We start from the raw sequence: 72,089 nt of genomic DNA, 5'->3' as shown, positions 1-72,089 counted from the left end.
CATCTAAAAATGTCATATGCCACCAAACTAAGCTTCATAAAGGGAGGAGAAATGAAGTATTTCCCAGACAAGCAATCACTAAGGGAATTTGCCACCACCAAATGGTCCTACAAAAGATGCCTAAGAGAGTTCTAAACGTGAAAATGAAAGAATAATACTTGCTACCACAAAAGTCTACGTAAATGCACAGCCCACAGACCCTTTTGTAAAACCACTGCACAATTGAGACTATAAAGCAACTAGCAAAAATGATGGGAACAAAAACATACACATCAATATTAACCTTGAATGTAAACAGCCTAAATGCTCCACTTAAAGGACATGTGGCAAATTATATGAAAAAACAAGACTTGTTTTTCTGTTGTCTTCAAGAGAACAATCTTACATATCATGACACCCAAAGACTCAAAGTAAAAGTATGGAGAAAGATCTATTATGCAAGTGGAAAATAAGAAAGGGCAGGAGTTGCTATGCTTGTATCAGATAAAAAAGACTCTAAGCCAACAATAGTAAAACAGGACAATGAAGGGTGTTGCATAACGATAAAAGGTTCAAACTAACAAGAAGATTTAACTGTCCAAAATATACATCCATTCAACATTAGAGTATCCAGATTTATGAAACCATTACTAGTAGACCTATGAAAAGACTTAGATGGCCACACAATAATAGCAGAGGACTTGAACACCCCACTGACAGCAGGAAACAGATGAATGTGGCAGAAAACCAACAGAGACATTCTGGAAATAAATTCAAGACTTGACCAACTGGACCTAAGAGACATTTACAGAATATCCCACCTGACAACTACAGAATATATATTCTTCCCATCTGCATATGGAACATTTTCTGAGATTGACCATACACTTAGTCATAAAGCAATTCTCAATGCATTAAAAAAAATCAAAACCATACCAAGAAATTTCTTGGACCAGAGTGGGATAAAAATAGAAATCAATACCAAGAGGAACCCTAATACATGGAAACTAAACAACTTATTCCTGAAAGACTTTTGGGTGAACAAAAAAATAAGGCATAAATAAATGAAAACAGTGATACAACATATCAAAACCTCTGGAATGCAGCAAAAGCAGTGTTGAGAGGAAATTTTACAGTACTAAACACCTACATTAAGAAGATAGAAAGATCTCAATAACCTAATGGCACACCTAAATAAACCAGAAAAACAAAAACAAACTTCAAACTAGCAGAAGAAAAAGAACTAAAATCAGAACAGAATTCAATGAAATTGAGACCATAAAAACTATACGAAGAATCCACAAAAAAGTTGGATCTTTGAAAGGATAAATGAGATTGACAGACTGATAGCTAGAACAAAAAAGGAGGTAAGATCCAAATAAGCACAGTCAGAAATGACAAATATGACATTACAACTGATTCCACAAAATGCAAAAGATGGTCAGAGACTACTGTGAATGGCTCTATGCACACACACTAGAAAATATAGAGGAAATTGATACATTCTTAGAAGCATACAACCTCACAACATTGAATCAGGAAGAAATTGAAGGCCTGAACATATCAATAACAGGTCACAAAATCAAATTAGTAAAAAGCAAACAAACAACAAACAAAAACAAACAAAAAACTTGCCAACCAAAAAAAATACTAAAAAAAAAAAATTTTGTAAGCCCTGGACCAGATGGATTCACAGCCAAATTGTACCAGACATACAAAAAAGAGCTGGTGCCAATTCTACTGAAGCTATTACAAAAATTCAAGAAGGGATTCCTCCCTATCTTATTCTATGAATTGAATAATTGCCTGATACCAAAAAACTGGCAAAGGCATGACAGTAAAAGAATACTATAGATCAATATTCCTGATGAATATAGATGCAAACAATCTCAATAAAATCCTAGCAAACCAACTCCAGCACCACAACCAAAAATGATTCACCATGATCAAGTGGGCTTTATTCCTGGGGTGCAAGGATGTTTCAATATAAGCAAATCAATAAATGTGAGTCAGCACATAAGTAGAATTAAAAACACAAACCACAGAATCATCTCAATAGACAAAGAAAGGGAATTCAAGAAAATCCAACAATCCATTCATGATAAAAACCCTCAACAACCTAGGCATTAAAGGCTCATACCTCAAAATAAGAAGAATCATCTATGACAAAACTACATCATACTGAATGGGGAAACATTGTAGGCATTCCCCTTAACAACTGGAACAAGACAAGGATGCACACTCTTGTAGCAGGACAGGCTTCAGACAAAACCCTTCAGACAGTGGGTTAAAGAAGAAAGAGGCTTTATTCGGCCAGGAGCATTGGCAGACTTGAGTCTCAAGAACCGAGCTCTCCAAAGAAAAAGTTTGTGGCCCTTTTAAGGGCTTACAACTCCAAGGGAGTCCTCATGAAAGGGTTGTGATTGATTGAGCAAGCATGGGGTACGTGACTATGTCCACATACAATAGTGGTGTGGTGAATCAGGCAGGTATTTCTCCATACCATTGTCTGTGATCTATAGATAACACACGTGATTAGAGTCGGAGGTTAATCTTTAACCTCAGGCCTGGTCAGTGGTGCTGGTTGGTCTTGCCACTGATTTCATTCCTGTTGTTTTTCAGGTTTTACTTCCTCCTTCTCTTCAGAGACAGGAGACAGTAAGAGAAATGGCCTCTCACCTCATTCCCCCCTTTGAGAACCTCGCTTACTAGTGGGAGTTTTCACTCTCATCTTCGCTACCCAGGTCTTCCTGCGAGACAGATCAATAGTGATTCCTGTAGTACACTTGTGTCAAAGTCTTTTGATGAACAAGGTGGTAATAAAGCCTTTCATTGTTTGAAGGAGCAAGGGTAGCAAGCAGGGAAGCAGCAAGCAAGTTCCTTGTACTAATAATATACCTGTTAGGAGTTTTGAATCCTCCTATAGCTGGAAACCATTTTCCAAACAGGGATCCAGGATCAAACCCATGCCAAACCTGCACAGGCACGTGTGCCAGCGTTTTCATGTCTTTAACTATATTTTTGACTACTTGTCCTTGATTGTCTATTTGCAGACAGCAATTGGTCAAGTTGAATTTTCCACGGACTCCTCCTTCTGCGGCCAGCAAATAGTTTAGGGCCAATCTATTCTGATAGATGGCATTTCTCATTTGGACTTCCTGCTGGGCTAAAAGAGTCAAAGCTCTGCCAGTTTCATTAGTCCTTATTTCTAAAATGACCTGTAACCATATGATCCAGTTGAGCATGTAGATGGGGGTTTGGTATCCCCACAAACCATCTTGTGCCCATGCGGCAGGCCTATACTACTATATGATTATTTCAGGGGGCCACCCATCATCTTTCCAATTACGTATGGTTATGCTTCTTTTCTCTCAGGAGGTATAGACAGGGAAACGTAGAAGCTCACCTGTCTTTACAGATAGCAGGAAAAAGGATGGCGTAATGGTGCCAATGATACAATTCCCTGCCCATTTCAGGTAATCTGGTGTAGGCTCTATGCCCACATATTCAATACAGTCCAGCAGGAGCCATCCAGTCCCAGTGAAATTCTGGATGGGCCCAAACAGTTTGCAACTTAGTAAACTTACTGAATGGGTTCTTTTCAGTATGGTTTAGGCCATACCAGGTGACCGTCTTTGTTGTGCTGTTATACAGCTTTTGTCCTGGGCAACTGAGCTTTCCCACAGGGACAGTGAAGTTTTTCCCTTCTCTAGCTATGCAACATTGCCCAATAATGGAATTCTTTAAGACCAAGAAGTTGCAATTAGATGGGGTTTCTAAAGGTTAGGCCCCATATTTGAGGGCCTTGGCAGCAACTGCCCTGCTAGCACAAGAAGTGGATAAGCTGACTCTTAGGCAAAACCTGAACATAAAGGCCCCCCATGCTGCAGTGACTTTAACGAATACCAAAGGACATCATTGGTTAACGAATGCTAGACTGACTAGGTACCAAAACTTGCTCTGTGAGAATCCCCGCATAACCATTGAAGTTTGCAATACCCTGAACACCGCCACCTTGCTCCTGGTATCAGAGATCCCAGTTGAACATAACTGTGTAGAAGTATTAGACTCATTGTATTCTAGCAGACATGACCTCCGAGACCAGTCTTGGACGGGAGAGAATTTTAGGAGCTGACTTCCCTTGGTGGGTGGAGCAGGATCCTTCCCTGGTTGTCTGTCCCTTTGCCACTAGTACTGCTGCTGCCTGTCCTCTTAACCACTGTGGTGGGTCTAATACCAGCAGTAACCAGGTGTCTATGTATGGAAACTGGTCAATAAAAGCCCAAACTTCAACTTCATGCAATATATATTTATGTAACAATCCTGCATTTGTACCCCCAAATCTAAAACAAACAAAAAAATTGGGATCAGTCAACCTGGTTAGTGATTCTGAGGCAGTATCAGTGTACAAAGTCGAGGGAATGGAGAGCAAAAATTACAATAGTCTGGAAACCAGAAACGGTATTAGCCTACTTTAAAGAAAAAAAAATTTTTATTGATTATTACTATTTTATTAAAATTATTATTTGTTTTTATTCAATTGGATACATAGTTGAAGATGGAAAATGTGTAAGAAGGAAGTTTTAGGTTGAATTTAACCCCGAGAAGGATGGAAAGTTATGGAAAGATTTGGTGCAGAAGAGTGCCCTCTGTTTTTTAAAGTATTATTTCAGTGTTTCTGTGAAAAGCATAGACTGAAAAAAGTTGAGTTCTTTTGAGTATACCAGACAAAAGATGATGGCAAATCAGTTGAGAACGTTAGTTAGCTGTGGAATGGATGTGAGAAGTGGTTGGATTCTGAATACATTTTGAAGATAAAATTCACAGCATTGGAAGATAGATTTGATCTAAGGTGTGGAATAAAAACGGAAAATGATTATTCCAAGATTTTTGCTCTCATTAGTTAAAAGGATGGATTTGTCTTTAAGGCACTTGGGACAATCAGGTTTTTTTTTTTTCCAAAATACCACATTATACCGGATATATCAATCTGCAAGTTCTATTATATAGTTCAGTTGTATCCCCACCCTAAATCTCATCTTGAATTGTAATCCAAATTGTAATCCCCATGTGTTGAGGGTGGAATCTTGCGGTGATTAGACCATGGGGGTATTTCCCCCACGCTCTTCTCCTAATAGTGAGTGAGAACAATAAAAGCCCAAACCTCAGCTTCATGCAATGTATCTATGTAACAATCCTGCATTTGTATCTCCAAATCTAAAGCAAACAAAGAAACAACAACAGAAATTCAGATCAGTCAACCTGGTCAGTGATTCTGCGGCAGTATCTAAAACCACCAGTGTACAAAGTTGAGGGAATGAAAAGGAAAAATAACAAAAATGGAAAATGGGTAGTCTGGAAACCAGAAACTGTATTAGTCCATTTTACATAAAAAATATTGTATTGATTATTACTATTTTTATAATGAGATCTCATGAGCTCTAATGAGTTTATAAGAGGCTTTTCCCCCTTCACGCTGTGCTTCTCTCTCTGGCTGCCATGTGAAGAAGGATGTGTTTGCTTCCCCTTCTGCTGTGATTGTAAGTTTCCTGAGGCCTCCTGAGCAATGCAAAATTGTGAGTTATTTAAACCTCTTTTGTTTCTAAATTACTCAATTATTTATAGCATGAACTAATACAGTCTACAATGTTGTTGATTGGTTATGGTAAAACATATACTGCAAACTTAATCAGCTACGGATTATTCAATAGAAAAATATAAAAAGGAAGAGAAAGGTCTAAAACTGGAAAAAAAAAATTTTAACCACAAAAGGTTAGTACTATTGTAAGATAATAAATAATAAAGATAATTTTCACAATGTTGACTTTGGAAAACATTTACTGATAGGATATTAATTTAAAAACTAAATGTAAGTGTGTTATGAGCAATATAATCTCAATTTTTAAAAATGTGTGAATGTGTATATAAATGCATCAAACAATACATAGGATTGTTTCTTTTAAGAGACTTTTATTTTCACCCTGTAATTTATCCTGCATTTTCCAAATTGTCTGAAGAGAAAAATATAAATAGATAACAGTTGAAATACTGAATATCAGGAAGTAGATTTATGTGCCTTATTTTTAACTCAAAAAGTTACTCTCGGCCGGTGCCAGTGGCTCATGCCTGTAATCCCAGCACTTTGGGAGGCTGAGGCTGGTGGATCATGAGGTCAGGAGATTGAGAACATCCTGGCTAACACGGTGAAACCCCGTCTTTACTAAAAATACAAACAAAAATTAGCCAGGTGTGGTGGTGGGCACCTGTAGTCCCAGCTACTTGGGAGGTTGAGGCAGGAGAATGGCATGAACCTGGGAGGCGGAGCTTGTAGTGAGCCAAGATCGCACCCTGCACTCCAGCCTGGGCTACAGAGCAAGACTCTGTCTCAAAAAAAAAAAAAAAAGTTACTCTCATTTCTACAATCACCTTATATGTTTAGCCAATACATTATATTGATAATATGATGGGTTTTCCTTTCAAAATACTTAATTCATATTAGGCATTTTTAGTGCAGTATGAAGAACATATAGCTACCAGATACAAATCCCTGACAAGATGTTATCATCACCTCTTCACACATATCTATCTATTATATTTCCTTCGGCATTAAAAAACTTTCCAATTGTCTTATTTTATTTTATTTTATTTTTTTTTTAATTTATTTATTATTATACTGTAAGTTGTAGGGTACATGTGCATAACGTGCAGGTTTGTTACATATGTGGCCTCTGTGCCTTGTTGGTGTGCTGCACCCATCAAACTGCCATTTACATCAGGTATAACCCCACGCAATCCCTCTCCTCCCTCCCCATGATAGGCCCCGTGTGTGATGTTCCCTCCTGAGTCCAAGCATCTCATTGTTCAGTTCCCACCCATGAGTGAGGTTAGCGGTGTTTGGTTTTCTGTTCTGTGATAGTTTGCTAAGAATGATGGTTTCCAGCTGCATCCATGTCCCTACAAAAGGACACAACCATCCTTTTTTATGGCTGCATAGTATCATGGTGTATATGTGCCACATTTTCTAATCCAATCTGTCACTGATGGATGGCTGATTCCAAGTCTTGTTAGATTAGTGCTGCACAAAGATACATGTGCATTCGTGTCTTATAGAGCATAATTTATAATCCTTTTGGGTATATACCCAGTAATGGGATGGTTGGGTCATAGTACATCTAGTTCTAGACCCTTGAGGAATCGCCCATACTGTTTTCCATAATGGCTGAACTAGTTTACAATCCCACCAACAGTGTAAAAGTGTTCATTTCTCCACATCCTTCCAGCACCTACTGACTTTTAATGATCGCCATTCTAACTTTCGGTGTGAGATGGTATCTCATTGTGGTTTGATTTGCATTTCTGATGGCCAGTGATGGTGGCATTTTTTCTGCTGTGTCTGTTGGCTGTATGAATCGTCTTCTTTTGAGAAATGTCTATTCATATCCTTTGCCCACTTTTGATGGGGTTGTTTGTTTTTTTCTTGTAAATTTGTTTGAGTTCTTTGTAGGTTCTGGATATTAGCCCTTTGTCAGATGAGTAGATTGCAAAATTTTCTCCATTCTGTAGGTTGCCTGTTCACTCTGGATGGTAGTTTCTTTTGGTTGTGCAGAAGCTCTTAGTTTAATGAGATCCCATTTGTCAATTTTGGCTTTTGCTGCCGTTGTTTTTGGTGTTTTAGACATGAAGTTCTTTGCCCATGCCTATAGTCCTGAATGGTACTACCTAGGTTTTCCTAGGATTTTTATGGTATTAGGGTCTAACATTTAAGTCTCTAATCCATCTTGAATTAATTTTTCAGATATGAGTAAGGAAAGGATCCAGTTTCAGCTTACTCTTATGGCTAGCCAATTTTCCTTAGCACTATTTATTAAATAGGGAATCCTTTCCCCATTTCTTGTTTCTCTCAGGTTTGCCAAAAGATCAGGATGGCCAGATGTGTGGTATTATTTCTGAGGACTCTTCTGTTCTGTTCCATTGGTCTATCTCTGTTTTATACCAGTAAGCATGCTGTTTTGGTTACTGTAGCCTTGTAGTATAGTTTGAAGTCAGGTAGCATGATGCCTCTCTAGCTTGTTCTTTTGGCTTAGGATTGTTCCTATAATGGTAGCTCTTTGGTTCCATATGAACTTTAAAGCAGTTTTTTCCAATTCTGTGAAGAACCACAGTAAATAATGGGGATGCATTGACCCATAAATTACCTTGGGCAGTATGGCCATTTTCATGATATTACCTTCCTATCCATGAGCATGGTATGTTCTTCAGTGGTTTGTAGTTCCCCTGAAGAGGTCCTTACATCCCTTTGTGTTGGATTCCTGGCATTTGATTCTTGAAGCAGCTCAGAATGGAAGTTCATTCATGATTTGGCTCTGTCTGTCTGTTGGTGTATAAGAATGCGTTTGTGATTTTGCACATTAATTTTGTATCCTGAGACTTTGCTGAAGTTGCTTATCAATTGTCTTATTTTAGAAAACAATCCACACGCAGAGAAATTTGTAGAATGCAGCAATGCAAAGTTTATATCACTTTCTCCACATATTTTTATTTGCAAAAATGTGCTATCTATAAAGATTTCTACATCTATTAATATGGATATTCTATATTTTTATGAAGAGACCATACTGTTGAAACCTCAAGGATGCCATCCAAATAATGTTGAGAAGTTACAAATATTGTCTTGGTGTGGTTAAAGTTTAAATGATTTATGTCTGTTTAGTCTAATTAAAAAAGACACAGAAAAACATAGCAACTCTATAAAATAAAAATAAAAGTAATACAGAGAATAGAACATGGTGTTTCTCATTACAGTTCTCAATTTAAAACAAAAGAAGAGAAAAACAATAAAATGAAAGAAAAAAGAGAACTGAAGGGACTAAATTAGACTCGTAGTATATATAAAGAAAAAAAGGCATCTTTGAATTCTTGTTTGGCAATTTCCATTTGTTGAGTACATAGTAGGTATGTATTCAATATATTTTGGTGGATCAACAAGTATATTTTTAAACTGTGTTGCAGATGCAAATGATTTGGAAGATAATTTTGCCTAAAACTTTTATTCTAACATCAACAAAGAAAATCAGCTAAAGAATCAGTGGAAACACAGAGTAATCATGGTATGAGAAGATTGTTCTGGAACTAGGAGGAAACACTGAAGGCTTAATAAATTAAAGTCTTTGGTTTTCATTGAAGAACACATTGAAAAAAAATGACTACCCTCAAAAATCACTTTGGAGCTGACAAGGTCACACATTTCTCTTATACCCATTGTAAGGACATACGATATCTATCACCGGCTGATAAAATATTGTAAATAAATCCTGAAATCAATTGTCTCATTCAATGGTTGTAAAATTGTGCATGATAAGCTTGTATCCTGTTTTTGAAATGACCATAGTAGATTTTCAATGAATGAGAAATTTCCAAAGAAGACTGAAACTTTTAAGTTGGATATGTAAATAATAATGCAAACTTTTACGGTCATCTAAAGTTTTTAGTGCTTCCTTTGCTTGTTTTGTTTTTCTCACAGTCATACGACAGGGTCAGTAGTCTTCTTTTCTAGCCTGCCAGTATACAGTGAAGTACATGGTTAAACTGGGATATGAGATTAGGACTTACAATTCCAAGTCATTCAATTGACTCAGTAATTTATTTATTTGCTCAATGTATGTTTACCAAATACCTATAAGGGGCTAGATATCTTCTAAACTCTAGAACATACCAGAAAAAGGACAGAATACTGATAAAATTTGTGTCCCTTTGGAATGTACCTTATCTTGAAGGAAACAGGTAAAAAAAAAAAAAAAAGAAAATATGTAGTCTGATTTCAAATAAATATAAATTCTATAATACAAAGAAAATAGGATTATGGTGTGGAGAAATAACTGTGGTGTAAATGGAGATTTCTTTAACTAGGATGATCAGGAAATTGACATTTGAACAGAGCCCTACATTGTAGGAAGGCAGAAATTTAAAGATTTTAAAAAAAAATTTATTTTAGGAATCCTAAACATTAAGTGTAATGTCCTTGAAATTAAAAAAAAAATCTTCAACATAGAGTCCTGGAAACAGAAGAGAGTGGACATAAAAACAGGTGTGGTCAGAAAATGACAATGACAAACTTTTTTTTCTATTTTTTGAGATTCATCTTTTGAAAGTAATGGATGCCAGTGAGATAGGAATGGACACAGGGTTAGCTGCTGTAGTTCAGGAAAAAGGTATATATACCATATAGCGTATATTATACATCTAAAAACATAGTTATTTACTAGAATAAATCACTTAGGAAGACAAATGACAATTTATTGACAAGTCTTCTCTGACTTCTATCATAAATAGAATCCCCCTTTCTAGTCAGTCTACCCTTAGTCTGCTTTATTCTATTATAGTAGACAGAAGCAATATATAAATACTAAGTGTTTGTCAGCTTAGTTTTCTCTGTCTTCCTCCAATATTGTTATTATAGATTTAATGTTACATCCTTTAAACCTCAAATTTATATGTGGAAAGCCTAATTCCTAATGTGATGGTATTTGGAGGTGGGGCTTTATAGAAGGTATTTAGGTTTAGATGAGGTCAGGAGAGCAAGGACCCCATGATTTAATCATTGTCCTTATAAGAAGAGGGAGAGAAGGCCAGAGGCCCCTACCTTCTCTCTCTACCATGTGAGGACACAGAAAGAAGGCAGCTGTCTGCAAGGCAGAAAGAGGGCCCTCATCAGAACAGAACACACTGGCACATTGATCTTGGACTTTCCAGCCTCCACAACTGTGAGAAATCAATGTCTGTTGTCTAATCCATTCAGCCTACAGTATTTTGTTATAGCCAACTAAGCAGATGATAAAACAGAAATATACTTAAGTTCGGTTTAAGAATTATTCATATACCTAGATTATATCTTTGGCCTTTCCTCTCATCAAATCTTTTTGTCTCCTCTCATTTTTCTTCGCTAATTATATACCCTTCTCTGGAAGATCTCAATTACATCTTGGGCTCTATTTACAAAACATATTTCTATAACTCTAAGATATTTATATCCAGCTCAGAACCCTCCTCCTAAATCAAGATGTATATTTCTAACCAATTCCTAGATATCATGACTTGGAAATACTATAGGAATTACAAACTCAACACATTTAAAATGGAACTCATCAGAAACTTACATTTCTTCCAATGCCACTTTCTCAATTGCCTATGACATCCTGTTGTCAACAGAATACAAAAATTATCTAAATTCTTCATTTTTCCATGCACTGTATAATGTAACTTTGCAGCTGCTGCCATCAAAAAATGGAGTCTCTCTTCCTATTCTTTGAATCAGAGGAGACATCAAGGCCTTCTGGCTTTCTGCATTCAGGCTTTTAAGAATTTTATTATTTTAAATGACACATCATAATTGTTTGTACACATTTATATATAGTGTGATATTACCTTACAGGTGCACAATGTGTGGTGATCAAATCAGGGTAATTAGCATATCCATCACCTCAAACATTTATCATTTATTTGTGTTGGGAACTTCAAAATCTTCTCTTCTAGCTATTTGAAAATGTACAGTAAATTATTGCTGCCTAAAGTCACCTCACCGTGCTAAAAAACACTAGAACTTATTCTTCTTGTCTAGCTGGAATTTTTATCCCTAACTCAAACTTTCATTATCCATCTCTTCCTGAGACCAGTTCCAGCCTCTAACACCCACAGTTCTACTCTTTATTTCTATGAGAGCAATTTTAATTCCCACATATGAGTGAGAACATACAATATTTATCTTTCTGTTCCTGGCTTTATTTTCACTTAATATAATGTTCTCCAGGATTATCCATGTTGCTATGAATGACAGGATTTCATTCTTTTTTGTGGCCAAATAGTATTCTATTGGGTACATACACCCCATTTGCTTTATCAAGTCATCTGTTGATGGACACCTATGTTGATTCTATATCTACCTTATTGTGAATAATATTTCAATAAACATGGGAGTGTGGATATTTCTTTAACATATTGATTTCCTCTTCTTTGGATATATACCGAGTAGTGTGATTGCTGGATTATATGGTAGTTCTATTTTAAGTTTATTGAGAGATCTCCATACTATTTTCCATAACCGGTGTACTAATTTTCATTCCTACCAAAGGTGTATAAGGGCTACCTTTTCTCTGCATTTTGCCAGCACTTATTAATTTTACATTTTTTTGATAATTGACATTATAACTAGGATGAGTTGATATCTCATTGTGGTTTTGAAATGCATTTCTCTGATGATTTTGATCATTTTTACATATTTATTGGCTAGAGTTTATCTTCTTTTGAGAAGGGTTCATTCAGATGATTTGTCCCTCTTTTAAATTTGATTATTTGGGTGTTTTTTGGTTTTGCTTCTGTTTTGCTACGGACTGTTTGAGTTTCTTCTGTCAGATGAATAGCTTGCAAATATTTTCCCGCATTATGCTGATTATCTCTTCACTCTGTTGATTGTTTCCTTTGCTGTACAAGCCTTTGCTGTACAGAAGCTTTTCAGTTTGATATAATCCCATTTGTCTATTTTTGCTTCTGTTACCTCTGCTTTTGAGGTCTTATCTATAAAATCTTTCTTCGGACCAACGTCTTAAAGCATTTACCCTATGTTGTCTTTTAGTAGTTTCATGGTTTCAGGTCTTACATTAAATTTTTCTTGTTTTTGTTTTTTGTTTTGTTTTTGGTTTTGTTTTAAGTTGGAGTCTCGTTCTGTTGCCCAGGCTTCAGTACAGTGGTGCAATCTCATTTTACTGCAACCTCCACCTCCTGGGTTCAAGCGATTCTGCCTCAGCCTCCCAAGTAACTGAGATTACAGGTGTGCACCACCACACCCAGCTAAGTTTTGTATTTTTAGTAGAGACGGGATTTCACCATGTTAGCTAGGCTGGTCTTCAACTCCTGACCTCAAGTGATCTGCCTGCCTCAACCTCCCTAAGTGCTGGGATTACAGGTGTGAGCCACCATGCTCAGCCTTACACTAAGTTTGTATTCAGTTTTGAGTTGATTTTTGTAGACAGTAAAAGAGAGGAGTCAAGTTTCATTCTTATGCCTATGAATATTCAATTTCCCAGCATCATTTATTGAAAGTCTGTTCTTTCCCCAACATATGTACTTAGTATCTTTGTCAAAAATCGTTTGGCTGTAAATATGTGGATTCATTTTTGGATTTACTGTTCTATTGGTCTATGTGTCTATTTTTATGCAAGTACCATGCTGTTTTGATTATTATAGCTTTGTAGTATGTTTTAAAGTCAGGTACTATTATGCTTCCAACTTTGTTTTCTTTTGCTGAGGATTGCTTTTGACTATTTATGTTCTTTTGTGGCTTGATATAAGAATTAGGATTGTTTTTCTCTTAATTTCTGTGAAGAATGTCATTGATATTTTAAAAGAGATTGCATTAAATCTGTAGATCACTTTGGGAGTATGGTCACTTTAACAATATTCATTCTGCCCATCCATGAATCTACTGTTAAACCTTACTTGCTATGAGAACAGGCCTAGTCTTATAAGGATGAAAGACCACAGGGACTGCACCCTAGTAATCTCAGGTGAGGCCACCCCAGGAAAGTCACCACCCAGGTTGACCTACTAGCTGAGCACTAATACATGAGCAAGTCCAGCCAAAATGAGATAAACCATCCAGATGAACAGCAGGTTCATGAGCTAAGTATGCCTGGTGTTTTAAGCCATGGGGTTTTGGATTACAACATTACATAGCAATGTCTAACTGATTGATAACCTCTCTTAGAATAAAAACAAAATCCTTTCCTTATTTTCAAGCCTTTACAAGACTTTGCTTTTGTTACCCCTCCTAGCTGTCATATAATATCTCTTCCCTTTAATCACTATGCTCCTGATCCACTGGCCCCCTTGCAGTTTTCCAAGAATAGCAAGTCCTTCTGTTTTGTCTGGAAGGTTTGTCTTTATATATTAGTATGTTTTACTCTCTTTAATACAAGGCTCTGTTTCAATGTCAACTGCTCTAAAAGGTTTCAATTTGACTATCATATCTAAAATGGCACCACATCTCTTGACCATCATATCTAAAATGGCATCACACCTCTATCTTGCTTCATTCTTTTAATATTTCTTCACTTTTATAATGGAGTCCATTGTATTTGTCATTACATCACATGCCTAATTATTTACTTATTATATTGTTTTTCTTCCTCACTGGTACTTAAGCTCCATGGGGGAAGAAAGTTGTCTTTTTTACTAACATTTCTTTTGTGTCTAGAAGAGAGTCTAGCATATAACCGTGCTGAATGTATACTTATTGAATAAATAAATAAACTTGCTTCAAGTCAGAAACTAGTCAACCACTGTAGAATAAACTCAAGTCCCTCTTCAAGTCAATAAATCTTATTGATCTGGCATGGTTTTCAAGACCAACCATCTCTTTTGTTGAGATTCTTGGCATCTTAGAATTGTTGAAAGAAAACAGAGTTATTTTGTATAAGATAGCCATAGGCAATTTTATTTGGCACATAATGTATTTCTGTCATGGCATAATACCAAATCTTTACTTGAATCAAATGTGCCTGACCAAAATAAACTCAGAAAGAGATTGCCACAAGTATTTTATATGTTTCTAAGATTACTATAACATCATAAGTCTTCTTCAATCAAGTTTATAGTTTATTCCTGACATATTCCTATATATTTATATCCATATGACTGGCAGTGGAATGTTATATGAATGACATACTTTAGATTTTCCATATCCAGCTGTATGTTTGCTCTTAGAAAATGATAATCTTTATTATCTACCATAAATACTAAAGAAGCTTTTTGTTTATCTGAATATTCTTCACCTTTCTCACCTAGTTCTGTAATTACAGAGGTGCAAATTTTAGCTGCAAATTTGCTCAACAAAGAAATTCTAAGAAAACCTACTGAAAATTAAATTATTAAAGGAGGTCCAATTTATAGATATTTGGATATTCAAAAGCCATCTAAAATCTCAATCCTGCCTTGGATGTAAGCATAGAATGAAGAGGAGGGCAAAAATTATTCTTATTTTATCTTTATATAACAGTTATAAAACAATTACTATGTTTCAGACAATCTTCTAAAGACTTTACATAGTGTGAGGTAGTGCTCCATTTACCTGCTGCTATGTAACAAAATTCTCCACAAATCAGTGGAATAAAGAGATAACATTTTATTACGTACATGATTCAGAATTTCAGCATGCTACAATAGAAATGGCTCATAATGGCTGCTCCATGACATCTGGGGTGTCTCAGAGATGTGAAAATGGATAGAATAGTCCAATTAGGAATGTATAATTTGGGCCTTTTTTTCTCCACAATGTATCTCCCGAGGCTGAAATATCCCATATATCTCCTTCACTTACTTGTCTGCTACCTAGAGTGAAGTTGCTGGAATAGCTGGGGACTGAGCAGCATTGTTCTTTCTCCAGGGAGTCATTCCACATTACTAGTTTTGAATTTTTCATAGTATGGCAATCTCAACAAAGCTGCACTTTGTATCTAGTGTCTTGCTTCCTATAGAGTGAGTGATCTGAGAGAAAGTAAATGTTAAATTATAGTCAGTAAAGGTCTGGGTCTAGAACTCTCCAGAGCCTCAACTTCCACCATATTCCATTGACCAAAATTGTCACAGATCTTACCCATATTTAAGGGAAGGCACAATAGAGCTTTCTCAATAGAAAATTCATTTTAAAAAATCCCATTGTGGTTATGATTTGTATTTCCCTGATGATTATTGATGTTGAGGATTTTTTTCATATGTGTATTGGTCATTGGTATATCTTCTTTTGAGAATTGTCAATTCATGTCTTTAGCATGCTTGCTTTTTCTTGCTAATTTGTTTGAGTTTGTTGTAGATTCTGGATACTAGTCCTTTGTCAGATGTATATACTGTGAAGATTTTCTCCCTCTCTGTGGGTTGTCTGTTTACTCTGCTGACTGTTCCTTTTGCCATGCAAAAGCTCTGTAATTTAATTAAGCCCCAGCTATTTAGCCTTGTTTTTGTTGCATTCGCTTTTAGTTTCTTGGTCACGAAATCCTTGCCTAAACCAATGTCTAGCAGGATTTTTCTAATGTTATCTTCCAGAATTTTGGTAGTTTTAGGTCTTAGATTTAAATCCTTGATCCATCTTGAGTTGATTTTTTTATAAGTTGAGAGATGAGGATCCAGTTTCATTCTCCCCCATGTGGCTTGCCAATTATCCCAGGACCATTTGTTTAATAAGGTGTCCTTTCCCCACTTTAGGTTTTTGTTTGCTTTGTTGAAGATCAGTTGGCTGAAAGTATTTGATTTCTGGGTGCTCTATGCTGTTCTGTAGGAGTTTGGTCAGGGTGGTGGGAAAAGTTGCAAGAAAAAAGTTATAGGGAAAGCTGCAAACCTTCTTGGAAGGCTGGGAGGTTTTGCAAAAGCTTCAGGCAAAGATTATGGCTGAAGGCAGCCAAATTCTCTTCTCTGGGGGCTGAAGACAAAGGGCAAATAACAAGGAAATGTAAAGGAACTTATCTAGGTAAATCTGTTTCCTTATGCTCCAGAAACCAACCTTTGATTGTTTGCGTGCAGGACTGCTCTCTACTAGGGGGGTCGACAATGTTAATTACCAACAAACTGTGTTTACACCAAGCCTTTGTTATTAAATCTGTTAGAAATAAATGTGAGCATCTCCAGCTTATGGAGGCTGCTGCTGCTACTGCTGCACTCTTATTGACGGGGCTAAGTAGCAGTCCCCTAGCCATGCTGTCAGGTAAAATACCTGTGTGTCAGCATACTCCTGTCATCTGTCGCTGGGCCAGAGTCTGCAGAACAGACTCGGCAGCACCGTTCCATTGGTTTATACTCTTGCTCTGACTATGAGGGCTCTTTTTTAGTTCCATATGAATTTTGGGATTGTTTTTTCAAATTCTGTGAAAAATGTTGGTGATATTTTGATGGAAATTGCATTGAATTTGTAGATTGCTTTTGGCAGTATGGTCATTTTCACAATATTGATTCTACCCGTCCATGAGCATGGAAAGTGTTCCATTTGTTTGTGTCATCTATGATTTCTTTTAGCATTGTTTTGTAGTTTTCCTTGTAGAGGTCTTTTACCTCCTTAGTTAGGTATATTCCCAAGTATTTTACTATTATTTTTTTGCAGCTATTGTGAGAGCAGCTGGGTTCTTGATTTGATTCTCAGCTTGGCCACTGTTGGTGTATAGTAGAGCTACTGATTTGTGTACATTGACTTTGTATCCTGAAACTTTGCTGAATTCATTTACCAGTTTTAGGAGCTTTTTGGAGGAGTATTTAGGGTTTTCTAGGTAAACAATCACATTATCAGCAAACAACCACAGTTTGACTTCCTCTTTATTTATTTGAATGCCCTTTATTTCCTTCTCTTGTTTGATTGCCCTGGCTAGGACTGCCAGTAGGATGTTAAAGAAGGGTGGAGACAGTGGCAATCTTTGTCTTTTTCCAATTCTCAGAGGGAATGCTTTCAACTTTTTCCCATTCAGTATTATGTTGACTGTGGGTTTTTTATAGATGGCTTTTGCCACATTGAGATATGTCCCTTGTATGCTGATTTTGTTAAGAATTTTAATCACAAACAGATCCTGGATTTTGTTGAATGCTTTTCCTGCATTTATTGAGATAATCCTGTGATTTTTGTTTTTAATTCTGTTTATGTGATATATCACATTTATTGACTTGCATATGTTAAAACATCCTTGCATCACTGGTATGAAATCCATGTGGTCGTGATGGATCATTATTATTATTGTTTTCTTTTGATATGTTGTCAGATTTGGTTAGCTAGTATTTTGTTAAGGATTTCAGCATCTATATTTTTCACAGATACTGGTCTGTAGTTTTCTTTTTTGGTTATGTTCTTTCCTGGTTTTGGTATTAGCCATAATCAAAAAGTCAAAAAATAATAGATGTAGGCATGGATGCAGTGAAAAAGGAACACTTCTACACTGCTGGTGGGAATATAAACTAGTACAACCACTGTGGAAAACAGTGTGGAGATTCCTTTAAAAACTGAAAACAGAACTGCCATTTCATCCAGCAATCCCACTGCTGGGTGACTACTCAGAGGAAAAGAAGTCATTACACAAAAAAGATACTTGCACATGCATGTGTATAGCAGCACAATTTGCAATTGAAAAAATGTGGAACCAACCCAAATGTCCATATATCAGCAAGTGGATAAATAAACTGTGGTGTGGATATATATATATATGGAGATATATATATATATTTATATGATGGAATACTACTCAGCCATAAAAAGGAATGAATTCATGGCATTCTCAGCAACCTGGATGAGACTGAAGACTATTATTCTAAGTGAAGTAACTTAGAATGAAAAACCAAACATCATATTATCTCACTCATAAGTGGGAGCTAATAAGCTATGAGGATGCAAAGACATAAAAATGACACAACGGACTTTAGGGACTCAGGAGAAAACGGTGGGAAGGGGGTGAGGGATGAAAGACCATAAATTGGGTGCAGTGTATACTGCTCACGTGATGGGTGCTCCCAAATCTCACAAATCACTACTAAAGAACTTATTCATGTAACCAACCAACCAGTTCCCCAATAACCTATGGAAATAAAAAAAATCATTTAAAAAATTGAGCATTTTTTACAGTCTCACTTTCTACCAACTGAGTTAGCTGGACTAATTGAAAAATTTTAATATGCCAGCATTTGTCCTCTAATCACATATTATTTACAATTTTTCCTCATGAACAATACATGGACATCCTCTTAAAATGCCAGAAAGCTTATTGTATTATGATATCAGATTCAGATTCATGGTTCAAGATTTTGTCATCTAAATAAATTCCTGATGCTAATGAAGTACATTGGGTAGAGTTTTTCTCAATCTTAAGACCATACAATGGTGTGAGAGAAATAAAATAATTTTAATATATACTCCCATTCAAAAAAGGGAAAGTGAAAAAGCTCATTGCAGTCACTGACTCAGCAATTCTGAAATTCACCTGGGCCCATGATGTCAGTTCTTTGTTTAAAATCTCCTACGAGGCCTCTTGGGGAAAAAATTACCATATCTCTTTGCTATGTCCTCCATATTCTTGATTATTCCCTCTGAAACATCTTTCTTTTTCCATAAGAAATAATCTGCTTTACACTGAGAAATTCTCTCATTCTGCTTTCTGCTCATAGTAGATTCAGGGTCAATAGGCCTTTTTAATGTTGCCCTTTTCAAAGTTGATGCATAATTCATTAAAACAAAATTGGGGGGCTGGGCACAGTGGCTCACGCCTGTAATCCCAGCACTTTGGGAGGTCAAGGTGGGTGGATCACCTGAGGTCAGGAGTTCAAGACCAGGCTGGCCAATATGGTAAAACCCCATCTCTACTAAAAATACAAAAATTAGCTGGGCATGGTATTGAGTGCTTGTAATCCCAGCTGGGAGGCTGAGGCAGAAGAGTCTCTTGAACCCAGGAGGCAGAGGTTGCAGTGAGCCAAGATCACACCACTGCAGTTAAGCCTGGGTGACAGAGAGAGACTCTGTCTCCAGATTAAAAAAAGAATTGTGAACATCTTCTATTTTAAATGTTTATCCATTTCATAATCACACCTGAAAAAAATTCTTCAAGATAGGGTTATGTCGTACATTGAACCTGGTGTGAGTCTGTTGTTAAAAAATGGATTTAAGATTCTGAAAATCTTAACAGATTTTTAGACAGAGTAACAGAATCTTAGTGGTGAGGTTCTATTAGGTTTTCCTTTAAGATTTTTACAGAATTTTTGTCTGGCTAAAATGTTTTATGCATGGACATTATAGCTTTCTCAGCACTTGCAAAGGATTTAAACATTTCACCTTGAATCCATTTTAACTCCCATTAAGACCATATTTTATTACGATAGATTTGATTTTCACCCTGTGATCATTTCTTAATTCAAGAACCATTTTGCTATCTGAAAATAAATTGTTAGGCCTTATTTATTTTTTCTAAATTCTACAATTCTACTTAAGAATGAAATAATTTCTTTCTTAGTATATTTTCTATTCTTTTTGATTACTTAAAGAAAAGAGTAGTATTTTTTATACTGTGTGGAAACTTTCTCAGCCATATCGACAAGTTTATTAGGTACGCTTTCTATTTTCCAGGTTATTGCAGAAGACAATATTGCGAATCTGCCACTATATAACAAGTCTCAGTTTTCTTTCCACATTTTAATACCTTTTTATAAATAAACTTTATGTTTTAGCATAGTGTCAGACTTACAGAAAAGTTACAAAGACAGAGAGTTGTCTAGATCTCTCCCCCAGTGTTGCTTATAATCAATATCTTACATTAGTGTGGTACATTTGTTGTAACTAAAGAACCAATATCAGTATATTTCTATTAACTAAACATAACATTTTATATGAATTTTACTAGTTTTCCGCTGGTCTGTCTTCTGTTCCAAGACACCATCCAGGATATCTGCTGTACTCTGTTAAGGCAAATCCTCTAAAGTGCACTTTTTTTTTCATTTAATTTTTAAAATTTTATTTATTTTATTTTATTTATTTATTTATTATTTTTGAGACCGAGTGTCACTCTTGTCACCAGGCTGGAGTGCAATGGCGTGATTTCAGCTCACTGCAACCTCCACCTCCTGGGTTTGAGCGATTCTCCTCCCTCAGCCTCTGGAGTAGCTGGGATAATTATAGGCATGCATCACCATGCCCAGCTAATTTTTGTATTTTTCGTAGAGATGGGATTGGGATTTCACCATGTTGGTCAGGCTGTTCTTGAACTCCTGACCTCAGGTGATCCTCCTGTCTTGGCCTCCCAAAGTGCTGGGATTACAGGTGTGAGACACCAGGCCTGGCCAAAGTGCACTATTTTTTTATTTGGAATCTTTAGCCCCTACTTAGTGTCTGGTATTTTAAAATAATTAAATATTTGTTGAAGTAAACCACACAGATAAAACAATGATTTCAGCACAGTTTCTGACCCTGAAACATCAAAATGCATTATCTCTCAAAACTGAATAGCCACAGAAAAAATAACAAATTTGTGGGTGGCAGCATTAAGCATTGAAGTTCATTTGCTTATACTTCTTATAAATATGTCTGTGAATCATCATAGTAAACCAACCAGAAATTAATACTTTTCTGAAATTATTAATTACATCTGCATGTGTATGTCTCTCTGTCAGTTTCTCTTAAGTTTCTTTATTAGCTTGTCCTTGGTTGGCTGTAATTAAGAAACGAATCCACTAGAGGCATGCTCAGTTTCTTCTGATTGCTCTAATATATCATTTTCATTTTTGTTCTTTTAATTATATTTCTTCAACTAGATTTCTACAACTACAAGCTAGAAAGGTGAAAGTTTAATAAACACTTAACCACCCTGTTAAAATCTAATATAAAATTTAAGCTATGTTGGGCTCAGTCCTTGCTAGTTTAAAAAGGAGATGGAAGAAGAGGAAATCAATTTTGCTTTCCAACACTGTGAAGATGATTTTTAGTAGTACTTAAGAACTAAAAGAGGAAAAGTGATTGATAAGGCAATTAAATGATAAAAAGTATCAGGCAAGCATGCAGAAAAAGTACCAATGAGGAAAATGATCAAGTGTGCTTGATCTAAAAAAATTACAGTATCAAGTTATATAAATTATAATTCTTGAAACAGAAAAGAAATCTGTTCTTTGCCTATAATTTTTTAAATGCTCTTTTTAGGAGACAATCACTGCGGTTTTGCCTTCTCTTTCTCTAAATTTTTCCTTCCCTCCCATTAGTGTCATGATTTTTGAATAAAATATTTTCTTCATTATCCATGCCATATTTTCCAATTGGTTTTATGACTATTGTTCAGGAACTTAAAAAATATTAATATTAATAATTATCAATTTCTTTTGTTTTTCATCATTTTCTTTACAATTATTACAGGTATTATGCAAACCAACCACATTATTATGGAGCAAAGTACAGTCTCACATATACTAGACAAAAAATTAATAGTTGTTATAGATTGTGGGCATTAGATTAGGATAGTATTTCACATCTAGGTGAATCCAAGACTGCAGTTTCAATAAGATAGTCTATACTATTGAGCCTTAGTGACTAAATTAGTGATATTAAATTAACTTTGTGGAATATAAGTCTTTCAGGATACTAGAGCATTATTTAGAAAGTTGTTTTTCTAGATGCAAAAATTTTGACATTACCTAATAGTTTAAACTATTAATGTAAGTATTAAATGAGGCGCTGGACTTTAGGAACTCTATTCATGGTATATGAATACCTTGAAACCTCTTTGACCTGCTTGCTTCTTTCTTGCTCTTAAACATATTCCGTCTCTGTTGCACTTTCAGCTGATTGTCCTCGTTCTCTCAATAAATAAACTCTTACTACTTGTCCCACTGCATTGTGACACACTATGCTTTGCTTAGTAGATTCACTTTAAATATTTGCCTAGAGGGATCCAGCTCCCACAACTGATCACCATTAGCACTCTACACGGGCCAGCTGCAGATGCTATACGAAAGATGCATTCAGACAATGATGTTTTAGCTACTAAGATGAGAAAACTATTCAAAAGATATATGTTAACAGTATCTGATTTGAATACAGATGTAAAGTAGCAGGTTTTAACACCAAGTTTGTAAAAGCGACTAAATATATTTTGAGACATTTTAATTATATTTCATGTTCATTATATTGGCATTTTAAAAGTACCCTGGGATTAGAAAAAGATCTGAAAGACATAAAGAAACTGTTTTCATTATTAAAAGATGCCATTAAATACTGATGTGTTTAATATGCAGATCATTATTACATATTAACATTGTAGACAAATCTGTTTGAGATTTTTCTCAATAGGTAAAGGAATTGATGATTATAATCAAATAAGTAATAAATACTCCTTGGACTTATAGTACTGTACTGGGTTCAAATTCGTTAATTTAAACTCAGTAATTATTTTTTGAATGAACTAGGTGAAAGTACAATTTAAGGTATTCAGAGAAAACAAAATCAATTTAGTTTATCCTTCAGTTAACAATCTAAACCCCCATCATTAACTACCTCCCCTCCCCTCACTTTTCTGTACTCTCATAAGTTATAATTTAACTCTATTTCATAAAACTTACAAAGCCTAATGTAACTGACAAAAAACATGAAATAATGCTAACTATGTTCATATCCAATTTATGACCAATCTCAAGTGGGTCCCAGCATTGCCTAGGAAACATACGAAATCAGTCATTCTCTCTCCTCCTTCTTCATATGACTATTTCTGACCTTTGTCTTTTTCCTCATGCCTTAATACCCCCTTCCTCAGTCATAGCCCTCAACTTTGCATCCTATTTCCCTCAGAGGCCCCTCCTCTGACTATAGGCAGAATCTGTGATCTACTTCTAATAAGGAAAATATGGGAAGGGAATGGGATGTCAATCACATTATAAGGAAAAGGTGAAGGGATTTTGCAGCTGTCATTAAGATCTCTAATCACTGAATTTTCCCCCTAATTTATTTATTTTCCTTACCTGACAAATAAAAATTTATATACAGTGTTTATCAAGTACAACATGCTTTGAAATACATATACATTATGGAATGGCTATTTAAGCTGATTTACATAAGCATTATTTCTTATATTAGATTGGTGCAAAAGTAGTTGCTATTTCTGCCATTACTTTTAACAGCAGAAACCGCAACAACTTTTGCATCAATCTAATACTTATCATTTTTGTGGAGAGAACACTTGATTTAGTCAATCTAATAGGAGCTTACCTGGGTCGGTCTGATTTAATCGGGGGAACGTTTTTAAAAGCAGTCTAGGCCTTCTCTGAAGATACACTCAAAGCAGCAGAGAATCTGTCTGTTCCGCGTAAGCTTTGATGAAGCAGGCCTTCACGAGTTCCGCAAGCGTAAGGAAATACATTCTGCTAACCACCACGTGAGCTGGGACGCATACGTCGAGGCCTGGAAAGAAACACAGCCGTGACTGACACTTTGATTGCAGGCTGGTGAGATTCCAAGCACTGGATGCAGCTATTTCTGACTTGTTGGAAGTGTGAGATAACGAACATTTATGTGTCGTTTTTAAGCAACTAAGTTTGTGGTAATTCTTTTATGCAACAATAGAAAATTAATATGGATGGTTTCTTCTGCAAGATTAAATATCATATACACATCTACCTGACTCTGAACTCATATAGTTTGCCTTTCAATTATTTTATTTTATTTTTCTTTTGAGACAGAGTCTCTCTTTGTCACCCAGGCTGGAGTGCAGTGGCACCATCTTGGCTCACTATAACCTCCTGCCTCCCGGTTCAAGCGATTCTCCAGCCTCAGCCTGCCAAGTAGCTGGGATTACAGGTTCACACCACCAAACGCAGCTAATTTTTGCATTTTCAGCAGAGATAGGGTTTCGCCATGTAGGCCAGGCTGGTCTTGAACTCCTAGTTTCAAGTGATCCACCCACCTTGGCCTCCTAAAGAGCGGGGATTACAGGCTTGAGCCACCATGCCTGGCCTACCTTTTCACTAATAATTAAGGATGAATCTTTTTCTGACTGTATTTAAGGGTTGTATGTTACATACCATATCTTTTAGCTACTCAAGGACATTACACCCTTTGTGTGTGTGTGTCTGTGAGTATGTGTGTGTGTGTGTGTGTGTATCTGAAATTCCATATTCCCTTTCTACCATAAACCCATTTACTTGTTCCCCTTTATAACAGTGCACACATTTTTAAAAGGTAATCTATATAAATAAATGTATACTTATTGTATATGAATTTATATGTATGTAAACTTTTAGCATATATATGTGTGTATCTGTATGTACTCATATATGTGTATACATATATACAAAAGACAGGCTAATTTTCTTATCTTTTGAACCATGTCCGATTAACACTTCATGCTCACAATCACTGCATCTGTCTTTCACCTTTTCACAAAATTTGCTCTTATCAAGGTCAACAATAACTTTCACGTTCCCATGTCTGTTGGTCAATTATTAGTCTTTATCTTTTGTGACTTATCAATAGCACAGAGTACTGTTGACTACTTGATCCTCGAAACGCTTTATCCAGCTTCTAATACACCACACTGATAGTTATTCTCCTATCACCTTTATCTCTTTTTCTCATTAGTTACTATTTCTTTCTCATCTCCATGGATGTGAACATGTACATATACCCGTAATTATCCCATGAGCTTTTTCTCCTCTATTGACATTCATTTTTAGTAATCTCACCGAGGTTCATGGCTTTAGCTACCATCACTTTCTGACAACTTCTTCGCAAACTGTTTTAGCCTTGGTCTATCTACTGAACTTAAAACTTGTAAATCTGACACTTTCTCAGTATCTCCAGTCATATGTCTAGTAGGTATCTCACATTTAATATTCACAGATCTCCTAAAACTACCTTCATAAAGTCATTAGGATATAATTCATTTCACCCCCTCTGTAACGTGACCCAATCCAATTTATATCATCTATTTGAAACACTGCAATCATATCCTTTCAGGTCTCTCTCCTGCACAACTAGAAGGTTATATAGAAATGTAAGAGTATCTCTCTCTCTTCTGTTTTAGCCCTTGCATTGCCCTCTCATCATGACCAGAGGAAACCGAACTTTTCCAATGGCTTTCAAGGCCCTTCACAATCAAGCTCCCCTTGCTGTAGCTACCCTGGTGTCCTTGGTTTACCACCCATGTGCAGGTCAAAATTCTGCCTTTGGAACTTTTCATTGGTTGTTCTCTTTTCCTGGAATACTCTTCTCCAGATATCCTTTACCTTTTAAAAATCATTGCTTATATGTCAGCTTGTCACTGAGACTTATCTGACCACTTTATTTTAAAATTACCATCTGCTACCTATCAAGACTTCCATTGCCTTTTCCTGATCTTTATTTTTCTAATCAATTTACCACCTTATAATGTGCTACATAATTTCATCTTGTTCATATATATATATGTATATATATATACACACACACATATCTAATTAGAATGAATGCTAGCAGGTTTTCAATATATTTCTTGGATAAAGAAAAGACTAAAGAATGAATACATTGATGAACAAAAATTAGGACAATATTCAGTTTAGAAAGTTTTAATAATATTTTCAAAGATAAAAATAGCAGAGCTAGTATTCTAATCTCATCTTTCTGGTTCCAAATCCTGTGTGTTTAAATGCAATAAGTGCACTAAGTTGAAGGGCCTGTCCTATGTTTTGAAAGTACAAAGATAGAACTTAGTAATTATACACAGGAGTTTGCAGCATACTGAAGAATTAAACAACAGTGATAATTGTTTATTAGATGTTTTATAATAAAGTCTCCCCAGGATTACACGGAAAATAATATGTATATTGAGTCTTTAAAGATTAGGAGTTTTCTGGCTGTTCGCAGTTTATATGAAAAGGGGAATGATCTTTTCAAAGATATTACTAAAAGAGAGAAAGAGTGAACTCTTTAGGTATTACCAAAGTCCAGGGTAAGTGGAGAGAATGGGAAGATGGCTTTAAGAAAGACAAAGCACGGTCAGATTCCAAGACCCCCTCCCTCCTATTTCAAATATTAATCGATCAAACGTAGCAAATAAGACTCTTCGGCCAGAGACAACATTTCTCAACCGTAGAATCCTGTGTTGCCACTGTTAACTCATTGGATGTCTCTGGAGAAAATTACCATATAGTAGGCACACTAAGCAAATTTCCACCTTAATTACCATTAGACCTTTACGTCAGCCACCAACTTAACCCTCTTTGACTGGTTTAGACTTCTGGAAGAACTTTTTTTGCTCTGTGTTAGTTGTCAGTCCAAGAAAGCCATGAAGAGAATAAGAATTAAGAATTTCTTAAGACGAAGTCCCAAGGTGAATGTGATCTCACTTAACATCTTCAGGACTCTGTCCTATGTGAACTACCTGCGAGTCGTCTTCTTCTCCTTGCACTAGTGGGCAGAATGGGGATGCTTCCAGAGATCAGATTTCCCACGAGGAACTATAGCCCCAGCAAGAGGCAGTGAAAGGATTTGTCTCCAAATCATTTATTGAGAAATGAAGCAAAGAGAATCCTCAATTTATTTTTTTCATGAAATTAAATATAAGGTATTAAAGCATTTTGAACAGAAGGATGACATCTGATATTCATTTTATAAATATAGAAGGAAGAGGAAGGGGAAAATTCATGCTAATCTGGATATTTTGAGACTAGTTTGATGTGACTAAATTTGATGACAATCTAAATATAGGCAAACAATGAAGAAGAAAAGGAGACAAATATGAGAAAGAAGTAAGGTCAGAACCCGCCCCCCCCAACACCTACACACAAAAATAAGCACAAGGACAATTTGGATTATGCAGGCTCTGAGAGAGCAGGGATATCAGATTATTCTCAAATTTCTCCCTTGACAACCAGAATTACTAGAAAAACAAATTAGGTTACATATCTTTAGTGGAAAGAAAAATTCTCCGTACCAGCAACAGTTAATGTCTTACAGTGACTAGTACTTTGTCAGGGCCCCTCCAAAAAACAAAAGAAACCCCAAAACCTGTTTGATGTACTAATTTCCTTGAATGAGGAAATCAGCTCCCAGTTAAATATAAAAAGAATTATGTTGTGAAACATATTGGCCAATCTACTAATTTCCTGAGCATCACTAGGCATTAGCTGGTTGCCACACAACTACATGTTCCAGTTGAGAAAATTCTCTCATGCTTAGCAAGGATTAGCTTTTTGACATCTTTGGGGAGCTTCTTTTATTATTTAAGCTTCTATTTAACAGACCGTGGTAATTTTACCTGAAGAGATGTAAAAAAGCAAATTAGATTAAATGATTAAATTATGTTCAAAAATTGACATGATTCATTTGGATTTAAATGACAGCACACTCCAATTATTACGTGGCTGGATATAAATATTTGCTAATTTTCTTGTGTGGATAATTGTAATATTTTAATAGTTATTCTTATAATTTGAAGAGAAATTACCAATTTATGTGCCTGCTTTAATTTTTAAATGAATTCTGAGTATAATTAATGTATCCTTGTGAATTTCAGGTTTTCTGTCGCTGAGGAAAAAGCTGCTTAAACATTAACGCTGCATCCATTCTGATAGTGTTGGTTTATTTAGGGGGAGGGTATCTTAAATTCGTAAGATGAATTTAAGAAGAATGGTGACAACTTTCTTTTCTGTATTCTTAATCATCTGTCAAGACAGCATAGTGATTAAAAGTGAGCCACAAGAGTCAAATAGTCTTGGCCCTAGATCTCTGGGTTTGCACTTACAAGTTGTGTGCAGCAAACAAATTGTTCTTGTAGCATGCTTTTAGCTGCAAGTAACAAAACTACGGATTCAAAAAGTGTTATTATTTTAAAAACGTATTATCTTACATAACTAGAATTCCAGTGCTAGGCTAATCTACAGACACAGAGATGCCCCTATTCCCTGCTTCTGATATCTCTTCAACTATACCCTTCAATTTTCCTAACAAATCCCTGTAGTCTGTTGAGTAGTTCGGTGATTTCCGTAAGATCCAATTAGTCTGCCTGTACCTTAGGATAAGAAAACAGAGAGCTCCAGTCATTGCTGGCAGCCCTCTTATACCCACAAAGGAACCAGGCTTAGCATCAGGCCAACACTGAAGTCTGTGTAGACAAGTGACACACCCACACTTGGGCCAGAATGAATCAGCAAAGGAATTCCATTCAGTACTTGTTTTAGACTAAATAACATTCAGCTCCTGGAACTTTGGGATACGGTGATCTTTTTTCTGAAATATCTGGTGGTATGGAAGAGAAATGGATTTTTTTTCCCACATGATGGAGTTCTGGCTTCTTGAGGACACCAGTGAGCTGTTCATTAAGTGCACTTAGAGAATTTTCTGTCTCCATACTTCTGGTTATATGAGGTAGTTAATTTCTTTATTGATCAAGTCAATGTGAGGTCCGGAGTGCTTATGTCTTGCAGCTGAACACTGCTACCAACAAATTTCAAGTGGCAGACCCAGAAATCAAAACCCAAGTCTATTTAACACTTCTGTTTTCACTTTACCTATACTACACAGTTACAGGACATCAGAAGAAGACAGAAGAGAACTTAGGCTCTTTGTTCCCCAAGTTTCTCCCCTTTGAGTTTCTATGAATTGACTGCATCAATCTATAAAAACTCATACTTCCTCTCTGCACATTCTCAACATAAAGATAACCTCTAACCTCAGACTTCCAGTTATATGAGATAATTAATTTCTTAATAGTCACCCTGTTTTCTTGACTCTTTGGCCACAGGGTGTTTTAGTTGTCTATGTCAACGACTCTGATATATGACTATGTTATGTCCTGTTGATTTCCTTATACTTGAATATATTTTGCTTCACTGAACTCTCCTAAATTACCCATTTGAGTACCCATTCACTGCTGGGACCCTGACTAGTACTGCCGCTGGTATTACTTTTGTCAATTTTCTTTTTCTTTTCTTTTTTTTCTTTTTCTTTTTTCTTTTTTTCATTTTTTATTTATTTTTTTTTTTGAGATGCAGTCTCACTCTGTTGCCCAGGCTGGAGTGCAGTGGCGCTATCTCGGTTCACTGCAACCTCTGCCTCCCGGGTTCAAGCCATTCTCCTGCCTCAGCCTCCTGAGCATCTGGGATTACAGGCCCATGCCACCATGCGCAGATAATTTTTGCATTTTTAGTAGAGACGGGGTTTCACCATGCTGGGCAATCTGGTCTTGAACTCCTGACCTTGTAATCCGCCCACCTCAGCCTCCCAAAGTGCTGGGATTACAGGCATGAGCCACCGCGTCTGGCCTATTTTTTCAATTTTTGAAAAGTCAGTTCTCCTTTTACTGCTACTAATTGTAACCTAAATTTTGATTTTGCATGTTCAAGTGTTTTTGCAACTTTTCTTTATCCCAGACCAACTGTCATCTCCATGTCTTCCCTTCCTGCAGCTCCTTGAATCTCTTTTGAAGAGGCCATATTTTCTTCTATATTACTGAGATCTTTCTTTAAAAATTTTAAACATGTTTTCTAGTTTTTATAAAATAATACATGATTTTGTTTGACCCTTAGAATTCTCAGGGAATAATATTATTTTAGTTTGTTGACATACATTTTGACAGACCTAATGGATGTATGTGTGCAATGATTTTGGTCACTTAAATGGGTGCAGTGGCTCATGCCTGTAATCCCACCACTTTGGGTGGCCGAGGCAGGTGGATCACCTGAGGTCAGGAGTTCAAGACCAGTCTGGTCAACATGGTGAAACCCCATGTTGACCATGGGGTTTCAAAAATACAAAAATTAGCTGGGCGTGGTGGTAGGTGCCTGTAATCCCAGCTACTTGGGAGGCTGAGGCAGAAGAATCGCTTGAACCCAGGAGGTGGAGGTTGCAGTGAGTTGAGATTGCGGCATTGCACTACAGCCTGGGCGACAAGAGTGAAACTCCATCTCAAAACACACACACTGCCAGGCGTGGTGGCTCACTCCTGTAATCCCAGCACTTTGGGAGGCTGAGGCGGGCAGATCATAAGATCAGGAGATCAAGACGGGTGAAACCCCGACTCTACTAAAAATACCAAAAATTAGCTGGGTGTGGTGGTGGGCACCTGTAGTCCTAGCTACTCGGGAGGCTGAGGCAGGAGAACGGCGTGAACCCAGGAGGCAGAGCTTGCAGTAAGCCGACGTCGTGCCACTGCACTCCAACCTGGGCGACAGAGCAAGACTCCGTCTCAAACACACACACACACACACACACACAAAACTGATTCTATGGTTTAAGAAATTTCCCACAGTGAGCTTTATCTTTTAAAAAATTGACCAGAAATGCGTAACACCAATCTCCCTGGCAGACTTGTCACAGGTGTGTAATACAATCTCTAATGGCTAAATGAGGTCATAGGCTTTACCCGGAAGCTATTTCTGGTGGGAGTGCCAGTAGAAGTGTCTGGCTTCTAGGCAGCAGCCATGGAGTTTGGGGCCCAGCACCAGTCATTCAAAATATAATCTTTATGGCCAGCTGCAGGTCAGTGGGGTCTTCACTGGAGCAGTCCAAGGATCTGGCAGGAATTGACTCCTGGGTGAAAATCCACCAACCTGACTCTGGCTCCTTTGGAGATTCTAAGAACTACCTATCTATAAAAAATATTTCTCTTTTTGTTAAATTGGTTCTTTTGTTATAAATACTAATAATTATCAAAGGTTTGTTATTCATACCAAAACAAAGATTAATCTGTCCTGACACTATTTTTGCCAACAAACAAATCATGTGGATTTGCTTTGGCTTTACTCAATACAAACTTGAGTATTAGGGGAATTTCTTTTTTGATATTTTTTAATCTGATGTCAGATTGAAATGCCTAGCTGTTTGCTCAATTTCTTCATTATTCCTCTCTGTTGATCAGAATTGAAATATTATCATATCCATCTTCCTGGTCCTCTGACAGACCAAATTGATTGAGTACATTAAAAATTAAAATTCCTAGGATACACTGATTTGAAGAACTCTTATTTTCTCTTTCCTACTCTTGAGCATTTTGCTTGGAACTGTATCATTCAACATGTGCAACCTCTTACATTGCAAACTCTCCCAGGTTTGAACTACTCTTCTGCCTCAGGTTCAGCCTCAGCCTCCCAAGTAGCTGGGATTACAGGCATGTGCCACCATGCCCGGCTATTTTTTTTTTTTTTTTTTTAGTAGAGATGGGGTTTTGCCGTGTTGGTCAGGGTGGTCTCGAACTCCTGACCTCAAATGATCCACCTGCCTCGGCCTCCCAAAGTGCTGGAATTACAGGTGTGAGCCACTGTGCCTGGCTGAGATTGTACTGCTAAATAAATTTCTCCATTCAGTTTAATCTGCGTTGAATTTTTTGAAAATGTCTCATATATTTTAAAGATACATTATATACAAAATAGACTGTATTATGTAATATAAATATTACATATAGTGTAATATATAAGTATATTGCTTGATGATGGGGATATGTTCTGAGAAAGGCATCATGCAATTTGGTTGTTATATTAGTTGTATAAATTGTATAACTATAACTATATATTACAAACCAAGAGGTAAAAGCAGCTTACTACACACCTAGGCCACTCGATATGACCAGCTGTTCCTAGACTACACACTTGTACAACGTGTGTCTGTACTGAACGCTGTAGGCAATTGTAACATAATGGCATTTGTGTATCTAAACTTGGAAAAGGTACTGTAAAAATGCGATATTATAATCTTCTATGACCACCATAATATATACAGTCTATCACTGACCAAAAATGTTATGCAGTACTTGACTATAGATGCCATGTGTTAGTTTTCTAGGATGCCATGACGAATTACCATAGTCTGGAGGAATTAACACAGAAATTTATTCTGTCACAGTTCTGAAGGCTAGAAGTTTGAAATCAAGGTATCGGCAGGATGGTCTTCCTGTGGAAGGATCTAGGAAAGAATCCTTTTTTTGCCTCTTATAGCTTAGATGCCTGTAATTTTTGGTTTTCTTTGACTGGCTGTGTGACTCCAATCTCTGCCTTTGTCTTCACAGCCTTCTCCTGAGTTTGTGACACTGTCTCTAAATTTTCTTCACCTTATAAGAGTGCTAGTCATATTGGAGTTACCCACATTCCCACTCCCAGTCAGTATGATCTTACTTACCTTAATATGATTCTATCTACACAGACCCTATTTCCAAATAAGAGTCACATTTGTAGGTTACAGGTGGACATGAATTTTGGAGAAATATTGTTGGACTCAGTAAAGTATGTAAATTGCGGTTTCTACCTTCACTGTTGGATTCATCTTACTTTCCTACCCTTATTTCCTTTTGCCACAATTCATTCTCAAGTTTTTAATCTATGTAACTGTGAAACATGTATCTTTGTAAGATTTATTACATCCACTTTGTTTTAAAATTTTGAAGATATGAAGATGGGGATAAAAAGTTTTAAAGTTAATCAATCTTTTAATCTTCTCTCAGATTCTTCCAAAATATTAAACTAAAAGTTTGGCCATCGTTTGAAGGAATGGAAAGTTTAAGGGCCAATTATGATGAACTCTGGGATGAAAGAGTAATACTTATACTAAAATTACAAAAGCCGAAATTATAGAGACTAAAAAAGCAAAGGTGAAATTCTTTCCAGATGTTCAGCTTCAACAATCCTGTCCCTGAATACAATCCAACAATATCAGACTACTGGATCAAGATAGGGAAGCAGAGGTTGCAGTTCTGACCTTACTAACTGCAGTATAACTAAGCTGGTAACTTAACCTCTCTTAGTTTTGGTGTCTCCAATTGTAAATTGAGAATAATATTTACCTTGCAAATATGCTGTAACTTAAATTATGCAATTAATGTAAAAATAGATTGTTCAGATTCTGGTAGTTTATCCTTTAATCAACTTTCCTTTTGAGAATGTGTTGGTAGTTATTACTTGTCTAAAACTGTATTTACTTTGTTGTCTTTCTTCAAAGTTGCTTTCACTGGGTTTATTTTTCCAGGTGATAGTTATTAACTTTTAGCACACTGAAAATGATTGGAAACATTATAAACATAATTTGTTACATTATCCAATCAAAAGAAAAATTAATTTCAATGGTAATGGATGGTTTGACAAAATTTGAAAATGATTCACTGTTAAAAGTATTGTTGGTTAAAACTGTTTTCCTGAACCATTTTAAAAATTGCTAAACCATATATCTTATTAATTCTGTCTCTCTAGAGAACCCTGACTAATATAGATAGATAAATGGATAGATAGATAGATAGATAGATAGATAGATAGATAGATAGATAGCTGTCTATATACATAAGAGTGGGTAATCATACATTATAACTACATACATATCTGTAGTTATGGCAAATAACTATATATATATATCATACAAATAGACGTATAGATAGATATCAGAGAAACCAAGTCAGTGTAGAAAAATATTCACATTTATTGACCATATGTGAAGAGTATATGGGCATATTGGTATACATTGTACTATTTCTTCAGCTTTTGTGTAAATTTAATTCAGCCTTAGTTTAAAAAGCATACATACACGTCTCTAATAATTTGACAAGCTGACTGTAAAATGGCTACTTTAGAACAAAATATCAAAAATATCCAAGTAACTCTTGAGATAAATAAAAAATGGTTAGGGAGAATAAAATAAGTAAAATAAATGAGAAGTAACAATTTGAGTGATCTGAGATGTGTTAAAGATGCCAAATTTTCATTGAATAGTTCTTTGAGAGATTAAAACAACTTTAACCAATACATTTTCGCCTGCCATTGAAAAGAAAATTAGCACTTACTTAACTCTTACAGATGAAAATTGTATTAGTTTGATATCGAGTATCTGGAAAAACATAAAGCAAATATCTGTACTATTAGAAAAACAGAAGAAATATATCCTTTAAAATCAAGACCACTTATTAACTTCACTATCATCTTTTCTGCTAAATATTTAAGAGGGATTCTACTCCAGTGAGAAAGAAAAGTAAATAATTAAATATATAAATATTGAAAAAAATAAACAACACTGACATTATTTGTCTACATAAATTTATTTATTTTTTTAAAAGGAAAATAGAGTTGGAGACTTAAGCAAGACAGCTTTATATAATACCATTATACAAAAAAAATTCAATTACCTTAAAGGACAAAGAGTTAGTAAATATTTCAGGTTAAAATAACCATATTTCACCTCCAAGGGGATGACAATTGGCTCTAGGAGCTGAAGAAATTCTTAGGTATTAAAATTGTTCTGGGGCCTCCAACTTAACTCAATTCTACTTGGAAAAAAAAAGGCTAAAAAGCTCTTGGAGTGAAGTCGCTTATAATGAAAAAACGTGGTTGAAAAACACAGGCTGAAATTATGGAGTAACAAATGAGTTCTCAGTAGCTTAGAACTCAGCGTATGACTGTTTTGCTCATGCTTCATGTTTTTGCAGGTCAGCTGTGGCACTGCTCCCCATTGTGTTTGTGCTGGAGCTCAGAATGCTAAAGCAACATCCATTTGAAAGTTTACCACTGGAGAGGAAATAGAACACATCACGTCCTGGCTCTTAAAAAAATTTCTGCTCAGAAGTAACATATATATGTGTGTGTATATAGTGTAAATATATGTGTATATATGTATATATACATATACATATATACATTTGGTATATATACATATATACACATATATGTACATTTCACATGCACATATACATGTACATACATATGTACATGTGAAATGTACATATATGTGTACATCTACACATATGTGTGTGTATATATATGTATCTATACCAAATGACCAAGCCTGATCTCAAAGATGTAGGTAAATATAATCCTTTCTCTAGGAACATAACAAGCATTTTCAGACAATAATACTGTCTGCCAAATTAAAAATGATAGCAAATTATATCATTTAAAATATCAACTGAGAAATAAGAGACCTAGGAGTAAATATTATGAAAGATATTCCAGACTTTTATAGATAAAAATTTAAAATATCATCAAAATATATTAATAACAAACGAATTGCTTTACAAATGCAATTATTCACAAATTGATACACAGATTTAATTCAGCCTTAGTTTAAAAAGCATACATACACGTCTCTAATAATTTGACAAGCTGACTGTAAAATGGCCACTTTAGAACAAAATATCAAAAATATCCAAGTAACTCTTGAGGAATAATGAAGTGAAAATACTTGCTATACCAGATATCAAAACTACTTTTAACTAAACCGTATTAATTCAGTAATACAATGTGATTAAAACCTCATCAGCCTATATATGAACTCTCTTGGTACAACAGAAGTGGCATTTCAGTTTAGTCAGGAAGAGAGCAACTACTCAATAAATAGTGCTGGGAAAATGATTCATTAGAGGGAAAAATCAGATTGGTTCACTGCCTCACACCAAACAATGAAATTAATTGTACATATATCACGAAGTGAAAGATGAGAAGAAACATTTTGTAACCATTGGAAGGAAATGAAATAATAACTTTAGAACTTTAGGTTAGAAAATATTTTGTACTAAAAATAATCACAAAGGAAAATATTCATAAATTTACTACATTACGGTTAAGCCTTGTTATTCAGAAAAAGATTCTACAGAGATGATTAAATGACTAGGTACAACCTGGGAGAAGCAATCTACAAGTCATATAATCAGGAAATGGTATACAGAACATAAACTATTCTTGCAAATCCATGAGATGAACAACACCATTTAAGACTGTGAAAAGACAGTTGGGCAAATTGCAGTAGGCATTTCATGGAGGTAGAAATAAGAATGGCCAAACATCATAAAAAAGTCATATCAGTATTAAAGAAATGTATATTAAAACCACAATGATAGATCTATGAGACAGAAAAAATTAAGTCTGTTGACTTTAATATTGGCAAGGACACGGAGTAATAATAGCTTATACATACTGCTGATGGATATAAATGATAGAATTGAAAAAGCCAGATATGAGATTTACTTTTATGTTCCTGGTGAGATAGATATGTAGTTATGGAATTCTATCATATTTTTAACTATCCAATATTCAATGATTCAATAGTTTTAATTTTTCTCTATTTTTCTTTCAAATATATGCCATTTCATTTTTAATGCTTAGGTTGTCGAATTGTATATTAGAAGAATGTTTGGTTTTTTAAAATGTAAAATGTATGGGCCTTGAAAACAAAACTCAAAGCTTAGAATTGGATTCTGCCCCAGTTCTTTAGACTACATATGGAATAGAGGCTTTAGGTGGTCTCATTGCATACTTTGTAATTAAAATACAAGCCTATGTGGTATTTAAAGCAGGTGTGAGCACAAACTGTTAATTGCACGATAAATTCATTCTCTTGCACCTGAAGAGGATTCGTTTGTATGCACATTTTCAAACATATTATAAAAGCATTACCAACATATGCTGTATATGCTGTACTATTAAGACACAGAAGAGGCAACAGCAATTCACCAGTGTAAGTGTGGTGCAGGTGTTAAGTGGCATCACAGATATGATATGACTGAGGAAGTACTGTAATTCAGTGAAACAGGTAGAATTATTTCCTGGAAACTTTTTTCCAAAGTGTTCTATAGTGCTAGATCATGCAATTCAAGATATTATAAAGATCGCATTACAGGGAGACAAATTAAAAGATAAGGAGCAAGAAATTCACCTCCATCAGGTTGGAAGTTACAGTTCTTTTTTGAGGTTTTGAACTTTATCTTGAACTTTGATAAAAGTTTGATAAACCTGTTTATCACCAGGAAAGCAATCATTTCTCCAGGAGATCTTGATATTAGATGTTTAGATGTTTACACCTATCTATTACATTAAAGCACTTCTCTAGTAAAAGGTAATGAACCCCAGAAATCATTACATGGAAAATGTTAAATTCACTCTAGTTATTTTTAATATGGTATTTACAGTAGGTTGAAATACAGCTAAGCTAGGCTTATAAAAAAGTTAAAAATTCAAATGATTTTGAATCCTTTAAGATGTGTAGACTTTAAAAACTGAGATAAGATATTCCTTAGACATAAGATTTTGCCCTTTTTAAATTTCATCAGGTCTTAGCCATTGACCTATTAAGACCATAAACCCTTTGTGGAAATTTTAGGGCAGACTCCTGTGGGTTGGTGTCAATCTCTGTGATGTTTCTTGAGAAATTGCTTTGGCAAGAGAAACAAATGTTGACTACTAAACCCAGAACTGATTTGATAAAAGTGGTAACATAACATGACCTTCACAGTTTTCGCAGGAAGACAGTTTTCTGTCAAGGGTCAAAAGCAAACTTAATAAGCAAATAACTGAAAATGTAAGTAAACATAAATAGATATTAAGGATACAAAAAAGGAAGGTAAAGTTTATATGAAGCAAGCTATGTCAAAATGAATTTCATGTTAGCGGTTTAATGGTCTTGTTATTTTATCATGTCTGGGATGGTTACTTTTATGTGTCAACTTAGCTGGGCCACAGTATCCAGCTGTTTGGTCAAACATTATTCTGGTTGTTTCTGTGAGGGTATTTTTTGGATGAGATTGACAATGAAATCAGTGGACCCTGAGAAGACTATGTTATCCTCCATAACGTGGGTGGCGTGGCCCTCATCCAATCAATTGAAAACCTTAATAGAACAAAGAGTGACTTCCCCTGAGCAAGAGAGACTTCTGCCAGCAGATGGCCTTCAGAATTGAATGACAACATTTGCTCTTCCCCATCCACACTGCAGGTTTTGGACTTGTCAGCTTCCATAATTACATGAGCCCATTCCTTAAAATAAACCTCTCTTCTTTATATACACACAGGCATCCTATTGTTTCTATTTCTCTGGAGAATCCTGACTAATATAATGTCTATCTGAAGCAACTCAACCAATTTGATTTGGGTGAGATGACCTCCTACAAGGTAAATATGACAAAATTAGTATAAGTATGTATAGTATATATAACTATAGAGTGAATTGACATGGCCTGGTATCTGAGTTTAACATAGATTCAAATACACTACAATGATCCAGGTTCATAGTGTTCTTCTCCATCAACAGCCAAGTCACCTTTCTTGATTCCATATTGAACATGGGCAATCCCTAGCTGTATCCCAGATTAAAGCCACTTCTTCATTTGTAGACTTCATTCAAATTACTTAGAGATAATTATGTAGGAAGAAAATGTTTTTATATGCTTGCTAAGCTTTTGAAGCTCTAAACAAACATGTGTTTAAAAAGTGACCACAGCCAGAGCATATTGGTAATTAGTTACTTGATAAGTCAGATAGAAAAAATTAATAATTGTTATGAAGTCTGATCTATTTAGCTAACAGGCTTCATAAAAGATAAGAAAAGTCACTGACAACACTGAGAAAAAATATTTGTCATGTCTCCGAACACCAAAAAATAAAAGTAATAAAATTATTTAACTGTTAGTTAATATATTGACCAGGTATGGTGAGCAAGCTGCCATCTGGGACAATAGAAAAATTTGGTATTTGATTTCTGTATGAGTCATAGATAGGCCAGTGGTTCAAATCATAAAATGAACTGTTTTTTTTTTCTATCTCTTCATTGTTTCTTTTCCACAGTGATTTTTTTTCTAAGACAGTGATTTCTCATGGCTGTAAAGATACTGGGATACATTATCTCACGTTCTTTCCACTTCCAATCTCATAAGGGAAAAATAGGAATATCTTTTCTAGCCACATCTTGATTCTCATTGGTTTTGAAAGAATGATTATGTGACGACTATCACTTAACTGATTACTCTGTGACGATCTCCTTGGTTTAGGCCTGAGAACCATTCTCTGCTAGCCGGGAGTGAAGCCCTTTCCGAAGCACAAGGACTAAGAAAGGAAGAGAAATCCTTCGCCCAAAAAAGCTAGGGTAGGGTTCCATGAAGAAGGACAAAGGGATACTGAATTATCATACATAGAATTTCCATTCGAAACATAACAAAATACAATTACACAATACTACAGCCAAGGTGAACCTAATTTATGTTTTTTTAAAATTCAGAAAATAATTCCCACTAGAATATATATTCATATCATTTCATAAATAACCGCACAGTAGAGGACAGCTGATGGGTGTAGAAATATCCTAATAGCTATTTAAAAGTTTAATAAAGGATTCATTGTGTAATAGCAACAATATAAGTAAACTTACCTTTTCTACAAAGAAAATGTGATATGCATGTTTACAAGGACATACATAGAGCTCCAAATTTAGGATAAAATCTGGAGTAAAGCAAGGATATTTCATTTCCGTAAACATTTACAGAAACCTAACATGCACTAGGCACAGTGTTAAGTGTCAGGAGTACAACTGTTATCTGCTATAAATAACATTTTAGCTGAGAAGATGAAATGTTACACACAAAAATGTAAAAGTGGACAATGTCTAATAAATGAAAAGTATGTCAGTGGTACAGGCAATAAGTGAAATAGAATTTGGACTATGAAGTAATCATCTTCAGAGGGAATGGTCAGCTAACAGGAAGAAGGAAATATTTGGGTACTCACAGGAGAAGATTTAAAACAAAAGGAAATTCAGAATCAAGAAGATCTAAATTAGACAAAGTCTTGAATGTCAATAAATTGTTAAGACTAAGATAATTTAATTTTTAATTTACATGAAAAATGTTTTCAGTTCAGGAAACTTGGAAACTTGATTGCATATTTTAAAGCAACACTAATAGTTACCATCATTTATTTTTTCTCATTTTAAACAATAAGTTCTTATTTTAAACAATAAGTTTAAAAATATGTTTTAAATTATTTTTTCACTGATATGAAAAAATATGAAGTTTCCAGAAAATATATTTAACTTTTGCCACTATTGTGAGGAAAGTACTCTAGTATCTATTAAGATCTCTTCTTCTGTCTTAATTAAATTTAAGCTCTTAAATTTGCACTTTATTCAATAAGAGTACAATGCACATTGAAATAAGTATTGCACCCATTTCCCTCTGAACACCCCAAAGTGTGTCTTCAGCATATGAAAGGTATGATTCTTCAGAAGGAAGGTAATGTTCCAGCAGGGTCTCTTTAGTATAAGTAAGAATGCTTTTAAAGTATTCTGTTTCCTAGTTTCCAAATTTAAAGCTCTAAATTAAGCTCTTTATCCTTTTCTTTACTTAACTTCCTTTATTTTTCCAGTTTCTTTCAGTATCCATTAAAAAGTCAAAATATTTGAAAAAGTAATCGATTAATCTAAGAAAATTGAAAATACATAGAACTGAAAGGAAAAAGCAAAATAATTTGATCTGTTGTTATTGTTTTATAATTATGTGACGTGTGCATGAAAAAATCACTTCATAAGTTTGGTTATATCAAACATTTAGTAGGAGACGTATGCTAGCAAGTATGTGACTTTTGACACTAGGCTATAAAAGGCAAGGTAACTTCCTATTTGTCTCTCTTAGACATCTTACTGTGATTTAAATTAGCTGCCCATGTCATAAGGATACTCAAGTTGCTCTGTGGAGAGATCCACATGACAAAAACCTGAGACCTACCAACAGCCAGCAAGAAATTCAGGACTGTAGAATTGTAAGCCACTTTGTAAGCAGATCCTTCTGCTCCTGTAAAGCCTTCAGACAACTGCAGCCCTAGTGGATACTTGACTGCAACTTCATGGGAGACCTTGAGCCGGAACTATCCAGCGAAGCCATTTCCAGATACCCAACTTTCAGAAATTGTACAAGAGAATAAATATTTATGTTTTTAACGCCAAAGTTTTAGGATTTAGGATTGAGGATTACCCAGCAATAGGTAAATAATATAAGATGACTGTAACATGATTAAGTAACTATGATATTTATAATATTTTTACCCAGAGAATGGATATGATTAGATTTCTAGGATTCTGTTAAAAGCAACAGCAAGCATTTACCAAACACCAATTCTGCGTCAGATTGTACAGGAGTGATATGATTTGGTTCCCGACTTTAAATTGAGAATAGAGGATATACACTAAGAAAGTATTGGAAAGCAATTGATTTTGTTTTGGAGAAACAGATTTATGAAATAGGCAGCACTCTGCAGCAGAAAAGTCAGCATGATGGCATGAGTCAGGGAAGGCTTCCAGAAAAGACTGGAGTTGAACTGTTTTTTGACAAATCTGTGAGATTCGCACAGAAGAAGAAAAAGGGAGGTTATTCTTCTTTAGGAGTACGACATAATCAGAGATGTAATGATGGAAACAATATGTGAGCAATCGTATAAATATAAATTTATCTACAGTAGAGACTGACTTGGGAAATAGAAATAAACAGATTGATAGAGCAGGGTCCTCCAGAAAGGGCCTGAATACTAGGCAGAACATTTTGATTTTAATAGCAGTCAGGGGACTTACAAATGATCTCAAACAGTGAATATACCTTGACATTTCTACTAGTAGGGAATGAGGTTTACTGCTGAGAGAACATATTAGATCATTGTACAGGCATAATTCTTAGCAAGTTCTTACTTATCTTGAACAGCAATTTGCCTTCTCTTAATTTCAGTACTTGCTCTTACTTACGTAGCAGAAAATAATTATCAGGCACTCTTAGAACATTTGCGTTGGAAAGAATCTGGAATCTGATCTTTTCCAACCACCCAGTTGATTCTTATAAATTCACATAAAACATAGCCATACATCCCATGCTTGAATAACTCCTGTGATGTGATTTTCAACCAGTTCTCCAAGCATCTGTATTTACTTTTAGACAGTTTTGACAAATGAAAGTTTGCCTAAAACTGTGTTTGTCTGTAAACACAGGCCCCAGTTTTAGAACTTTGAGTCACACAATTTAAATAAATAAGTCTAATCCCTCTTCCATATGGCAAGCTGTTAACTATTTAAAGATGGCGTGCTCCCCTTGGAATTAGGGGATAGAAAGATTCCATTCTTCCGGTTTTCCCTACGTGTCACGGCCTGGAATCTTTACAATGAATATTGAACAAGTTCCCCTCTGAACACCCCATAGTGTGTCTTCAGCATGTGAAAGGTGTGATTCTTTAGAGTCAGGGTAATATTCCAGCAGGGTCTCTTTAGTATAAATAAGAATGCTTTTAAAGTATTCTGTTTCCTAGTTTGGAATTTATATTTCTTTTTTTTTTTTTTTTTAATTTTTTTGAGACGAAGCCTCGCTCTGTTGCCCAGGCTGGAGTGCAGTGGCATGGTCTCGGCTCACTGCAGCCTCTGCCTCCTGGGTTCCTGTGATTCTTGTGCCTCAGTCTCCGGGTACCTGGGATTACAGTCATGCAGCACCTTGTCCGGCTAATTTTTGTATTTTTAATAGAGACGGGGTTTCACCATGTTGGCCAGGCTGATCTCGGACGACTCCTGACCTCAGGTGATCCCCTAGCCTGGGCCTCCCAAAGTGCTAGGATTACAGGCATGAGCCACCACGTCCTGCCATTTCTTTTGTTTATAAGTTGCTTTCACCAATTATTTATGCTTTTATTTAATATTTTTTTTCATTTCACCAATTCTTTAAGCTTTTTTATGGCAGTGCTGTCAAAGTTGAGTTTATTGTTCTCAAAATTCTCAAAATCTGTTTTAAGAATGCTGGATGTCTACCACATCTCACGGGAGATAGGTAGGTAGGTAGGTAGGTAGGTAAGTAGGTAGACAGGTAGGTAGGTAGGTAGGTGGTTTATTTGTGTACTGTAAGACCTAACAGGTCACTCTATTATAATTGAGGTTGCACTGATATGTCCTGCCAATCTAAATTTTGAGATCCTAAGTCTATCTACCTGTGTAGGGCTGGTAAAAAATTTAGACATTAGTACTCTAGCCACTCGTTATTACAATGAGGAACCTAAACTCCCAGAAAAATATTACTTGAATAAGCAAATGCAGTTAACTGTTCATAGAAATAGCAGAGTAACTCCAGCCTCATAATATATTTTCTGTAACTGTTTTTACTTTCTCTGCTTAATGTGGATTATGAGTATGAAGAATATGTGCTTTTTTCCTTGTCAAAAACAGTACCATTTTTGATAGATTTTTCTCACCCATTTCGGATTTACTCTATTACTGCTTTGGTTGCACTTGTTAATTTAACAATTAAATCTATTTTATTTACAAGTCACTGCAGCATGTATGGTGTGGCAGATCCAGTAAGACTGCATATACTCAGCTTTGTATATGCAAAGAAAACAAAGAAAACAAAGATCCAGAAAGAAACTAAGGCACAAAAATGCAACCTATGTCTTTTTCTTTATGGAGTACTTTTGGAAAAGTTTATGGAGGTAAAAATGCATGTAAACTAAAATTAACCATTTTAAATATACTATTTCATGTAACTTTAAAAATCATATACAGGTATGTTAACAATCCTCACGAACATGATATAGAATATGTCCATAACCTTGAAAAGCTTTTTTTTTTTTTTGCCTGAGTATAGTAATCCCTTTCCTCATAGAGAACTTGCTAAAAATTAGTTTCCCGACTCTCCCCATACATTTGTCTTTCCCAGACTATCATAAAATGGCATCAACATAATTCTTTCATTTAGCATATCATCGAGATCCCTCCATGCTTTTTGTATATATCACTAGTTTCTTCCATTTTGTTACTGAGTAGCACTCCATTGTATAGACATATTACAATTAGTTTTTATATTGACCAGCTAATGCACTGGTTGTTTCCACTTTGGGGCTAATATGAATAAAGCTGCTATGAATATTCCCTTATGAATCGGTTAGTGAGAATTTATTATCAGTTATGTCGGGACGATCTAAGGCTGAGATTTTTGGTATAGTAAGGATGTGTTTAACTTTATTACAAAATCCACAAAACTATATTCCAAGTGGCTACTGTAGTGCTACTGTAACAAAGTACCACATATTGAGTGGCTTAAAAAACAGAAAATATATTGTCTTACAGTTCTTCAGGACATAAGCTTGAAATCAAGGTCTTGGCAGGTTTGGTTATTTCTGATGCTTGTGAAGGAAGAATTTACACGGTCTCTCTGCTTGGATTGTAGATGGTCATGTTCTCCTTGTGTCTCTTCACATCATCTTTCCTCTATGCCTGGCTTGTGTACTAATTTCTTTTTATAAGGACACCAGTCATGTTGCATTAGGTCCTAACCTCAGGACCTCATCTTGACTTAGCTAATTACATCTGCAATGATCCTTTATCCAATTGAGGGCACACAATTCAATTCATAATAGTGGCTGTACTGTTTAGCATTCTTATCATCAGTGTATGAGATTTCCAGGTGTTCTATGCCCCCACCAGCACTTGAGGTTGTTGTCTTTTAACCTGTAAATTTTCTGATAGGTAAGTGTTTGTGGTATCTCATTTATGGTTTTAATTTGTATTTTCCTAATAGCTAATGATTTTAGCATATTTTCATATGTATTTTTGTCATCCATATAACTTCCTTGGCAAAGAAGCTATCCATATCATTTGTTCAATTTTTCACAGATGCTTTGTCCTATTAATATTTAATTGTATGATTTCTTTATATATTCTGGGTATGTCATTAAATATGTATTTTGCAAATATTTCTAGTGAAATAAAACTTTGTGTTTTTATTTTTTTTCAGAGCATCTCTGGAAGAACAGCAATTTTTATTTTGAATACATTCTAACTTATTAATTTTTTATTTTATAATTTGTGATTAACTTTGTTCTATGAGTTCTACTGAACTCATTACAAAAATTTTCTTCTACATTTTATTCTATTTTTTTAACGTTTTAGATATCCTAATTCTACGATTATTTCAAGTTAACTTTGAAATATGGAGTGAGGTAACATTTTAAATTCATTTTCTACCATATGGATGCTCAATTTTTCCAGCACTTTGGTTGAAAGAATTTTTTATATCTATTACTAATTACATTCTCTTGGCATCTATGTTGAAAATAAATTGTTCATATCTGCATGGTTCTACTCCTGGAATCTCGATTCTATTTCATAGTTTTATATGTGTATCTTTACACCAATACCTCACTAACTTGCGTACAACACTTTTAGAATAAATCTTGAAATTAAGTCACATTAATCCTCCAACTGTGTTATTTTCAAAATTATTTGGACTATTCTAGATCCTTTGCATTCCCGATCATAATACTCCATGATTAGCAGTTTGCCAATTTTTACAAAAATTAAATAATTTTATTTGGTTTACTTTGCACCTATAAATTGAGTTGAAAAGAATTATCAGTTATTGCTGTTTAGTCTTCTGATCCATGAACATGCATATTTCTCCATGCATTAAAGGCTTTGTTAATGCATCTTTGTAATGTTTTGTAATTTTCAGTTTAAAAATTGTGCAAATATTGTAAAATTCGTCTCTTATGTGTTTTAAGGTTTGGGATATTTTAATTTTTTCAAAAAACTGTAAAGTCCAAGTGTCCCATTATATATGTATTTACATGTGTATATATATCTGTGTGTGTGTATATATATTAATACAAGATCCATATATATACAATTATATATAGCACATCACTGATGTGTCTTTTGTTATTGCTAAACTCACCTAGTTCTATCCTCATTTATAAATAATTTGGGAATTTCTATTCAATAATATATTGTCCTTTCTAATTTGTATGGATTTTCTTTTTTCTTTTTTCACTTTCTTGCCTTATTGCATGGGCTAGAGCATCCAATACAATATTAGATAAAATATTAGATAAAAGCAGATACATTACATATTTCCAATTTGAAAGTTTTCCTATGCTATTTTGTTGTGTTATGTCCAAGGTTCATAATTTTAAAATGGTAGGAACTAGGAGAAATACTCCATCATGGCCAGAGGTCTGCCTCCATTTTTGGTTATGATTTTTAGTGTGATAGTAGAAGTAAAATTTTGGTACTTGTCCTTTATCAGATTGAAAAAGTTCCCTTCCACCTCATTCTTAGAAAACAAGCTTTCAGTTTGTCACTGTTGAGTATAATGTTAGCAGTGATTCTTCATATGTGACCTTTATTATGCCGAGACAATTTTCTTCTATTTCAAGTTTGCGGAGTATTTTTATCATGAAACGGTGTTAAATTTTGTGAAGTAAATTTTCTGCATCTATTGAGATAGCTATGTGACTTTTATTCTTTTTTCTGTTAATATGATATATCACATTAACTGATTTTCACTTGTTAAACCATTCTTGTATCCCAGGAATAAACCCTACTTGGTCATGGTGTGTATTTTAAGACTTTTTAAGAGCAATTTCCGATTCACAGTAAAATTGAGAGGAAGGTCAGAGATTTCCTCTATACTCCCTTCCCCAAACCATGGATAGCCTCCCACCATTAACAGTATTCTGGGCGTTACAATTGTAACAATTTGTAAAATTACATTAACACATCATAATCACCCAAAGTCCATAGTAACATTGTGGTTCCTTCTTGGATATATACTGTTTCCAATTGTTTGGACAAGTTTGAGAAAGACTGGCATTAATTCTTTAAATGTTGGTAGAATTCTAGCTGTTTCTAGACTTTTCTTTGTTTAAAGCGATAATTGACTCTTCTTGATCATTTGACCCATTTATCATATGTAATGTTCCTCTTTTATTACTTATTCTGATGTCTTCTTCAATATTAATGTAGCCTTTTAAGCTATTTAAATCTACATTTATATTATGTACCTTCTTTATGCTTTCACTTTAACCTATATCTTACATTTAAAGCAGGTGTTTGTAGTTAGAATAAGTTGATTCTTTCCATTTTATTCAGTCAATAAAATATCTGTCTTTTAATTGGAAAGTTTATATAACGTATCAATATCAGTAAGATTACTTTTTTATCTACCACCTTGCTATTTGTTTTCTATTTGTTCCATCTGTTTTTCCTTATTTTCCTGCTACTTTTGTATTAGTAGAATTAAATATGATTACATTTTTCTACCATTGGCTTATTGATATGTTATCATTTTTTATTTAATGGTTGATTTAGGGTATATGATATACATTTGTATTTATCAGAATCAAAATTTTAATGTATTATACAACAGTATAGTATATAGTTGGAACCCTCCAACTATGTAATTTAAATTTCTTTTTTCCAATCTTTATGTTATTACTTTTATAGATTTTTTTCTTTGTATCTTAAAAACCCCACAATGCATTGGTTTTATTTTTTGTTTTAGCCAGCTGTCTTCTAAAGAAATTAGAAATAGCCCAGCCTTCTATTACCTCATCCCACCTTGTTGATGCCAGCTAAGATGGAAATGTAGCTCACCATTGTGCCTGCTTACACAAAAGAGAGGGAAAAAGAATTGGAGCACTGATTAGTCCTAGCTTGCACCACCTTGTTCAGTCTCATTGATGCCAGATTGGGGCACAGGACCATCATCTCTTTTAGTTTTGTTGACATCAAAGTTGAGGGGGACCAAAGTGCTGACTAGACCTGTCTTGTGTGGGCTTTGTTAAGTGTTCCCACTGTTGTGTAGGGGATAGAAGTTCAGTTCCCTGCAGCGTCTCTCCAACATCATCCCATTGTTTGAGCACCTCCTGCTTTTGCCAAACAGAGGATAACAGATCAGTTTCCTACCCAGCCCACCAACACAACTTGGAGAGGGTACTGAATCATAGTGCTTTGCTATTGCAGGGTAAAAGAGATAGGATGAACGATAAGCTATTTATTCCCTTCTGAATCTGGGTGTAGAGAGGTGGTTTCCTTTTTGGTGTTTGACTGGAATTAGCCAGATATTAGCAGGGAGGTTTTCTGTTTTATTAGGCTGCACTTTTCCTGGTCATTTGACTAGGCAGAACAGAATTTTTCTGGAGGTTTTTTTTTTCTTTTTTTAAAACTGTGTATTTTTGTCTGTGTATGTTGGTAGTTCCAGGTTAAAAGTTTCTGAAGTTACCTCTCCTGCTTTCCAAAATATACAGGAAGTAATAAAAATAAAATAAAATAAAAATAAATCCAGAAAACCAGCATGTTGTTCCTTAATCCTTGAAGTCCCTAGACACTTCATCTTCTCTTTTCCAACTTTCAAAAGTTTTCCTATGTTTCTTTTTGTGTTATGTCTAGGGTATATAGTTTTCAGAGGTAGAAACTGGGAGAAATGGAGCTACTCCATCTTGGCCAGAGCTGTAAGTCGTCCTCCAGTTTTGCTATGTTTTTGCTTGGTATAGAATTTTGTATTAATATTTTTTAGTGCTTTAAGATTGCATTATCCCATTATCTTCTGCATTGGGTGTTTTCATTTTTCTCTTCTTTTTTCTTTGTTTCTTTCATGAGAAGTCTGCTCTCATTCTTTCATTGTATGTTCTCCCTCACCTCCCCTGGAACCGAGCTCTCTCAAATATTTTTTCTTCTCCATTCTGCTTTCCTCTCCTTCTCCTTTTTGAAGATCATGTACAGTATATTAGCATGTTTAGCTACAACAGATGTAGTATTGTCACAAAACTCTTGAATACTCTGTCCCTGTTTCTAAATTTTTTTTCTTTTGTGCTTCACTTTAGGTTACTTCTTTTGATCTATTTTCAAGATCAGTAATTATTTCCTTGCTGTGATCTGTCCTTTAATAACCCTATCCAAAGTATAGGATATTCTTCATCTCTGATGTGCTTTTATTATACCTTTTCTTTTTAACTCTTGTTTATAGTTTGTATATCTAATGATGTTTTTCAGTTTTATACGCCATTTCACCTTTGTCACAAAATCCTTTAACATATTATTCATAGCTATTTTAAAGACCCTGTCTGCTAGTTCTAACATCTTGTTCATCTCTAGGTCTGGTTCTGCTGACTGATATGTATCTTGACAGAGTATTTTGTTGTTGTTGTTGTTTCAAAATGTATCAGTGAAAGCCAGAAATTTGTCTGAAGAATAGTAAAAACAGAGGTAGAAATAGACCTACATCTTCTCTATCAGAATGATCATGTGTGAGAATGAATCAACCTAGTCAATAATGGCTCACTTTCATGTTATTTTTGCCCTCAGTGTCCCACAGTGGTGGGATGAAATTTGTCCTCTTACAGACTGCTGAGACTTTGTTCTCAGTATTGGCGCTTCAGTGCCAGAGTTTTTCTAATCTACTCCACTCTCAAGTTTTCTTTGTTGTTGTTTTTGTTTTTTGGCATGGCTGCATCTCACAGAGTTTCATTCTTCATTCCTGATTTTCCCTTATCAATGAACTATTACCTGTTGTTTGGTAGAAGGCAAACGACAGGGGCAATGGAGTCTCTCATTGCACCTGCTTCACTCTTTATCTGGACCAAGACCACTGGACCTCAGCCTCATCATTTGATCTTTCTCAGAATTCCTGACCCTCCTTGCCATGGGCAAACTCAGACTAGTATCAGTGGAAGGTGTTGGATGGGAGCAGATTTCCTATGCATCTCACAATGGTAGCAGACCCCTGCTCTGAATCAAGGCAGGATTCCTGGCACTTGGGGATTTTTGCTCTTCTTCCACAGGTAGATGACATTTTCTTCTACCCCTTCCCAAGGGACATTCCACCTTTTCATTTAGCATTTTTCCCCTATGAAATGAGTGTTCGATGAGTAGATGAGTTCTTAGGACTCTGTGCAACAAGGAGGGCTTTCTCAAGTGTTTTGACCTGACTCCAATCTATGTCATGAGAATCTTGTAAAGATCTACATAAAAGAGCCGATCAATAAATGGGAATTTTGTGTATGTGTTTGGGGGCTCTGAAGGGTTCTGAATGGTCAACCTAACTCACATTCACTTTCAATAATTCTTTCCAATTTCAGCTGTGTCCTTCTTACCTGCTTTTATGGCTCCCAACACTTCCTCCCATGCTTAGCTAATGGTTCGCCCAGTTACATTTCCCGAGGAGTTTATGACTGTTTGGGATCTAGTTTACCTATTTGCCTTGTGACTACTGCTATCTGATGTCTTCACTCTCCAAAAAAAGAAAGGTAATGATTTCATAGATTATACACATTTTCTCAATGGGAATGACATTCTTATTAGGATTGCTATATTCTGTACAGAAGCAAAACTTACCTTTCTGTTAAAACACATTTTTAGCATACTGTGGGTGCCAATATTCTACTAGGTGATTTATTTATGAGCTAATGTTTAATAAGTTAGAAAACTTTAGATAGTAGGTATTGAAAATAAATTTTGCCTACTATTTTGAAAATATTAATTTATTGGATTGATGTGGAATAGCTCATCAAACTGAAGGAGACTGTAAAACCACACTTAGGAAAGAACAGGAAGAAGAACAGCTTCAGGGCTCTTCTTATTCAGAATTAAAGGACATGCTCCATAGAACATGCACACTGTTATCAGGGAGAAGATAAAATTCTAAGTGACTCTCTTCCCAAACTGTAATTGCTGGAGACAAGGTACTCTTGTCAAGAAAGAATAATGAAGGGATAGGCAGGGAAATACAGCCACGGCCACATAATTATTTTATACATTTTCTAATTTATACTAAAATATACAGCATTGATTTCATTCATACATTTACATTTTTTATTTCTCCTTTTGAAGAATAGATCAATAGACACAAAATTGTAACAGTTACATATCCCATATAGTCAAGTGTCAACTAACATTTCATTCAACAACAGAACACATATATGACAGTGGTCTCAAAAGATTAAAATGGAGCTGAAAAATTTCTATTGCCTAGTGACATTGTACCTGTCATAACGGACATTGTAGCTGTCGTAAGTCTTAGTGCAATGCATTGCTCAAGTGTTTGGGGTGATGCTGATGTAAACAAACCTACTGCTTTTCCAGTCATAAAAATATGTATAGTACATAATACTTGGTAATTATAACAGAGGAAACACAGGACACGTGAGCAAAAGAAGGGGGGTGATTCAGGGGGTTACTCTAGTAATTCAGGCAAAAGCAGATGGTGGTTTAAGCAGGGAGATTAAGAGCAGAAGTGCTAATAAGTGGTCTGATTTTAAACATATTTTGAATGCAGACCCAATTGGCTTTGTTGAAAGATTTCATGTGGTAATTGATTGAGAGAGAGAAAAACAACTCCAATAATATTGGCCTGAGCAACTGAAACAATAAAGTTGCCATTTACCAAATTTAAGAAATAAGCAAATGGAATAGATTTGAGGAATAAAATAATGAATTAAGTTTTAGATAAACAAATCTCAAGTTGAGGTGAGAGTTCCACACAGGAAACATAAACTTGGGATTAATCAATCTATAAGTGTATTTAAAGCCACCAGACCAGATAAAATCTCCTTGGAGGTAAGTACCAGAAGGATAGAGGCAATCTGAAGACTGAGATATGAAGCACTCTGGAGATGAAGCAAATCAATAAAAGAGAGTAGAAAGGAGCAGCCAATGAGGTAGAGGTACAAATATGAGAATGTGTTGCCCCTAAAGCTGCTTAAGAAATGCACAGATAACTCACCGATAGTAAAGAATAGAGCAGGTTAGCAGGATGCAGGGAAGTGGGCAGATGTGGTCGCAAGAGTTGTAGAAGTTCCCTCTTCAAATTACTTCTTTTGTGTGCGTATGAAGCAGGATCATCAGGACCATTTGCAAATGGAGATTTAAAGAAAGAAAATAAGATGCAAATAAGATAGAAAGTAATTGTTAACACATACACAAAACAGTGAAATAAAACCTATATATAATATTAAAAATCCCTTCTTTTCAATGAGGCCTTTCATTGTATCTTGCTTAAAATTGTTTATTCTGTGGGATGAAATAATAAATAAATAATAAAACCAGGATACCTGGATTGTAGGAATAATGTATATAACAAAGAGGGGAAAGAGAGAGCAATCAGATGAGAAAGAAATCAAGGGCATCCAAATTGGTAAAAAGGAAGTTAAACTGTTGTTGTTCATGGATGATACGATTGTATACCTAGAAAACCCTAAAGACTCACCCAAGAAGCCCCTAGATTGGATAAATAATTCAGTAAAGTTTCAGGATATCAATGTACACAAATCAGTAGCACTGCTATACACCAACAATGACCAAACTTAGAATCAAATCACGAACTCAATTCCTTTTACAAGAGCTGCAAAAATAAAATAAAATAAAATATTTATGAATATGCCTAACCAAGGAGGTGACAGATCTCTACAAGGAAAACTACAAAACATTGCTGAAAGAAATCATTGTTGACACAAACAAATGGAAACACATCCCATGCTCATGGATGGGTAACATTAATATTGTGAAAATGACCATACTGCCAAAAGCGATCTACAGATTCAATGAAATTCCCACCAAAATACCATTATCATTCACAGAACTAGAATAAATAATCCTAAAATTCATATGGAACCAGAAAGAGAGCCTGCATAGCCAAAGCAAGACTAAGCAAAAAGAACAAATCTGGAGGTATCACATTAGCCAACTATAAACTATACTACAAGGCTATAGTTACCAAAACAGCATGGTATTGGTATAAATATAGGCATGTAGACCAATGAAACAGAATAGAGAACCCAGAAATAAAGTCAAATACTTACAGCCAACTCATCTTCTGCAAAGCAAACAAAAACATAAAGTGGGGAAAGGAAACCTTATTCAATAAACGATGCTAATAATTGGTAAGCACATGTGGATGAATGAAACTAGATCTCTATCTCTTATAGAAAAATCCATGCAAGATGGATAAAAGACTTAAATCTAAGACCCGAAACCATGAGAATTCTAGAAGATAACATTGGAAAAACTTTTCTAGATATTAACTTAAACAAAGAGTTCATCACCAAGAAACCAAAGACCAATGCAACAAAAACAAAAATAGATATATGGGATCTAATTTAACTAAAAAGTTTCTGCACAGCAAAAGAAATAATCAGCAGAATACACAGACAACCCACAGAGAAGGAGAAAGTATTCACAAACTCTGCGTCTGACAAAGGACTAGTATCCAGAATCTACAAGAAACTCAAACAAATCAGCAAGAAAAAAACAAATAATCTGATAAAAAGTGATCAAAGGACATGAATATACAATTCTCAAAAGAAGATATACAAATGTCCAACAAGCATATGAAAAAATGCTCAGTATCACTAATCATCATGGAAATGCAAATTAAAATCACAATGTGATACCACCTTATTGCCATTCTACAAGAATGGCCATAATTAAGAAAAATAGATATTGCCATGCATGAGGTGAAAAGCAAACATTTTTACACTGCTGGTGAGAATCTAAACTAGTACAACCACTATGGAAAACAGTATGGAGATTCCATAAAGAACTACAAACAGAACGACTATTCCATCCATCAATCCCACTTACTGGTTATCTACTCAAAGGAAAAGAAGTCATTATATGAAAAAGACATTTACACACATGTTTTTAGCAGCACAACTCACAATTGCAAAAATAAAGCCTAAATGCCCATCAACATGCCCATCAACCAAAAGTGGATTAAAAAGTGTGGTGCATATGCACCATGAAACACTACTAAGCCATAAAAAGGAATCAAATACTAGCATTCACTGCAACACTGGATGGCATTAGAGACCATCATTCTAAGTGAAGTAACTCAGTAATGGAAAATAAAATATTGTATGTTTTCACATATAAGTGGGAGATAAGCTATGAGGAACCAAAAGCTTAAGAATGATATAATGGACTTTGGGGACTCTGGGAAAAGGGTGGGAGGGGGATGAGGAATAAAAGACTACATATAAGGTATAGTGTACACTGCCTGGTGTATGGGTACACCAGAAATCCCCACTAAATAACTTATCCATGTAACCAAAACCACCTATTTCCTAAAATCTATTGACAAAATAAAGTAAAATAAAATAAAATAAAATAATAAAAGTCATCTGGTTATCATAAACATAAGAAAAAAGTGAGCCAAAGGTAGGCACACACACACAAAAGTAATAAAAATAAAAGAAAAGATGGTAAGGAAGAGAGAAATAAGAAGCCCTGTTGAAGTCAGATAATCCATTACATGAATGATAAGGGTGAAAAGAAATACATGAAAAATGTAATTCAAGAGTCTATAAACCAGTGTGCATAGTTCTGCCTTATTATTTTATTATGACTTGAGTGTTATCTATTAATTATTTCAAGAAAACGCTATTCTTATTAAGCTAATATTTAGAAAATTGAATTTTGAAATTGAGCATACTGCTTTAGATGTAAGTGCAATTTAAATAAGCTATAGATTTCCATCCATTTTAGCTCACATCCACACATGCTTTGAGAAACATTGCCTGTTATATGCTGATTACATGCAAATAGCATACACTGAAGTTATGAGGACCACAATGGGATAAGTGAGCAGGAATTAGGTATATGAGGCAAATTGTTGACTTCAAGTTCTAGATTACCAAGACCCAAGGGATTTATCTACCTGTAATAGTAATCTCTATGTGTGTGTTTTACAGGCCACTTTATTCCATACAAATGCCTAAGATTTCCCATTGACAGGGTTATTTATGTGTACCAGACAATTTCTTTAAACAATGCTTAACACATGATAATTATAAATATTTGCTACTAGGGTTTCAGAAATGAAGGCTAGATTCCATTCTGGGGAACTCACAATATAGGTAGAGTGATGGATAAATTAGTAAACAATTACAAAATGATGACGTAAGTGACATGGTGCTATCATTGATGAGCAGGTGCTAGGTAGCAAAAGAAAAGAGTGAACAGCATAAAAATGATGTGAAAAAGCACAGGAATAAAGAGACAGACTGCTGTAAATCAGAGAACTGCTCATTGTTCTGTATCGTGAACGTGGAGTCCACTCAGTCAGGAGGGCTGAGATATGAGAGGTAGTCAGGGACAAGACGAAGTGAGGTCTCCTGCAGCAGTCTAAGAAAATGAACCTTGACATTGAAAGCAGTGGGTATTCTAAGTCAGAGAATGACATAATGAATTTTATATTTTACAGTGACTACTCTAGTATCACATAGGGGACAATTTGAAAAGCAACAATAAATGGGGCGGAAAAGAAATTAGAAGAGGCTTTTGACAAAATCCAGATCAAAGATGTTGGCTTAAGATGTTTACATAAGACAATGGCAATCAGAATATTTTAAAAACACAATTACTTTTAAAGAATAGGACTGATTGTTGACTGAGCATGAAACTAACAAGATTTGAAATCTAACATGATCACATGTTATTTCCTTTGTTAGAAAAACACAAAAATTAACCAAATAACACTTACAAAAGCAGCCCCTGAATACTGGTCCTGGGGTCAGACTGCACGGTTTATTTGGAAGATTTCTCACGAAGCAGCTGGGTGCACATTCCTACCTCAGTTCTATCGTTTATAAAAAGAAGTCAGAATTTTAATTCTTTGGATTATCGTTAGGATGTAAAAAAAACATAGATGATGTATGTGAGTTAGAATAGTCTCTGGAAATTGAAAAATCTACCACAAATTTTAAGAAATAATGGAATATGGAACACATTTATTACTCTTTGATATAAAAATGACTGTAAAATATATTTTATAATCTCGATTTTGCCAATTTAAAGAGACAGATTCTAATATTGTTACAGGAAAAAAATGTTCAGAATTGTATGACAGATCTTTTCAGCAAGGAACTTCAGAACTAACAATTTAAAATCATCAACTTGAATTTCTTCTCATATAAAACAAATGAAATATTTAGATTAAAAAAACTTTCATGTAGAAATGCTTTGCATATAAATTTTATAATCCAGAACCCTACACTAATTCTTAACCAGTTTATCAGTTCTTAGGCAAAAGAGGTAGGAAGTTCCCAGAGGTCTGGAATTTATTTCAGACATTGTAATTGATCACTTTATATGTTTCATAGTTCATTGCATGATTTTCTCTATATAGTACTACATTGAATTTTATAATAAATGACAAGTAAATAAGCCACAAAAGCAAAAAAATAATTATTCTGTAATTATTATGACTGAGACTTAGTAAAAGGATGACAAATTATAGGAACAAAATAAAGTATATTTTGCTTGCACACTGATAGTATTAAATTATGGATATCTTACAACATTGAGTGTCTTTGTATATGTACACTAGTCTATATTGAGGATCCAAGACAAACATGAAATTGCTGAAAATGTCATTTGATATCATGTATGACACTGATACATGCCAGTCAGGCTTTCCAAGCAAAGTATAACTTATCAGTTGAACAGTGTCAGAAAAGATTTTGAAGACCAGTGTAATCAGATGATTACTATAAATCAGGAAAATAGAATAACAAACATTCAAGAAATTACAAATCTATGAATGGCAAGTTGTCTTTTCTTAATCTTCTCAATGACATTTGGAAGAAAAGTAAGATTTAAGAGATAGAAGTCAAAAGTTATTAGTGTCTTGTGTTAGATTTTTAACAATTCTTTCCTTCAAAGAAGTCAAACAGCTATACAGATATGCGATGGAGAAAACAGTCTCAAATGATAGCTTCCTTGTGTTCAGCAATTCACTATGACAATGCTTATTTTAAGAAGGAAATTCATATCACATTTTTCATCTCTAGGAATGCGGGTACTTCTATCTTCCTAATAACAGGTCACACCCCAAAATATACATTTTTATAATTCCTCCTGCGGAAGATTTGCATTCAACACAGAAATTTAGTAGATGGCACTCAATCTACTAAATGAACACCTGCCTGGTGATCTTTCAAATTCTTTGAGAAAAACTATCATGGAAGAGTTAAGCCTCTTTCTTAGAATCTTAGAACAGTAATTTTGCTCAAAATTGGCTAAGTGTTAACTATTGACTTCTAAATTTTGTTACAAAGGGAAATTTATTCTGCCTACTACCTCTTTCTTACCTACAAATCACACAATAGTGTAAATTGTTTTTTCCATTGTGGTAATTTGTCAAGCAAATGAAATTTCACATTTATATTGATGGTTATGTTACACCAGTTTCACACAATTCACAAGAAAGAAATAATTTGGTTCTTGTTTGATTTACTTAAATTACGGAGTCAACCCAACAACGTATTTTCTTAACGCTAAATTATTTAAATTGATTTAAAAAATTCTAAGGACACATAATGCGCATAGTTACATATACATTGTCCAACAATTTTAATTTCAAGGTTAACGATATATTTTAAAGAGGTGGCCTGGTATTAAGTTTATAAATTGTCATGATTTTTTTTAGGTTAATTAAAATGTCTCAGTTAATGAATCTATTTCTAAACATTATTAATATTTAGTTCTTAATTTTTCTATATCATATATCAAGCACGTTTTTAAAAATATATTTGGTAGAGAATTACATTTCAGGAAGAAAATACTGCTGATGAAGAGTTTTGTTACTATGCATTCATCTTTTACATCATAAGTGAAAATTGCATCCAGGAAAGTAGAGGTTCTCCCCTCAGAAAATTTACATTTTTGGCGCTTGTTTTTATTGTTGTTTACCTTATAGGAAAAAGGTGCTTCATATCATTAATTCTTCAGGTATAACTATATCTCACACTTTTTCTTGAGACTGTGTAGTGACGAGGGACTCCCTGTTCATATTTGATGCAATACTCATTTATGAAGCAACTACTACAAATGTGTGTTATTGTCCTATATTTAATAAGTCTAGATGTGTAACAAGTAGATTGTCTCTCAGAGAACAATTGATTTCATGGAAGAGCAAGACCTTCATATGTGAAATATTCATATTGATGTTGATGCCAAATGAATACTAGCAAATGTAGCTAATATATTTAACATTTCTAGTAAAAGATGCTATTAAGAACAGGGTCAGCTTGCAGAAATTTTCATGGAATTTGATTCTATGACTTGAAACTGATCTGGGAAAAGAGATAGGATAACACAGGCGAAGAGCAGGGAGCAGCATCTTTGGCAGTGGCAATATTATTATTCATGTGCTAGGTAGAATCTGTAAGTGAAGAAACTAGATCCTGTGACATCTATGACAATGTGTTGTTAAGATCTCCTGCTACAGGGAAGATAACTAACTGATGACCCCAGCTGCTGCCCTTCTGGATCTACCATCACATTTGTTCCTGGGTCACGTTTTCCATGTTTTCCAGGCTGCTCTCCCCAGTTACTAAGTACAGTGAACTTACAAGGCAGCCCCACTGCTGTGAGACACTAGGCTCCTTTAAATGGCAACATTGCCGTAAAGATTCCTCATTGGCCCAGTTGCCACTTTCTTGGAAGTACAATGCAATCTGTGATTTTTCTTACCCAATTCTACTTCCTTCCCCTCTCCTGTAGAGGAGTCAGACATGCAGTTCAGTCTGAAGGCTTTCTGCACCCGCTCTGGCTCACTCCTTATCCATCACAGGCATTTCCCTAAATACTTTTCATGCACTTTTAATTCCATCTTGTCATATGCTACTAGGATAACTCAGATACTTCTTGGATAACACAAACTAAAGCAAGCTCTATTCTTAAGAATCAAAATTTTGAGGTTTTAAAAAATTGTATTGCAAACAAACAATTGCAATACAATAAAATTATTGCTCTAGTGAATGTATCATTGAGTCATTTACAAATATTACAGTAAATAAGGGCCCGCTGTAAGTCTAACATAATTCTGAGTCTTGGGGTACAGCAGTCAAATAAAATGCCTGGCATCAATAGATTAAGAGTAGAGTGGGGGATGGAAAAAACAGGTAAATAATGTGTCAGATGTGGATAAATTCGAAGACTTCACCTATAGTAACTGAGGGGTCAAGTCATGCGCACATCTGAAGGAGGATCTTTCCAACCAAAGGAAATAGCAGTTGCAAAGCTTGAGAAGTTTGTTTGAAGTAACTGACAAATAGCAAGGAAACAGTGAGGACAGAGTGAAAGGCAATGCAGGGGAAGAAAGATGTGAAAACTAAAAGGTGGTATCAGAAAACTGACTAGACCCATGAAAGCTATGTAGGTTATTGAGGGGAGTTTGGATTTAATTCTAAGTAAATTAAAATCAATTGATGCATTTGAGCAGAATAGAATATGATTTGGATTATACTTTAAGCAAATCCTTCTGACAACTGTGTCAGGGCAAACACAGAAGTTAAAGGGCTAGGTGAGTAACTACAGCAATGCTCCAGAGAGAAGTGAAAGTGTACAGGCAGTAAGAAATGGTTAAATGCTAGGTGTATTAGAAAAATAGAGTACACGGGATTTTTTGATGAATTGCATCTGGCATGTAAGAAAGAGTCAGGATGATTTCATATATTTTGGTCTGGGTGATTGGTGAAAATGAGTGACTGTTTACTGAAATAGTTAAAAATGGGAAAATGAGAAATAAAAGGGTTGATGGTAGAAATCAAGAATTTGATTTTAGACCTGTGAAATTTTACATACCAATTAGTTGCTCAAATGGCTTTTGAAAGATAAAAAAGTGGACAGCTGAAAGGGGGCAAGGTAATGATGGTGTTGGATTTGGCTGCTCCTCAGGACTTACAACACACTCGTATTTCTCCAGGTGATCTCCAAGATCCTACTCTTCTGTTGCTATTTAATTTGGGTTCAAGTAATAATAAATCATTTCCCCTCTTTCCCCATCTCTCTAACAGCATGTGTATTTCTTCCTACTTGATACCCTTTTTGGGTCATCAAATGGTTCTCCATCTCTTTATTTTGTTATTTGACAGACAAGGGTGACATTAAGCTCCAGGTTTTCAGCAATATAGTGGTTTAAAAAATTAAAATACTGTACTCTCATCTCCTGAAAGCATTAGATGGCATCTCATTCATATCCCATAGCGATACCTGTCAAAAGTCCATCTCCACTGCCCAATTCTCCAGTACCACCAATCTACTCTGAAGCCTATCACATGCCAAACCCTAAACCTCTGCTTTATGCCCTACCTGTAACTAGTAACTATTCTCTCTCTTCTCCATCTGTCAGAAATCTTTGTGACTCTTTCAACACAGCCTTAACTAGAAGTTAAATCTCTTTTTCATAGATTGTACAATATATATAAAAAATAAGTGGCTCTAAAAAAATTCTCTCCCTCAGTGAGTAGTGAGACATATAAAAGAGGGTGATGTGGTGTTGACAAAAAGGCTTTACAGGTAGGAGAAAGGGAGAAATTATTATATCAATATATCTTATCTGTTTCTCATAACAAACTATATTCCCTTATGAATATATGTAGATTGCTGATAAGCAGATAGATGATAGATAATTAAGAGAGAGCCTCTGCTAACATTTAGCACAGTTACTCCAAGTGCCAGTGCTCAAAAAGATAATAACTTCTTACTACAAATGTAATGTCAGTGGAAACAATGAGTGTTCTTAATGAAATATGTGGACCAATAACACCTGGGATCAGGCAATCAGTCCATTTATCACACTGTATGTCAAAGGGTCAGGAGACACTGATTTAGTGCATTTATACCCAGACCTTACCAATAACCATCCTAAGGTAGTATGACTCTGATTTTTGTCAAGATCTTGGATATTGCACAAAGATTGCATATCACTTCTATAATTTTTAAATGCTTTACTCTCAATTATGTTTCTGTCTGCTCTCAGTTTAAATACACTTTTATTCTATTCAAGTGCTTACGAATAGTTATATGAAACTTACTCGGCCGGGCGCGGTGGCTCAAGCCTGTAATCCCAGCACTTTGGGAGGCCGAGACGGGCGGATCACAAGGTCAGGAGATCGAGACCATCCTGGCTAACACGGCGAAACCCCGTCTCTACTAAAAACACAAAAAAATTAGCCGGGCGAGGTGGCGGCGCCTGTAGTCCCAGCTACTCGGGAGGCTAAGGCAGGAGAATGGCGGGAACCCGGGAGGCGGAGCTTGCAGTGAGCTGAGATCTGGCCACTGCACTCCAGCCTGGGCGACAGAGCAAGACTCCGTCTCAAAAAAAAAAAAAAAAAAAAAAAAAAAGAAACTTACTCTATTTCTTTTTGGATGGTGTGTTGTATTAAAATGGAAGAAAAATGACTACATGATGGAATCCACACAAAATCAATGAGTTACAGCCATAATAACTATATCTGCCTCAAAAATGAGCCTTTTGTGTCAACAATTTTTTAAAGTTTTCATTGCACTGCCATTGAATGAGGCTGGAATCTCATACCACTTTAAATATAATCCATTGTTCTTACTGAAATTTGGGGTTGTTTTAAAATCGGAAAGCCCTGTTCTTCTTCAGATCTGTAGCACCCAGGCTATTATTTAAAGTCATATATGAGCTTTCTTCACTGAGGCATAAACGTTGTACTTTACTTATTCTTTACAATAAATATAATATTTTTGTTGATTGTCTTCATTTTCACCATAAGATTGATAAAGGCATTTCTAATTCATTGGGCATAGCATTTTACCACATAAAATTTGCAGTTTCATGTAAGTATTAGGTATAGGTTCCATTATATGTGTGCAGAGTTGTAAATGTCTGCAGCATTTGTTAAATTTTATAGCTGGTCTTGTTCAAAGTAGTCCCTTTGGTTGGAGACTTTGTGTCTAGATATTATCACCATTCATATCTCATTTTACACAGACATGCATATTAGTTTCTGGGTAAAGACAGAATATGCCTTGATTTTTTTCTTCTTTTTTAAAAGTGACATAACTAATTTTGCAATTATTTTAACAACCTTTTATAAATGCTGTTCATATGGAGGTGTTCATATAAATGTGAATTGTAAATGTGATAATACCTTAGGTAATTCAGAATTTCTTTATTACAAATAAAAAGGAAGCCCACAGATTATAGTCAAAAATTAACTTCTCATATATATTTCAGTGGAGTAAAATTATATACTATACTAATTTAACATGCACTTACAATACTAACCTTTTCTCCAGAAAGTTGATATCTAAAGCAATTGAGCCATTTTCTTACCTGTTACTACGCAAGGGGTTCATGATTAGCAAGTTACTACATTCATTCTCTAATTTTTTTCCAAAGCAGTTAACTTCTTTTTTATATTGCTCATCATATTCAGAAGTTCCATAGAAAAGGAGGTGAAAGCTAATCTTAAAAATAGCAACCTATTTATTTTTCTGTTCTTTAATAATCAATAACTATCATTTATTAGCATGACTTCACAAGTAATGTCACACAGAATACTAAGAAATTATAAAATTGAAGTTGGTAATTTCTTACTAATGATGAAAACAATAAATATACGTATAATTTTATGTCATTTCCTAAACCTTTTTTACTCATTTAAACTCTAAAACAATCTTATGAGGTGGGAATTACGAAACAAAGCATTCATCATCTGCATATAATTTGTCCAGTGTTTTTGAATGAACTTCATATGAACATTTGAGGGCCTTCTTCTGAAAATGATGGAATGGCTTGTGGAAGAACAACATTGCCACATAAAACATCAAGAAACACTGCTGAATATATGCACACATAAGAATATTTGAAGAGCAGGCCGAAGCAACCAAGACTTTAGGAACCAGTATTGCAGAATGGGGAGAAGAAACACCAGTGGAAGTAAGCTGACAGTTTGAGACACTCTACTCTGAATGTATCTGCCTTTACTGGATTCAAAACATGAGCCTAAAAACTCAGATCTTGCCTGGGCAGATGTCCACTACTAGCAGATAGAAAGTCCAGGCTGATAGGACTGGAAAATCAAGATCAGAATCTTGAGATGAAAACCTCCCAGGGAAGGATAGAGAACTAAACTTTATGAATTCTGGCTACCCCTTAAGTCATTTTACTAAATTCAGAAGATATTTAGGTAGAATCCTAAAAAGCTTACCAGAAGGCAGAGTTGATGGTAGTCAGAGAATTACCCCAGGAAAGATGCTGCAATGAACAAACACTCCAGGATCTGCCTGAAAAAATATGGAAGGTCTGCTTTGGGAGCAAGAGCAAACCTGGTCCCTTCTAAATTCTGTCCATTACCGGAATACATTGATTAGTACCAATTCAATTTGCCTAAGAGAAGAAAGAGTAAGGCTTCATAGGAGGAAGAACACTTAATCTTTTTGTATAAAATGTTCTGCATTAAATAAAAAACATATAAGCAATTAATAATATAGGATGATAAGACAAAAAATAAAAAAGATAAAAACACCTGCACCAGATTTCACAGTTAGAGGGAAGAGGTCTGAAGAGATGATGAATAATATGTTAAAAGAGTAGAGACTACTAAGAGCATAGATTAAAAATATGAAGAGATGATTCAGAGATTTGGTATAAAATTTTAAAAATCAAATGGAATTAAGAACAAAAAGTAGTAATCTTTAATCAAAAAATCTACTTAAATGCAGATTAGAGAAGAAAGGATTGGTGAACTGAAGACAGTCTAGCACTAAAACGTGTAAACTAAATGCAAATACAATGGAGAATAAGGCCAGACCCAGTGGCTCACGCCTGCAATCCCAGCACTTTAGGTGGCTGAGGTAGGTGGATCACCAGGTCAGGAGTTCAAGACCAGTCTGACCAACATGGTGAAACCCCATCTCTACTAAAAATACAAATATTAGCTGGGCGTGGTGGCACACACCCGTAATCCCAGCTACTCAGGAGGCTGAGGCAGGAGAATCACTTTAACCCAGGAGCCAGAGGTTACAGTGAGCAGAGATCATCCCACTGCATTCCAGCCTGGCGACAGAGTGAGACTTTGTCAAAAAAAAAAAAAAAAAAAAGGCAAATATAGAAAAGAGTATAGGATGCATACAGGGCAGAATATAAAGATTTAACAGTAATACTTGGAGCCTGAAGAGAATTAGGAAAGTGGAACATAGGCAATATTTAAAGTGGCAATAACCAAAAAATATTCAAAATTTAAGAAAGTAATTAAACCATAGATTAAGGAGGTTCTGAGAACACTAATAGTTACAAAAGCAACACCTCAGCATATCTTAAACTGTTGAAAACCAAAGACAAAGATCTTAAAAATAGCTGAAGAAAATATAAAATACTTTCAAATGAGTGACAGAGACATTGATAACTGATGCTTAAGCAAACATGATGAAAATTAAGACACTGAAACAATACATATAAAGTACTAAACAAAAACAACTACCAAACTAGAACTCTACACCCAATGAGAGAAAAAAAAAAACCCTTCAAAGGATAAAGGATAAAGAAAGAGACATCTATATGTCACAAAAAATGAAATTTTATCACTAGAAAAAAAATACTTTAAATTTCATATGGAACCAAAAAGAACCCATATAGCCAAGACAATCTTAAACAAACAAAACAAAAAACAAACAAACAAACAAAAACAAAGCTGGAGGTATCACACTACCTGACTTCAAACTATACTACAAGGCTACAGTAACCAAAACAGCATGGTACTGGTACCAAAACAGATATATAAACCAGTGGAACAAAAAAGAGACCTCAGAAATAATGTCACACATCTACAATCATCCAATCTTTGACAAACGTGAAAAAAACAAGCAATGGGGAAAGGATCCCTATGATGGTGTTGGGAAAACTGGCTAGCCATATGCAGAAAACTGAAACTGGGCCCTTCTTTACCACTTATACAAAAATTAACTAAAGATGGATCAAAGACTTAAACGAAAAACTTAAAACTATGAAAGCCCTAGAAGAAAACCTAGACAATACCATTTAGGACTTAGGCACGGACAAAGTCTTCATGACTAAAATATCAAAAGCAATGGCAATAAAAGCCAAAATTGACAAATGGGATCTAATTAAACTAAAGAGCTCTGCACAGCAAAAGAAACTATCATCAGAGTGAACAGGCAACCTACAGAATGGGAGAAAAGTTTTGCAATCTATCCATCTAACAAAGGGCTAATATCCAGAATCTGCAAGGAACTTAAACAAATTTACAAGGAAAAAAAAAAAAAACCTCAAAAAGTGGGTGAAGAACATGAACAGACACTTCTCAAAAGAAGACATTTATAGGGCCAACAAACATATGAAAAAAAGCTCATAATCACTGGTAATTAGAGAAATGCAAATCAAAACCACAATAAGAGACCATCTCATGCCAGTTAGAATAACAAGCATTCAAGAAATTACAAATCTATGAATGGTAAGTTTTCTTTTCTTAATCTTCTCAATGACATTTGGAAGAAAAGTAAGATTCAAGAGACAGAAGTCAGTAAAGTTATTAGTGTCTTGTGTTAGATTTTAACAATTCTTTCCTTCGAAGAAGTCAAACAGCTACACAGATATGCGATGGAGAAAACAGTCTCAAATAATAGCTTCCTTGTATTCAGCAATTCACTATGACGATGCTTATTTTAAGAAGGAAATTCATATCACATTTCACATCTCTAGGAATGTGGGTACTTCTATCTTCCTAATAACAGGTCACACCACAAAATATACATTTTCATAATTCCTCCTGCTGAAGATTTGCATTCAACATAGAAATCTAGTAGATGGCACTCAATCTACTATTAGAATTTAGAATCTTTCAACAATTACAATTTAGAATCTCTCAACAGTAATTTTGTTCAATACTGGGAGTGTTAACTATTGACTTCTAAATTTCATTTCTAAGGGAAATTTATCCTGCCTACTACCTCTTTCTTATCTGCAAATCATGCAATAGTGTAAATTGTTTTTTCCAGTATGATAATTTGTCAAGCAAATGAAATTTCACATTTATATTGATGGTTACATTACACTGGTTTCACACAATTTGCAAGAAAGGAATGATTTCGTTATTATCTGATTTACTTAAATTATGTAGTCAACCTAACAACGTATTTTCCTAATACTAATTACTTAAATTGATTTAAAAAATTCTAAGGACACATAATGCACATATTTACATATACAAACATTGTCCAACAATTTTAATTTCAAGGTTGATGATATATTTTAAAAAGGTGATCTTGTATTAAGTTTATAAATTGTCATGATTTCTGTAAATTAATTAAAATGTCCCAGTTAATGAATCTATTTTTAAACATTATTAATATTTAGGACTTAATTTTTTCATATCATACATCATGCAAATTTTTAAAAATATATTTGGTAAAGAATTACATTTCAGGAAGAAAATACTGCTTATGAAGAGTTTTGTTACTATGCATTAATCTTTTACATCATTAAGTAAAAATTGCATTTGGGAAAGTGAAGGTTTTCCCCTCAGAAAATTTACATTTTGGCTCTTCTTGTTATATTTTTGTTTACCTTATGGAATAAAGGTACCTCATATAATTAATTCCTCAGGTATAACTATATGTCACACTTTTTCTTGAGACTGTGTACTGACTCCCTGTTCATATTTGATGCACTAGTCATTTATTAAGCAACTACTACTACTAGACTTTGCTGAAGTTGCTTATCAGCTTAAGAAGGTGTTGGGCTGAGATGATGGGGTTTTCTAAATATACAATTCATGTCATCTGCAAACAGAGACAATTTGACTTCCTCTTCCGATTGATAAAATTTCATTTTTTAAATGATGATCATTAGAAAGTCAGGAAACAACAGATGCTGGAAAGGATGTGGAGAAATAGGAACACTTTTACACTGTTGGTGGGAGTGTAAATTAGTTCAACCATTGTGGAACACAGTGTGGTGATTCTTCAAGGATCTAGAACTAGAAATACCATTTGACCCAGAAATCCCATTACTACATATATACCCAAAGGATTACAAATCATTCTACAATAAATATACATGCACAGGTATGTTTATTGCAGCACTATTGACAATAGCAAAGACTTGGAACCAAATGGCCATCAATGATAGACTGGATAAAGAAAACGTGGCACATACACACCATGGAATACTATGAAGCCATGAAAAAAGATGAGTTCATGTCCTTTGCAGGTACATGGATGAAGCTGGAAACCATCATTCTCAGCAAACTATCACAGGAACAGAAAACCAAACACCACATGTTCTTACTCATAAGTGGGAGTTGAACAATGAGGACACATGGACACAGGGAGGGGAATATCACACACTGGGACCTGTCAGGGGGTTGGGGGATAGGGGAGGGATAGCTTTAGGAGAAATACGTAATGTAGATGATGGGTTGATGGATGCAGCAAACCACTATGGCATGTGTATACCGATGTAACAAACCTTCACATCCTGCACATGTATCCCAGAACTTCCATTATAATTTTTTTTTAAGTGTGAAATAGGGTAGCAAAAATAAAGGAAAATACCATCAGTTGATTACACATGGGTCATTATGACCCACCAAAATTATCTGTATATCTAAAAAATCACATTTTAGAGTTATTCATCAAGAATGGAGTATATACATGCATGTATGTGTATAAAGGACTGTGTCTGTACATGTATGTGATTTTTTTACATAGTTGAAAGTTATCTCTTTTTCATTGTAAAAACTCTATAATCACTCTCTTACACTTGGAATTTTTGAGGATTAGAATGGTTGTCTTCTTTCTCTACTTCTGAAATTCATACTGGGTTTCTATTGGAAAGCTCAAAGACTATATTCTCTATTAATATTTATTTAAATAAAGATTAATCTTTCTTTTCTTTGTTAAAACACATCAATCATGGCCTCAACTACCACTTCTTTCTTGATAACTCCCAAATCCTTCTTGAACTACAAACTCATTTCCAATCGCTTTTTGCAGATTTCCCCTGATTATTTGGAACAATGGACATTCTGCTTGAACAAACAGCAGCAAACTTAAATTCCAGATCCTTCAAACCAAATACTATAGCCGAACACATTTGCTGAAATTTGGAATTACACCATTGCTATGGTCTAATTCTCCCCTACTCAAGTATTGGAAACTTAATCTCCAATGAATCAGCATTGGAAGACAGGGCCTTTGCCAGGTGTTTAAGTCATTAAGGTTCTGCCCTTAAGAGACATTAATAGAGAGAGTCTGTCTCTTTTGCACTTCTTCCTTTCACCGTGTAAGGATGCAGCAAGAAGGCCTTCACTACACACCAGATGCCAGCACCTTGATCTTGGACATCCCAGCTCCACAACTGTGATAAATAAGTTTCTGTTCTTTATAAATTACCCATTCTCAGATAGTCTGTTATAGCAGTGAAAATGGACTAAGATACTTGCTCTAATTATCTTGGGTTATGGTAGTCAATCCACTCAAATCATAACAGCAAGAAACTTCAATAATAGCTGACTTTCCCCTTTTCTCACTTTATTTAGCCACAGAATCTTGTCAATCTTACTATCAAACTATCTCCTGAAATACACCTTTCTCGTCTCTATTTCTATTGTCATTGTCTTAGTTTATCTGCCACATTTACAGAATTCATTATAGTATTTTTTTGCCATCACAAATTTGATTTTAAATTCCTTGGAAACAATGACTGTACTTTGTCTTTTTTATCTTCCCCTTGATTATAGTAAGTACTTAATTGATTTTATAAGTCAAATCAATCAGTAAATTATTCTGTTGCTTAAATATACAGTAATGTCATATTACAAATCAGATCTAAATTACAAACATTCTATTTTAAGGTGAAGATATTAAAATGCTCCTAAGCCGTTTCTTTAGTTGTTCTTGTTCTGTCTTTAGTTGTTGCAGTGTCTTAAAATATCTTTCACCTACAGAGCATACAATTTGTAAACCTTTCATGCAAATTTTTGACAGGAAATTGACTTAGTTTTACAAACTATTATTCTCAAAAATGGCTCAAATATCCTTACATCCTTAAATCTATTTTATACATAAAATTCTTAGACTAACTTATGTAATTCAAACCGTTTTCTTTAACAACATTTTATTTAAAAATAACCCACTCAAGACATGGGCTACGTTAAGGTAACAAGTCATTTTTAAAAAGAAATGATTTGTTATTACTAAGCTTCAATAAATAATATAAGACCATTAACTACAACATGGTTACATACAAATGAGAGTTAAGATCAACTGAAAGTGTATTTCTCTTTTCTGTGTTCAATTTTATAAATGACCCTGGATTCCCAAAAGAAAGGCAGATATTCTAACTGCTTGCTTGCTTTCAACTCTAATTCTTAAAAGAATGTTGTCAGTTTAAGTGCATAATGTGCAGTAGATAATTCAGTTAGCCTTAATAGAAGAAAGTGACAGCACACAGTCAACTCTATTGATGTGTACACTCTGTAGGAAATCACAGAGGAGCTTTAATCCTTTGAAGTTTGTTTTTAAAACCTACTGCGTTTACAGCTTGGATAAGAGACTTGTCATTTTATTAATGATGAGTGACCAGTTGTCTCTACACATGAAAATAATGCAACATATTAGTAGGAAACAGTTTTGAGACAAAGCAAATGGAAATACGGTCATGTGTCACATCAGAATATTTTGGTCAACGATGAACTGCATATACAATACCAGTCCAATAAGATTATAATACCATAGTTTTGTGTACTTTCCTCTATTTAGGTATACAAATACTTGCCATTGTGCTACAGTCACCTATGATATTCAGTATGGCAATATGCTATACAGGTCTGTAACCTAGGAGCAATAGGCTGTATACCATATAACCTAGGTGTGTAGTAGGCTATACCATCTAGGTTCGTGGAAATACACTCTATGATGTTTGCACAATGAAAAAATCACCTAATGATGTGTTTATCAGAATGTGTCCCTGTCATTAAGCTACACATAACTGTATTCATGATTTTAGGAGATAATTAAAGCTCTTAGGATAGCAATTACAAAAGCCCGCATGACAAGGTGAATGTGTGTTGACAGAAAATATTCATATTGAAAAAATATATGTATGATCTTCTGTTCAGAACATAGATGCCTGTCATTTTTTTGGAAGGTCACATGTATTCATGAACTGTGTGTAATATGCTAGATTTGTCTCCTTATTACAAGCAACACATGGTGAATGCAGTTAATATAAACTATTTTCAATGTAAATGCATTCTCTATAGAATTTTCTAGGTTTAAAAAAGAAATGTGTAGGGTATTTTTTTCTCTTTGGCTTCAACAAGCCATCAAAAGGGTGTTAAAACCTGAAATACATAAAGGAGAGAAAGTTGGGTAAAATAATTTAAAAGCTTCCTTAAGTTTTTCCCATCAAATTTCCTCCTGCTAAATAATAAACTTCAACATTGTAATAAAGTTTAGGACTGCTATACTTTAGAAAATCACAAATATAAGAACTGTCAGAAATATATAAATAACTAAAATGAGCCACTTATCACATGTTATAAAACTGACATTTAGGATGATTTCAAAGGCATGACCTCAGCTAATCCTGAAGAAAAATATATACTTTTTTTTGATGTCAGTTCCACTCTGCCACATCTTTTCTAAGAGGTATCTTTATCCATAGATATTTCCTCTGTATCCTCTTGTTACACGATATGATTACCTGTGTATTGCTGCCCTTATATAATGCAAAATCAAGATAACAACTTATATAGAATAAAGGTAAATCACTGAAATGATATGAATTGAGATTGACAATTCTAAAAGAAACATTGACCACATGGTAATTTGCAGGATCACTGTTACAAGCAGGAGATGAGCAGCAGATGGAGTCAAAAGGGTCACCTACTGGCATGGTAGGAGAAGCCCGGCCTTTCTTACTACATTTTCCTTAATGATTTATCTTTTCTGCTGCTTGGAGTAAGGAACGCACTCCACTGGCTGTAGTATCCTAGTATCCTAATTTCCGCCTGCTGAAAAGTAATGACAGGTAATTTTGTTGTTGTTGACTTTCTAGGGCGAAATCAGACACTGCTATTTTAAAACATATAATTGCATATAGATAGATGGAGAGTTATGTGGGGGGGGAGAGAGAGACAGAATGGAATAGACAGACAAATAAATTAATTGCAAAGATGAGCAGCTTCTCTCTCTCTCTCTCTCTCTCTCTCTCTCTTTCCTTCTATCTTCCTGAAATACACACACACATATACACAACCCACATGTGCACACAGACAAATACTGAATATTAGAAGTCCATGGCAAATGTAAATTGACTTGCAGAACTTCCTAAACACAAATACCTCAGACCTCACCCCACACACACACAAAATTAATCCATCTATCTGGGATCAGACATGGTTGTCTTTGATTATCTAGGATTGTTTTTACTCCGACTACCGTTTTATTAGAAATAGTGCTGTACATGGACTGACTATAAACTATGATATGATTATTTGCAGGGAATTAAAGAAGGCTTTACTTTACAAAAGGTTGACTATAAGTTTCCTTTAAAGGACAAATCTTTGGGTGAATTCTAGTTCATTTAAGTGGGAAAAATTTTGATTTACAGAGAATTTTTATACTACTGAATAAATAAACATATACTGGTACCATTTTTGTATGACATAGCTTCTCATTTTGATCACTCTTTGACTCTATTCTCACGCAATGAAAATTTTAATTTGTCAGGGCATGTCACTTCTCTCGTCAAAGCTGTGCAATGTCTGCACGTTTCCCTGGAGTAAACACCAGAGAGAATGTATTGGCCCAGTGATCCCTGACTTCCTTGATACCATGCCCTAACTGCTCTGTTCACTTTACTCCACCCACTCTTGGCTCCTGCTCAGAGAACTTACCAAATACATTTCTGCCCTGGGGTCTTTGTACTAGTTTCCTCTTTGCCAGTTTTGCCCTAGACATCCACTTAAGCAGAATTTCACTCTTTCCAGTTTTGCCCAGCCTCCTTCTCTTGTGAGAGCAGAGAGCCTCCTATTTAATATTTCAGCCTAGTCACCCACCCCTAGCACTTTCCAAACCTCGTACTCTGCTTTCCTTTTTCTTTAGCCCATCAACTGTTCATTTCCTCTCTACCTTACCTATTTAGAAACTTAAGGCTCATTCTCTGTCCCTCTATGTGAACTTGTAAACCCCACGAAGTAAGTGATCGTGGCCAGTTATATTCAACAGTGTATGCCAAAAGCCTAGAGCAGTGCATGGCACACAGAATAAATTAATTATTGATTTAGAATAA

At 35.0% G+C, this 72,089-nt stretch overlaps 1 long non-coding RNA gene across 1 annotated transcript; it reads right to left on the bottom strand.

Annotated features, from left to right (window-relative positions):
• Nucleotides 1-20,774: 20,774 nt before the first annotated feature.
• Nucleotides 20,775-63,674, bottom strand: LOC116268838. Its single transcript, XR_004176013.1, has 3 exons — nt 62,983-63,674; nt 51,741-51,831; nt 20,775-23,917 (listed from the first exon to the last, which is right to left on the bottom strand). It is a non-coding gene; the product is annotated as an uncharacterized LOC116268838 (long non-coding RNA).
• Nucleotides 63,675-72,089: the final 8,415 nt, after the last annotated feature.

The sequence above is a fragment of the Papio anubis genome, chromosome 9, assembly GCF_008728515.1.
Source record: "Papio anubis isolate 15944 chromosome 9, Panubis1.0, whole genome shotgun sequence".
Lineage (NCBI taxonomy): Eukaryota > Metazoa > Chordata > Mammalia > Primates > Cercopithecidae > Papio > Papio anubis.
This window is presented reverse-complemented; position numbering and strand designations above follow the sequence as displayed.